Below are 72,089 nucleotides of genomic sequence, written 5' to 3'. Positions count from 1 at the left end.
GATTAATGAGCGCCGTGAACAAAGAGAGGAAACGAGCCAAAAACGAGGGGTAGATGAATGCACCTTGTGTACTGTGGAGGGAACCAAGAGGGATTATTAAAGATTTGTTTATTCATTCATAAAACTCTCTGTAAAACTGTTTTACTCACCTAGCATTGTACATTATTAACTACATTCTCTGTTGTTTTACCCCGAGGGCATTCTGATGGAAACCTGTTTACCTGCCAAGGTTAAGGATTGAAGTCGGGCCTGCCGTGACAACGATGCTGCTCCTGCCGGATGTGACGGGTCTGGCGTAATTGCACCAAGAATGACAAGAACTCACTACAGACTTTATTGAAGACTAGACCGAATAACAACTCTATTATTGTTATTTATTTATTTATTTATTGCCAGTTATAACTTTTAGTTCATTTAATTCTGTTTGTATGATTTGTGTAAATCCTACTTATTTAAAGTATCCTCCAGGCCACTCAAGAAGGACGGGCCCTGCTGAGTCTGGTTCCTCTCAAGGTTTCTTCCTGTAATTTTCAGGGAGTTTTTCCTTGCCACAGTCACCCTCGGCTTGCTCAACAGGGGGTTTTGTATCTGGTGGTCCTTGCTTTTGTAAAGTTGCTTTGAGACAATGTCTATTGTAAAAAGCGCTATATAAATAAAGTTGACTTGACTTGACTTGACTTGACATTGTTTCCAGGAATTGAAATTACATCTGGATTACAATCAGCGGCTTAAAAATCTGTAAAACATGATCAAGACTGAGACGATTTGGGCATGTGCAGAAGAAAGACGAGAGTTATATCAGGAGAAGGTGCTGAGGAGGACAGGAAGCCAAACAGGAGGTTAATGGATGTAGTAAAGGAAGACCTGCAGGTGGTTGGTGTGACAGAGATGGATGTTCAGGACAGGAAAAGATGGAGATGAATGAACCGCTGTGGACATCCCACATACCGGGAGCAGGTGGAAGAAGGAGAAGGAGAAGCCAGTAAATCAATAATCCATGTTGCTTTACATTTTAGATCCAGCAGATGTTGTCATGCTGTCAGGAATCCACCATAAACCACTGGGTTCAATATAGAGCCACATTTGTAATTGTGTATTCAGACAATCTGTTTCAGACCCATCAAGTCAAGTCAAATATATTAATATAGTGCATTTTACAATAGGCATTGTCCTAAAACTATACAGAATCCAGAACCAACAGACCAAAAAAACCCTATTGAGCAAACCAAGGGCGACAGTGGCTACAAAAAACACCCTTAAAATTACAGGAAGAAACTTTAAGAGGAGCCAGACTCAATATTTACTTTTATCCAAAGCGACTTACAGAACTGTGGCAGTATACAGTCCAAACAATTGAGGGTTAAGGGCCTCGCTCAAGGGCCCAACAGTGTCAACCTGGCAGAGGTGAGGTTTGAACCGCTGACCTTCTGCTTACTAATCCAGTACCTTAACCACTAGGCTACAACTGCCCCAGGGACCTCCATCCTCCCTGAGTTGCCTGGAGAATATTTCTTACAAAATCACAGTAAAATATGGATTTGCAGCTGTAACAGCCTCCTCTCTTCTGGGAAGGCTTTTTATAAGATGGTCAATAAGCATTTATGAGGTCAGAAATTAATTTTTGGACCATGGCTTTTTGCAAGCTGTCATCAGAATGTTGGAAGCCATATGATTTAATGTATAGAATTCATTTTATACTCCTGTTAGAAGTGAGTCTGGTGTCAAGACCTGAACTGTATAATCCAAAGGTGTGTCTATCTACTTTTGGCCACACAAGTCACTCATTCATTTATTCATTTATTCATTCATTGTCTCAGTGTGTTTTACCACCACTTTATCCCAGTCAGGGTCACAGTGGGTCCATCAATTTTAGTAGCTGCAACTGGAAACCCTGACAAGCAGTTGTAGCCTAGTGGTTACGATACTGGACTAGTAATCAAAAGGTCGCTCTTGAGCAAGGCCCTTAACCCTTAATTGCTTAGACAATACACTGTCACAGTACTAGAAATCGCTTTGAATAAATGCGTCTGCTGAATGCAAAAAATGTAAATGTAACATGCAAACTCCACACAGAAAGGCCCTTGTTGTCTGGCCAGGGAATCGAATCCATGTGCTTGTTGCTGTAAGGCAACATCTCTACCCCCTGTGCCCTCATTCAAGTTGTATTTTCTATGCTTTATGATGTTTATACCAGATATTCCACTTACATTAGACTGGATGCCAAGATTAAACTGTAACTGAAAACCAGTCAGACAGAATAGAACCTTTATTTCTCATTTGACCATATACAGATGTACAGTACAACGAAGCTTTGCGTATCCCAGCTTGTTTGAAAGCTGGGGTCAGAGCTCAGGGTCAACCATTGTACGGTGTCACTGGAGCAGACAGGGTTAAGGGTCTTGCTCAAGGACCCAACAGTGGCTGCATAGCAGAGCTGAGGTTCGAACTCTAGACCAAATAGACCAAAGCTCTAGCTGCTAGGCTACCTACCACCGTTCCTAAAGCAAACAGACTGGTTTGTGTAAACTGTGTCATTTATTCCTCTTGGATCCTTGCGAATGCAGCCAAACAATAAAATAAATCAGTTGATCTCCAGGACTCGACTCGGCCGTCCAAGCTGTCACTACCAGTTCAGATGACTTGTTGTTGTTGTTTGGGAAGGTGGAGGTGAACACATTTAAGCTGAGTGAGTAAGTTGCTCCTCTCTTCATCAATCAAATACTTTTAGGAGGGCAAGCAAGGACAATTTCAGTACCACCAAATGGAACGTCAAAGTCAAGCAGAAAGAGAACAGTTACTTTTTCATGATGGTACTTGTTGACTCTTGGTGCGTAAAGGCTAATTTAATTTAACCAATTTATTTGAGCTATAAAAGTGACAGAATTGGTTTTTAAAGGCCGATTCAATAAAGCATGAATTAAAATGCAAGGTACGAGGAAGCTGAGATTAAAGTACAAGGTCAGAAATACTTTCATAGCTTTTTGTTTCTATGATCATAAACAGACACACACACTCAGACACCCTGTGGGCAGAGCTGAAGTCTAATCGCTCAGACACAGAAAGCCATTATTACAAGCACTATTAAAAGAAATAGTTCATAAATCACTTTTACCCACAAGAAAGGGCCAAAAACAATCATCTCCCCAGTTCTGGCTTTCTGTATTAGTTTCATACCTCCGGTGAGGGGACGATAAGGGGTTTAAAAAACGTACTTTATGCAAACATACCTTCTCAGAAGAGGCTTTGTTTAGTAATCTTGTAAAGACATGTTTTGTATGAGCAAAAGTCATTTTTCATCAAAAATGTAACTGTTTTTTTCTTTTTATTATTAATTTGCATACAGCTGCAGCCAGATTAAAGCAGCGCTGCTTCTGAGGTTATCCTTCATACACGAGCATCTCATCACACAAACATCAAACAATACACCAACTGTTGCTACAAAGCCGGAGCACCTGAAGTTTTACACCCGTCAGCAACAAGTGTGGCTAAAATAATCCAAATCAATAATTATCAGGGGTGTCTGCATACGTTTGCCCATATAAGGATTTATTCTAAGTGATAGAACCCTAAGTAGAGCAGCTGGGTCATACGTGCCTTCAGAATTTGTTGATATTGAGTGGAATCCGTTCATAGATCTACACATACAGTGTTTTCTGCATCACTGCCCAGACACACATCCCTAAAGCATAAAGTATTATAAAAAAATTGGATTTCTATCCTTAAAATGACCTAAAGTGTTAGTAGTAAGCTGTTCTGTGCATTAAATCCTTAGTTATGTTGTGCTTGAGGTGTTTCTGTAAGTCTAAAATACAGACATAAGCAGCATGTCTGTCATTAAGCTGTTGTAAAATGTTGTAAGCAAATAATGGAAAACCGTTATCACAGAATGGAGGTTCCAAAGTCCAACACCCAAGAGTTAAAACAGTGATCTGACTAGAGTAATATAAAAGGAGGGCTACAGTTCTGTTTATCATTTTTCAGCAATAAATCTTGTTTAATCTTTTGCATTTTCACCACATTATTCCATGACCTTCTGCAAGTCCTTCTCAGTATACAGACCCTGTGATTTGTAATCATGACCAATTATGAAGAAAAAACATTTATTTTGCTTAGAAATAGTGGACAGATGAAGCCATTTTCCCCTTTCAACTGCTCCTGTATTTAGAAGTCGCCACAGCAGATCTGGTCAGCATTGCAGACATGGCACAGTTCATACACCACATGCCCTTTCGGATGCAACCCTCCTGTTTCTATCTGGGCTTGAGACCTACTGTATATTGGGCTCCCAATATCTAGGTGGTTTTAGCCCCCTCCTTTCATCCACATTAGCCCATCATGTCCACGTAGACGCCTGTTGGCCGATAGCACAGCTGAGATTCGAACCTGGAATCCCCAGATCTCTAAAATAGTAGACTAGCACACTGTACTGCTGCACCACCCCGACAAAACAGTTTATATCACTTAAATGTGTGTGCGCATTCAAAATCATCCCAATGGCCCTGATGAAAAGTTTACTCATGGCTTCAAGTTGACACAAATGGCTATTAAGGGTACGTTTCCACTCCTGTGAATACTTTGCATTTTGTAATTCTTTGTAATTAGTGTCTGTGTACAAACAGACTACGAGCTTCTTAGTCCTTAAGAGACCCTAACAAATCCATCTCACCCAGGGCTGCACTGACTAACTGAATACTGAACCACGGAGGAAGCAAAAGAACTGAAAAAAGACCTGCAAGAGAAGTAACTGAACTTTATAAATCAGGAAAAGGATATAAAATCAGATAATGAGGTATAAAATGAGAAATTTGGCTGATTTATTTCGGACGCGTTGCCTTGAGATGCAAAGAAAAACCCAGAAGCGACGTTTCCGTGCTTCACTGCAAAAACAAGAAGAAATGCACACTGCTGATTCAGTATGCACATTAAGGAGGAATCTGAACAAAAATAGACTGTACGGATGAGTTAGCGACAAAGTACCCAGACAAGCCCTAAAACTTCAGTCATCAGGAGCGATAAGACAACCATAAATGCTACGTTTGGACAGGCGTCAACGAGGTCTATGATGAAAAGCACGCCACGTCTGGTCTGTTGTTCTGGAGGGAGGTGGGTTCAGAGGTTCAGAGAACTTAGTCAGAACTAATGGTAAGATGAATGCAGCGTGTTATCAGAAACTATAGGATGATAATTTGCATTCATCAGCCCAGACTGATGTATTATTTACCTTATTTAGATCGTTTTTAATTCCGTTTTAACAGCATTTTTTTTAACAGAGTTCTGTTCTCTGTATCGACACTGCTGACTTTGTTTATAAGTTAGACAACATAAACTTCTATTCTATTCCCTTTGCAACTTTGTTGACCTTGTGCTCTTATGTTTTGCCAGGCGTCTTCATTTCTTCCCTCCTGCACGTACGCATGGGTCCTCGGGTACCGCTCTCTTTGTGCTTCATAAATCCAGACTGTCCACCTTAGGGGATAAATCACCCGGAGCTGAGGTCCAAAACTCTGCAAATGTTTTCTTTCTGTTTTTTCCGCTTCCGCCTTCAGAAATGCCACCATGTTCACCAGCGCTACACGGTATGTTTCTCACATCTGGGTGGACGGGAGGGTCGTCGATTAGATGTCTGAATGTGGACGGTAATTATAAGCTTGTGTTTCCAGCAAAGCGTACGAAGAAAAATGTTAGCAGAAAAAACTAATGTGTATTTAATTAATCAGTCAGTCAGTATTTGTACAAAAGCAAAAGACAAAAATGGGATTTGACTGCCATGGACTGTTATGGAAAATGAGATTTTATGCTTAATATAACCTGGATAATCAGTATTATGTTGCTTCTGCATTAAATGTGTCATCAAGCTGTTGTAAAGCTGTCGTAAGCAGATAAGAAACAACAGTTAGAACAGAATGGAGGTTCCAAAGCCCAACACCCATTGTGATTGTGACTAAAGCAGTATAAAGGTAGGGCCATAGTATCTGTTCCTTCTTCTTCAGCTATTCCACTGCTGTAAGAACCCACGATCGTGCCAATAAATTCTTCCAATCCACTCAACTGTAATCTCACCATATTTTTCTACGACATGGCAATGATTGGTCCCTTGTGTACAGACTGGTGTGAAGGGACTCGGGAAGCCCAGACCTCAAGAATGAAGGAAAATGTAACCTGAGTGACTTGTGGCATGATGATTGGTGCCAAATGGGATGGTTTAAGTAGTCTGGGAGGCGCTGACCTTGTGGAATTTTCACACCTACCAGTTAATGAGCATGACATTAAGTGGTCACTAGATCCAGATGTGATAAAGCACCCGTGGGATTTGGTAGAGTGCTGCATTTACCCATTATTAATATGGCCCTGCTAATAAAGCTGCTAGTGAAGGTGTGTAAAGTAACGAGACATTAAATTTATCGTTTTAAAGGTGTAAGTGGAGATATTAGAGGTGTTAGTGGATGCCGAATTGGTAGCCAATTTGCATTTAACCTCGATTTAACCCTTAACATTATTGACTTTTTTCAGTCGAGGTTGGAAATGAGGTTTTATATAATATATAACATTTGTTGTTCCAGTTTATAATATAATTATATCGTTATTCCTTCCCTTTTAAAGCATTCAGACTTCACTTTCTATCAGGATGACCGATAGTCAATCTAGGACTCTGATAGAACGACTCATTGCCCCCATGACGGATTAACTTTAGTCTTTGGCCCATGCATGATACTCATCATATTTTCATGGTCACTCAGGGCTAGTGCTAAAGCTTGTGGAGGGGAATGATTAAGTTTAAAGTTTTGCCTTATATTTCGAGAAAACAATGGGATTCCTCTGATAAACCAACCCAAGATTGTTTAGTTCAATTGATGGAAAATTGTGATGTTATTTTAGACATAAATGTTTATTTTCCGATTAATTATTTATTAAATTATTATTATTATTATAAATAATACATTTATTATTTATTTATGATTATATTATTGTGTAATGTGCAGTAATGTGACCAGCATGCAGTCCCACTGCAGAAAATGACTGGCGGCTAACATTTCAGAAATACCATCACTGACTGTCTGCACTTTTTTATAGTGCTGCTCTGGAGAAAATAAAAGTGGAAAATTTGAGCTGCAGCACGATGTGTCAGCGAACTTTAGAGAACATGCTTACTTTAGGTTATTTGTAGAAGAGGAAATAGTAAGGAGAGATCTTTAATTTTACAAAACGTTAACACAGGGGTGCTGATATAAATGCTAACTGTAACTGTAAACGTAGGCACAGGCACAAGCTCAGAAATAACACAAAGTGAGTATCCGGGCCACCAGAACTTACTTTAACTCTCTGTATGGTCAGTCAGACGATGCAGTTATACATTTTGTTCAATAAAATACATCAATTTAGTTTCTTTTTTTTAAATAAACAAAGCCGTAAGACCTAGATGACATTCCTGTTGCTAAGACAACCAGAAAGATGACGAGTGACGAGTCCGCTGTGATCAAACGATAATGTTTTTCATTACACAGAGACCCAGCGACAGCTTGATAGTGTGCACCGGACCGGGCGCTTCAGCCGCTACCTGCACCAGAATCAAAAGAGTTACGGGTAAAACAGTTACTCGTTATACAGAGCGGTGATAAATTATTGGGTTATTAATCTGTCTGTCTGTCTGTCTGTCTGTCTGTCTGTCTGTCCGTCCGTCCGTCCGTCCGTCCGTCCGTCCGTCCGTCCGTCCGTCTGTCTATCTATCTATCTATCTATCTATCTATATATCCATCCATCCATCCATCCATCTATCCGTCCATCCGTCCATTCCTCTATCCGTCCGTCCGTCCGTCCATCCATCCATCCATCCATCCATTTATCTATCCATCCATCCATCCATCTATTTGTCCATCCGTCCATCCATTTGGGATGTTTTGATGGTTTGAAGCCAACACAAAAGCATCATGACTTTTTATACAGGTGACTCCTAAAGCAATGACTAGAATATCACAGAATTTCATATACAAAAAATATCATTACATCCTTGATGCTCTTGTGGCTGAATAACTGTTTCATAACTCTGCATGGTGTGCGTTGGCACCCCAACCTGTTCCATATCCTAAATCCATAATCATTTTTTTTATTCTATAGATAAGTAAATTGACAAGCTCTGCAGGTTCCGTGTTCACTGATATTCTTGTGTTGCCTCAAAAAACCCCACAGGCTTTTGTGTAGACACAAGCAGACCCCATGCCGTCGTTATCAGTGATAGATCTCGTCTGAGGTGCTGCTCCGAGCCTCTCGGCATGCCGCGCGGAACCTCGGCCAGCTTTGATTGCTTCGTTTTTGTACTTGTCCCTGAATCGGAGCTGTCACCATTGATTGATCGGCTCTGGGAACAAAAACGCTGTCGCTGTTTCAAGAACAGGGTTCAGCGTATAGAGAACACTGAGTAGATGCAGGAGGTGAAGGAACACCGAATCTGTTATCCAGGTTCTTTATAGTGAAGACACACCATTTATCATTCTGTCACACTATCAGAAGAATTATGGCAAAGACGCTTGGAGCATTTGGGTATGTACTCTTATTTAGGACAAAATGAAGAGAATAATGTCAAGATAAGGTCTCGCTGTTATCGTACCTGCCATCGCCAAGTTTATATGAAAACTAATTTAGGAAGTGCCATGGAAAGTTTGGCTCAGCACAAAACTCTGTTAAGGAGAAGATGAATTCATGTCCGGGGCATGTATTAGTCTTCTGATGCTCTCTGTGAAAATCATTACTCAAACAGAATACATAAAGGAAAATACTTCCATTAATCTTTTTGTCGTACTATGAGTGGCTTCAACAGATCTGTCAAAAAGCCATTTCATATTTGACCCACTGAGCCATTTCATCAGACGTCAGAGAGACAAAAATAGCGTTGAATGGGAAGTCAAGCCCGGCTTATGGTTCCGTCTAAAACATCCATCCACATTCATAGCACATGTGTGGACCTTCAACTTCACTGCAAGGATGAGTTTATTATATTAAACTTACATTTACAATTTTGTATTCAAAAGAAGCTTTTATCCAAAGTGACTTACAATTGAGGGTTAAGGGCCTTGCTCGAGGGCCCAACAGTGGGCAACCTGGCAGTGGTTAGGTTTAAACCAGCAACCTTTTGATTACTAGTCCAGTACCTTAACCACTTAACCACAACTGCCCATAAACTGACTGAGTTCAGACCCATTCCTAACAGTTGTAGCACGTCTAAGGACAACGATTATGAAAAAAAAAATTTCTTTCTTGTGTGGTGGAGTCCAAGCTCATTGTTAAACTTGCTTGGTTGGGCAAGTTCAGAGGGAAGTGGGTATGTTTCATGTAAAGAAGTACAATAATCTTCCTATTAGGATTGTAAACTGGGGAGTTAAATTGACAAAATCTTAGATTACACTCAAAATCGGATGGATGGATGGATGGATGGATGGATGGATGGATGGATGGATGGATGGATGGATGGATGGATGGATGGATGGATGGATGGATAGATAGATAGATAGATAGAAAGATAGATAGATAGATAGATAGATAGATAGATAGATAGATAGATAGATAGATAGATAGATAGATAGATAGATAGATAGATAGATAGATAGATAGATAGATAGATAGATAGATCTTTGGAATTGTTAGTAATGAGGTAGGTCTGTCTGTGGCCCCGTGATTTTATATATTTTTTTAACAACAAGAAGAGTTTGGACACTCCTGCTTTACAGTGTCACAGATGTATGCGTTCCCTTCCTTTAGGCGCAGTAATATTATACACATAAGGACATTTAAATAAACTGTGCACACCCTGATGATTAGTTTTATTTGATTGCACCACTTGTATCACGTTTGCATCACGTTGCAGGAATTTATGTTGCTGCTCAAGCTCATAGCTCAGACGTTGAATTATTCGAGTCTGCTGACAGTGTACACCCATCACTCAAGCCAATCTGAACATAAATGACAGCGTCCCAGATTAAATTAGCAATTTATAGCCGAGTGCTTCAATCTCATGTGAATAAATGTGTGCTTTATGCAAAGGAATGATGACGCAGCATCAGAAATGTGTATCATTTAGTTCTAAATAAGGATGCTCGAGGCTTCGGGCTTTCACTGTATCACACAGCTTTTATAATTTTTTGTAATTTAAAAGTTAAGTAAAATGAAACGGGGTAATATTTTCTTGCCGAGGGCAATGTGTAATGAACAGCCTAATACAGTTACAGCTCGGTTCCTCATTGCCCTCTGGAGAATTGGTTTATAGCGAAGACGCCTCTTATAAAGCCCACAATTCACAGCGGTGCACCTTTACTTACTTCAGGCGCAGACGTTTCACTGTGACAAATGAACCGGTGAGGGAAAAAAATTTGACATATTTGTAGGTGCAAAGAGCAAACTCAAAAGGGGAACCAGTTACAGCATCATTTACCCCAGTGCTGCCATGTTAGCACTTTGATAAATGTGTTTCTGTCTCTCATCCTACTGAACTGAGGTCCTTGTTGCTTTCTGTGTTCTGTGTTTAGTTTTCTGGGGTTTTTGTGTTTATCTGGATTTCTTATTAGATTACACACAGTAGGTAGAGCTTTGGGTGATCAACTGAAAGGTTGTGGGTTCAAATCCTGGCTCTGCCATGCAACCCTGTGAGCTCCAGGGCCTCTTTACACTGGCTGACCTTGACCACTGACTCCAGCTATTATAATGAGCTGGTATATGTGGAGATATATATATGACAAATAAAATAATACTATATAATGCCTTAATTTCTGATATATACATACACAGGTGTACAGTACAATAACATTCTTTTTTCACATATCCCAGCTTGTTTTATTGGTAGCTTGGGTCAGCGATTGTACGACGCCCCTACAGCAGGGGTGACAGGGTTAAGGACCTTGCTCAAGAACCCAACAGTAGCTGCATAGCAGAGGCTGGGATTCGACTTCTCAAACTTTCACCTGACAGCTCTAGGGCAGTTGTAGCCTAGTGGTTAAGGTATTTGACCAGTAATCAGAAGGTTGCTGGTTTAAGCCCCACCACTGCCAGGTTGCCACTGTTGTGTCTCAGTTGCTTAGATTGTGTACTGTCACAGTACTGTAAGTCGCTTTGGATAACAGTATCTGCTAAATGCTGAAAATGTTAATGTACCCATTAGGCTACCACAGTCCAAGTAAAAGTGTTCTGTCATGTTCTGTTCTAAACATTATATATTCATTATAATTTGCACTTGTTTTGTTTTACAGTCTACATAAATAATAAACATTCTGTGTTTGCAATGTCATTCCTATTTACAGTACACTTTTAGCTTGAGGCTTTTATCCAAATTGGGACTAAATACATTTAGAGCAATTGAGGGTTATAAGGGTTGTGCTTAGTGGCAACTTGGCTGTGACAAGGCTTGAACTAGCAACCTTCTGATTACTAGTCCAGTACCTTAACCGCTGAGCCACCACTGCCACTACCATACCATGTTTACCATACACTTCACAACAACCACCACCATACATCCTCAATCACAGACTGTTGTGTGACTTCAATTCATTATACAGTAGATAATATATATACAGTATATACAATATATATATATATATATATATATATATATATATATATATATATATATATATATATATATATTTATATATATATATATATATATATATATATATATATATATATAAACTGTTCAAGGTTATTTTTGTTAATATCCTGTTAATTTACTAAAGCAACATGTTATGTATCACTTGGATCAAGGATAAAAACTTTGACTGTTTCACTAATGGTACAAGCTGGTTTAATAAGCATGTAAAAGGTGCAAATACCTTTTCACTCCACTTTACATTGAATACAGTGGTACCATAAATAAATAATTAAAAGAAACTGCTTATTTACTCATATTCAATCTCATTCCAAGTAAATAATATTACATTTCTGTAAGAATCCTGAGGGTCACGTTCTATAACCTATACACATTAAGCAACGGCAAGTAATAAACATACTGGCAAACACTTTTCAAATATATGAGCAGGATATGAAAGTGTGATATTTCTGTACCTTACTACTAACTACCCACAGATATATACAGATATAATAAAAGAGCACAGAGCTCTCTGGGAGCGATCTCAGAAGCGCTCTAAATACGGCCCCTGGTCTTTACAATAATACTATTCTATTGAGCTGATATTGTGCTACTGAGAGTGTAATATTTCCCATAAGCCTTCAGCCAAAAAGGCACGGTAACGCAAATGCTGAGTATGTTTATAAAGGTTTATCCAAAATTTTATCAGTAATGGTAGAAGCAGGAGCTGGAAAATGTACGCAGATAAAAAAGAAAATGGGAAAATCTGGTATCATAAACCAGTTTGGATAAAGCAAAGCAAGACAAGTTTACAACGACCAATGGGAAGAATGCTTTCCAAATACAAAACTGACCTAAGACAGTGGGATACACTTATTTGTTCTATATTTTTTTTTTTTGCAGTGTCCCACTTTAGATACACCCAATTTCTCTGTGCTCTATACTGACCTCTGCTGGCTGCACTGCACCCCATCTGACCAAGTAGGGCTGCAGTTTATTTATTAATTATATTTACATTTAAATTTTTGGCATTTAACAGACGCTTTTATCCAAAACGACTGACAATTATAACTGAACACAATTTTGAGCAATTCAGGGTTAAGAGCCTTGGTGGGGCTTGAACCGGCAACCTTCTGATTACTAGTCCAGTACCTTAACCATTGATAGTGATAAACCTATCACTTTATTAGGATTTTAACGCCACGTTTTACACACTTTTGGTTACATTCATGACAGGACAGTTAGTTACTCGGTACATAAGATTCATCAGTTCAAGTTTTTAATGCCAAACACAGTCATGGACATTTTGGTATCTCCATTTGTGCTGACTTCATGTCTTTGGACTGTGGGAGGAAACCGGAGCTCCCAGAGGAAACCCATGTAGACCCAGGACCTTCTTGCTGTGAGGCGACAGTGCTACCCACCAAACCACAGTGCCACCCTCCATTGCCCTTATTAGACAGAGAGAAAACACCCATTGGCGATGGAAGAAAACCCAAAGGCCATTTCTCTGTGGTAATCCAAGAACCACCACCAGGTCTGGCATTGATTGAAAGATGCTGAAGCTCAGGCAACACTGTCCATTATAAAACGAGCTTTACGTTGCCCTTTGCTTAAAGGCCTAAAACACTGCTTACTGGTCTGAACTTATACTATTGTTATTATATCTGGCTTATCAGCTTAGTGCAAAATGTTACACATGCTTGAAAGTTCTGGTATGTTTTAAATTTTTAATGATTTCTACAACATAAAAAATCTGTTGGGTCAAAACATACGCTCTGCTTATAACTTTAATTAACGTGGCATTGCAGCAAGTTCTGTAACGTCATTTCACACGGCCTCCCAACTCCCAACTCCTTATGTTGTTATGATTTATTACAGCTGTCGACTGGCCAATATAAATTCAGTTAGTTTGACTGCACTCATTAAAAAGTATATGGATCAGCTGGATCAGCCGTCTCGCTGCCAGGATTGGGAGAAAGACAAAAACTGTCACCTTGTGTTGAGTGGCAATTTGTTCAACAACCACCTACGCGAAACTGCCATCGCTTTGAGGATGCTGGAACACGCCTGACACCCGGCTGTCTACAGTCAATCAAGCATTTATAATGTCATGGCTTTAGAAGCTTCCTCTTCAAAATTGGCACCTTCAGGTTTGAGGGAGATTTCCAAACCCCCGGTGGTTATATAAAGACTCCCACATGTTTAAATACATCTATGATTTGGTTCTAAAACAGATTTTAAAGAGAACGCTTCTGTAGGCTTGATCACCTCAGAATGATTTACGTCTATTGTGATAGAAATCACTTTTTATCAGTGGAAGCACGTCTGTATTTACCAACAGCGCTCCATTCTGAGACCATTAGCTAAAGCTTATTGACTTTCTTTGAGTATCTGTATCAGAATTTATAGCCTCCTGCCAAGAACCTTCCTCCAGGTCGTTGCAGGCTGGTGTTTTACGTGCACAAGACACCTAATGGATCACGTCTCGCTGCCAGATAATGCAGAATTAACTTATTAATTACAATTACAGATGATTTGCTTGATGTAGTTATTTTTTAAATCAGGTCAGGTCAGGTCAGCGCTACTTACGGTTTACACAGTGATATAGACGTTAGCTAACACATTGTCGGTGTTAATGGAGTGATAATATTTCTCTGGAAAAATGAGAGACTTTGTTTTATAATGATGTCAGAACTGCCAAGATAATTTATTTTTGCCTCCAGTAAATACAGATTGCTTGGAAGAAGTTCAAAACACTGACTTTTTTCTTTTAATGATGATTAATAGGTTCATGACTGTGATGCTAATGTTCTCGGTACAGTTTCCTGTACATATTTAGTACATCTTCAGTCGATAAAAGAGATTTGCATAAACAACAACATATCAGAGGCAGATTTGAATTAATAGCACCATATTCCAGGTCCACATCGGTGGTTAAACTGTGATGGCATCTTGATAGCACTTTCCAATTTAATTTAATAAAGCTCACTGCACTGGCTGAGCCAAGAATACTTATTTGACATACTCTTTAGCGTGTAGGAGGACAGGACATAGAAATGAAATGTAGAAGGGTGTCGTACATCTCCTGGACAGATGTATTATCATGGGAAAACCTTGACACAGATCGAGGCCTGGATGGATTGTCAGAGCAGGTCCCTGAGTGAATGAATAATTAAATAAGCATATGATCCGCATGTTATATTTGGGACTTGTAACTTTCTGTGCGGTCTGTTATGTAGGTCAAGTGGATATCACTTATAATTAGTGGATTCTGACTTTTTAGCTTCACATATTATATAAGGCTCCCTGTTTGAAATCTTGGGTTCAGTGGTGGCTCACCAGTTAGGGTACTGGAGGTACTAGTAATTAGAAGGTTGTTGCTTTATGTTCCACTAATGCCAGGTTGCCACTATTTGGCAACTAAGCAAGGCTCTTGACTCTTAATTCTTGACTGTGTTTGGTCACAGTGGTTAAAAGCAACTTCTAAGCAGCAGGTCACACAAGCTTACAGAAGACATCTATGAGGAATGTCTGTGGGAATTTGTGCCAAAAAAAGCATTTGTATTGCTGGGCACTGATGTTGTTCAACTGATGTTCCAGTTTTTTCAGAGCTTTTCAGTGTGGCTGGGGATCAGGACACTGTGGTTTATTGGTTTTTAATCAAGGTGCTTCATGTCCATGCTTTGAACACTGGGTGTACTCCATGCTGGAGCAGTAAAGAACCTTCTTTAAACTATTGATGCAAAGTTGAAAGCAAATAATTACCATTATATAATTGATTTATTGTAGCTGTTGTCATCGGTTGTGGCTGAATAACACTAATTCAATAATTGGAAGAGATGTCCCAAGACTTTCTGGCTTTAGCATGGGAAATTACATATAAGAAATGTAGATATAAGTAACTTTATCCTTATCCAACACCTTTGGAATCAACAACTTTGAAGCGGTAACTGTGAGCCAGGACTTGTAACCCAACAACAACACCCAACCCTGTTAATGCCCTTGTGGCTCACTCACTCACTCACTCACTCACTCACTCACTTACTGCTGGAGCCTATCCCAGCTTTTCAATGGGTGCAAGGCACACAGTAACACCCTGGACGGGGTGCCAGTCCAACGCAGGGCAGACACACATACACACACACACATACACACACCTATAGGGCAATTCAGTGTCTCCAATTAACCTGACTGCATGTTTTTGGACTGTGGGAGGAAACCGGAGCGTCCGGAGGAAACCCACGAAGACACGGAGAGAACATGCAAACTCCACACAGAAAGGACACGGACCGCCCCACCTGGGGATCGAACCCAGGACCTTCTTACTGTGAGGTGACAGTGCTACCCACCGTGCCGCCCCCCTTGTGGCTTATTAAAATAAATTCCAAAATCTAGTTTAAACACTTTCCAAAAAAGTGAAGTATATAATAGCAGCATATGGATCCAACTTATAATTAATGCCTTCATATGATTTTCAACTTCATTTGGACTTACATTTTATTAAATCACCAAGACGGCACCCAGAGTGAATATTAAATACATGACTATTCTTTCTTTGTTCTTTGAATTTTATTCAAGACTCTAACCTTTTTACCTCAAAATGAAACAACCAAAAGTAAGCCCTCAGCTGTACTACTTAATTAGTATTCCCAGCACAACAGTGCTACTATTCACCGGGCTCAAACAAAATCCAAATTAAAAAGAGAGTGATAGTATCCAATAATTAACACTGTTCCATTCGCACAGGCGTACCCGCTTTTGCATGAGGCAGCGGCGGTGGCGAGACTTTAACAGAGCCTATTCTTTGTAATAAATATCTATATAAATTGCACTAATAACGCTGGCCATGGAGTTAATCCAATATTCTGGGAATGCTAATAAGTAGAAGTCATTCCAACATTTTAAATAATTGACTTATCTTTCTTAAATTATTTTTTTAAATTAAGGTGGTGGAAAGTACTGTCCAATCTGTCTGTCCTAAACCTCCCACTGCTGTTCAGGTGTGTTAAAATCTGCTAAATGTAAAAGCTATAGCTTATGATTCATATAATTTTCATACTAATCAAACCATTTAGTGTTCAATCACTTTGTTTCCTGTGGATGGGGTCATTGTCATCTGCAGAGACCACTTTAAACAGGACAGAGATGTTCCATCATATTAATCAGGTGGTGAGTTGGAATAACCTTGTACTGATTTGCAAGGACCTTTTCTAGGAGGACAAGTGGACCAAAACCATGCTGGTAATACGTCCCCATATTACCTCCATATAGAAGAGCCAACAAACATGCTTCGTATAGAGGTCAGGAACATTCAGATCATCTACAGTACATATCGTGATCAACTATAATATAAGCAACTTGAGCAGCCTGAAGCTCCTGAGACCAAATACCTTAATAATAAACCCCATTCAGACCTGTAATAGGTGCATAGAGAAGTACAATGCACAAAATATGTCCTGCAGCTTTGAGAATGTTAAAAAATAAATAAGCAATCTAGGTTCTGGAACACAGCCCTCAGTTTGTGGAACAGTAGTAGTTGTGATACAGGACCCTCATTAACCAACTGGTTCATTGCATTTGTTTGGTTATTTATCTTCATTCCATTACTTTCCAGTGTCTCGGTGCATTCCGCACCACCCAGGAACACTGGTCACAAGGAGTAAGTTTTGGACAGTGTACCAATGACAGGCAATACTCACTAAAACATTCCCTCACTCACTTACATCAGGAGCAAAGTTTCTGGACGGTATAAAAAAACCCAGTGGGGACACCAGGATGAACATCAATAACTGTTCACAGACAGTGACCAGGGGCAAATTTCAACCCAAGGTCTCTAGGACTCTGAAGCTGTGCGTCAGCCACACTACCCGCTGTGCCACCATTGTGCACCTATTACTAAACACAATTAATTTTGAATGCTGAATTAATCTGTCAGTAATCTGTCCACCCAAAGGTACATAAAGGATTTGTTCTTGCGAAGTGAATTTCCATATGGAATGAATTAGCATAATATTAGCATGGCACTTGGAGTGACTTTGACAAGGTCTGTCTATACTTTATATTCAGCGCTAACCACCAGCCTTGAAAATTTTTTACCGCTGACAGAAGTCTCATTTGTCTCTTAATTGGACAAGGTTAATCCTTACAGCAATTTTTTCCTCTTAGTGCGACCGAGTGTACAGCAAGGAGAAAATTACAGGAGCTGACCACCTAAAGCACAAGTGCAGCCAATGTTCCAACAGAAGTCAGATGAAAAATGCTACCGCTGGGGTTGCCAGAGAAAGGAAATGAACTCTTGTCCCTTAAGACTCACTATTTTTTGTCTGAGGGATATTGCTTGCCACGCTGTAATGGCTTAGATGGCAACCGCCTTATTGAATAACAAATCAAGTCCTTGTTGGTTGTGCACTTTTGTCTAATTTCCTTTATAACGGTAATTCTATTATCTCTAAAAATCTCATTAAGGAACTTACTATTTAAATTTATGTACAGTACATACTGATGCATGTGAGGTTTTGAATATCTAATTGAACTCTGGCCCACAGAAGACTTGATGTTTTTCTTTTTCTTTTTTACATGCTGCCCCAGCGAGGCCTCGTGATAGACTGGCATCCTATCCAAGGACCAGAGAGCACCAGAGCTCAATAATTAGAATGATTGTCTACATACTCTTATACGCCTTGTATTATTAGCTTTTATTTTATGCAACACATTACCTTGCCAGCTTACATCTTACTTTTCATCGACCACCATAAATACTGTTAAAGAAACATTAACACAAGCCAGGAACATAAACATAGTACACAGTAGAGCACTAAAAAAGGCTACTGTGACCATAAGATTAGGTAATTCTCTTGAACGCTTACTTTTTGGCATTAAGCAAACATTTTATCAAAACTGCTGGCTGTAATATCTATCAAAAGTGAGTTAACAAAGTACTGAACAAGGAAATCAATACTTAAAAATGGCTTGCTTTATACATATACATTTTCATCTCTGATGGATTTTAAATTTTTCTTGATTTTTGACTTTTAGCGTGTTCCATTGCCCGATTACGTCATGCTTCCTCTCCACTAATGCCGATCCCTGCTCTGATTGAGGAGAACGAAGCTAACCCACGTCCCCTCCGACACGTGGGCAGCAGCCGTATGCATCTTATCACCTACACTTTGACGAGTGCAGTACAGCTCAGCATTGTGTACGGAGAGACACACCCTGAGCGCTCTCTTTTCTCATCTCTGTGCAGGCGCCATCAATCAGCCAGCAGAGGTCGTAATTGTATTAGTTATGAGAGAGTCCCTATCCGGCTTAATCCCACCCATATCTGAACAACAGGCCAATCGTTGTTTATGTGGCTGGTCGCCCAGCCTAGCCGGCAGGCAGGGCCGAGGTTCGATACAATGTATTCGAGATCCCAGCTCTGGTTCCAGTGTGTGTTTTTACCACTGCTGCCTTGATTTTTGACTTTTAATAAGAAAATAAACCTTTATTAAAAAGTTAAATCTACAAATTAAAGTTACACATGCCATATGTCAAATGCTGTCATGACTGGTCATAGCAGTTGATGTCAGGTATTATAACAAGGTTCTGTATCAGTACTACAATGAATGCTTGTTACAGTCATTCATTTTTATGACACAACCTATTATTAAAGGTGGCATAACAATTACTGGTACTGGTAATGCGATGCAGTTATAATACATAACATCAAGTGTTATAAAAGCTGACAGCACATGGCATCTGGCAGGTTCATGACATTCTGTTCATTCGGTTCAATTAAAGTCAGTAAAGTTACCAAAGTTACAGAAATAAAATATAAGTTTCAGTAATCCAGATGTTCTCATGTTCTGTGGGGAGACGTGGTTTTAATTAGATCGTCTCCCTTTGTTGTTTGGGTTCATCTCGGGATTAGTAGGTGTATTATAATTGACGTGAACAGGCTTTAGCAGTGAGGGGGTTTAATTGCCCCATAAATGCACACACCTGACATCCCTACATGAATATAAAGTAAATTATCCAGTCCCAGCGGCTCAAAACAGATCCAAGCGTTCAGCTAATGTAATCTGAGAGAGAAGTGAGCCAAACCTTTAAAATTCAAGTCAGAGGTTTAAACACTCATACAGGACTCGGGTGTCCTGGCATTTCTTGGTATGTCTTGGGATCTATGCAACTGTATAAACAACCCCAAATCAGAAAAAGTTGGGACGGCATGGAAAATGCAAATAATAAAAAAACACATTTTTCCTGTAGTTTCCTACATTTACTTTGACTTTAACTTGATTGCAGACAGTTTGAACCCAGGATATTTTATGTTTTGTCTGGTCAACTTCATTTCATTTATTAATAAACATCCATTCCTGCACTTCAGGCCTGCAAAACATTCCAAAAAAAGTTGGGACAGTAAAGCATTGACCCTGGTACTGACACACCCCATACCATGACAAACCCTGGCACTGACACACCCCCATACCATGACAAACCCTGGTACTGACACACCCCATACCATGACAAACCCTGGCACTGACACAGCCCCATACTATGACAAACCCTGGCACTGACACACCCCCATACCATGACAAACCCTGGCACTGACACAGCCCATACCATGACAAACCCTGGCACTGACACACCCCCATACCATGACAAACCCTGGCACTGACACACCCCATACCATGACAAACCCTGGCACTGACACCCCCCATACTATGACAAACCCTGGCACTGACACAGCCCATACCATGACAGACCCTGGCACTGACACACCCCCATACCATGACAAACCCTGTCACTGACACCCCCCATACTATGACAGACCCTGGCACTGACACACCCCCATACCATGACAGACCCTGATACTGACACACCCCATACTATGACAGACCCTGATACTGACACAGCCCCATACTATGACAGACCCTGATACTGACACAGCCCCATACTATGACAGACCCTGGCACTGACACAGCCCCATACTATGACAGACCCTGATACTGACACAGCCCCATACTATGACAGACCCTGATACTGACACAGCCCCATACTATGACAGACCCTGGCACTGACACAGCCCATACCATGACAGACCCTGATACTGACACAGCCCATACCATGACAGACCCTGATACTGACACAGCCCCATACCATGACAGACCCTGGCACTGACACAGCCCATACCATGACAGACCCTGGCTTTTGGACTTGTTGCTGATAACAGTCTGGATGGTCCTTTTCGTCTTTGGTCCAGATCACACGGCATATACAGTAGACCCTTGAGTTACGAACGGTTTACCATATGAACATTTCGGATTACGAACGATCTTTTTTAACTTAACGTACAAAAAATTTTTTTGATTACAAACAGAAATTCGCGAAACACGTGACAAGTTGTAAAATTCAATATTAAAATATCCCCAAAGAATGTGCAGAGGAAGCACGGTGCTGAGAAAATGAACAAATCTATTCCATTTGGTGTTGTATAATTACTCCTGCCAGTAGGTGTCACTGTGTATCAGGCAGAGGGGACAGTGAGTGAGAGAGAAGAAGGAAATCGCTCGAGTAAAGTATTCTTTCTTTCGTGCAATTACACCTACAAAATACAACACTACTGAAATAAAGAAGGAAATAATAGAGAAATATGAGAGTTATTGTTGCTTCTGGTAGATACATTTTATATAAAAAGAAGGAAATGTATTATGGTGTATGGTGCAGCACACGTACTGTACTGAAATGTGATGTGTGTTGTTTTATGTACAGTACAGTACTACTGTGTATTGTTGTTTATTATTGTTTATTACAGTAATGTCTATTCTATAATTTAAGATTTAAGGGAAATATACTTGTATTTATAACAAAAAAGAGCATTTAAGACGTTAGAAAGGTTAGGAAAGGGGGGTTTGGGAGGTCTGGCATGGATTAATTCTGTTTACATGATTTCTTATGGGAAAAATAGGTTTAACTAACAAACATTTTGACTTTAGAACAGCCCTTCAGATCCAATTACATTCGTAAGTCAAGGGTCTACTGTACATATACATATATATATATATATATATATATATAATTTTTTACCTTCATCCTGTGGTTATTCACATTTTCTTACCTGCTTTATGGTAATATCATCCAAACCCACCAAAATCCTACAAGCATCAAATACTGACTGACAAGAAACACTAATTATTATTATTATAATTATAATAATTATCACAATTATTAAAATAATCAAATAATACCAAATATTTCTAGTTTATTAAAACAACACCCTATCTGTCTATTCATTCATTCCTTCATTAATTTATTTATTTATCTTTATTAAGTGCTTTATCCTGACCAGGGTCACTGTGACTCTGGAGTCCTTGTGAAAACACAGTACTGAAGACCAGAACACAGAGCACCAGTCCTGTGCTGGGTATCAAACACCGTCTATTCATGTATGTATTTATTTATTTAGTTATATATATTCATTATTTATTTTATTGTCAGCTGGGTCTCAGATTGGGTCTCTGGCGGGAAGCGCGAGCGCCGCCCCGTTGATCCCGCCGCGCGAGCGCAGCTTCTTTATCAGAGCGCGAGGCTGAGCGAGAGTAGGGCGCGCGCTTCTCTGCTCTGCTCTGCTCTGCTCTCAGTCAGTTTCGCGCCACTGGAGAGTCAGAAGTTAAAAAAGGATTAAAATTCTGTGAGAAATTCGTTAAATGTTTAATTTCATGAAGCTAATATATTTTTTAGAAGTTATACAGTCGGTATCAGTCGCGTTAAGTGATTAATATAAGCGATAGTGGTGTTTGTGTGAGAGAATGGACGGTTGGAGACGGTTGGAATTAACGGACGCTGAACGTTAGGAAGCTCCTGATATAAACAGACAGAAGAGGAATTAGTTATTTGTTATTTGTCAAATCCTATGGCTTGAAGGTAAGTAATTTAGCTTTATAAAAGTTTCTCTTATTAAATGTAGTCTAAATGTGTGGTTGTTGCTCGCCTCAGCTTGGTGACTTGGGCAAACTGTTCAATTTTTTGGTAAAGTTGGTAAATTAAGGTCGTCTTTTTAGGTTGGTTTGACAGAATTAAAGGTGTCATTTGTTGGGGTAAGATTTTACATCATTTTTAAGCCTTATTTTCTAAATTTTGACCTGTCAAATTCTGTTTGACTGACTGTACGGAACACTGTTATATAGTGTTAACAGAAATCCGTACAGTACACACTACTCATTTCAATTCATAAATACTTAAATATAAATCATGAAATCCTCTCCTGTTGCTGTTTTTCTGTTCATATAACTTGCACTCTTTCAGTATTTATTATTTAGTAATTTTTTTTTATTGAGTAATAAATGATTTAATCCACCTACATACTGTATATATAGTCAATATTAAATTCAGTGCTAAATGTCAGCTTTTCAAAAGACTGAGGCACTTAAAGCACTGCATGTTATATACAGTAGTGACCTGAAGTTAAAAGTGCACTGGTCAATATGTACTTACTCCTACTGTAGGAAATAAGGTGGTAATATTTGAGGAGCACAGCACAATAAAAGTAAATTGCTAAAAAGCAGCTGAAAAACACAGAGCAAGGCTGACTTGTTTACAATCCCCCTCGCTGGTCAGGTAATGAAGATGATTTTTACAGCTTTCAAAGGGAAAAAAAGCCAGACTCCCTTGATGTACGGTTATCATTTAATACTTTTGGTTACAAAAAGTGAAAAAAAACCCCTGCGGATTGCTGCTGTAATTAGAACACTGTAATAATTAGAGCCGAAAATCTGCTTATGCACCTTTAACTAAAGCATCAGGGCGTAGAAAACTAGGTGAAAATGAGGGTGGACTGAGTTGACCACCATGTGTGCTGTAAACAGATCATGTTCCTATATACAGGTCCTATATGCTTTCTCTGTGTCCATGTGTGTTTCTTCGAACAAGTCCATAGACGTGCAGTATGGTCAACTGGAGCCACTAAAGATGCCCTATATGTGTGTGTGCCCTGAAATGGACTGGTGACCTGTCCGGGGGGCTTCCTGCCTGTCACACAATGAATCAGACCCACCGCTACCCTGACCAGGATAAATCTGTGCTATAACAGACAATGATAGAATGAATGATTGAATGAGTAAATATAGACCGATCAGCCATAACATTAACACCACCTCCTTGTTTCTACACTCACTGTCCATTTTATCAGCTCCACTTGGAAGTTAAACAATTACTGACTGTAGTCCATCTGTTTCTCTACAGACCTTTTTAAACTGCTTTCACCCTGTTCTTCAATGGTCAGGACCTCTCAGCACTGCACTGACACTGACATGGTGGTGGTGTGTTAGTGTGTGTTGTGCTGGTATGAGTGGATCAGACACAGCAGCGCTGCTGGAGTTTTAAAATACCGTGTCCACTCACTGTCCACTCTGTTAGACACTCCTACCTAGTCGGTCCACCTTGTAGACGTCAATTTATAGACGATCGCTCATCTATTGCTGCTGCTTGAGTCGGTCATCTTCTAGACCTTCATCAGTGGTCACAGGACGCTGCCCACGGGGCGCTGTTGGCTGGATGTTTTTGGTTGGTGGACTATTCTCAGTCCAGCAGTGACAGTGAGGTGTTTAAAAACTCCAGCAGCACTCATACCAGCACAACACACACTAACACACCACCACCGTGTCAGTGCAGTGCTGAGAATGATCCACCACCTAAATAATACCTGCTCTGTGGTGGTCCTGTGGGGGTCCTGACCATTGAAGAACAGCTAACAAAACATGCAGATAAACAGATGGACTACAGTCAGTAATTGTAGAACTACAAAGTGCTTCTATATGGTAAGTGGAGCTGATAAAATGGACACTGAGTGTAGAAACAAGGAGGTGGTTTTAATGTTATGACTGATCGGTGTATAAAATTATAGGTAATGCTGGACAGTTTTTATAATTAATTTGGTTCATTCAAATTAATGCGTGAACACAATAATGAAATGTAGTAAACTGTTAATTTAACATAGAAGAAAACATTTGAATTGTCTAGAATTTTGAGTCCATTTCTACGTTTTGACTGCTGTATGTAGGCTGGTTTTTTTTTTTTTTTTTACTTTTTTTGCTCACTACAGTGACATTACAGTCAGTGGAAATTTGCTTTTAAATCAGGGCTTAAATGCTGCTCAGACTCTCCGCCTGCGTGTACAGCCTCTGATCCAGCAGCTGTGTCCTCACTGATATTTGGTTACAACGTGTTCAGAAGTGTGGGGAACATTGCGGCCTCACTCTGCTCGCTATAAAACTATGATTAAAAAAGAGCAGTTTATATATAGATTTTTTAGGCTGCTCCAGTATAGGGGTCGGCAAAGTGGATCTGCGCTGCATATCAGACGTGGCACAGTTTTTACACCAGACGCCCTTCCTGACACAATCCTCCTATTTCTGTCCCAACTTGGGACCAGCGTTGAGAGCACACTGACAAGCATGCCTTCCATTGGCTAGGTTGTTTTGGCCACCCCTTCTTTTCTGGACATTAGCCAATCATGTCCACACATATGTCCATCAGAATCGCAGAGGTTCAAACCCTGGATTTCTAAATGTTAGTACAGTAGTTGCTCTATGTTAGTATAGCTCTATGTGATCTTTTCAGCTGTAAGAACAACCATGCTTCTGAAAAGGCTCCCCACAAGACTGTGGGAATTTGTGTCCGTCCCGTTCGAAAGAGACTTTGTATGGCTGGGCACAGAAAGCTGTTAAGTGGGGCTGAGGTCAGGTGGCATGGTGGCTAAGTGGGTAGCACTCTCACCTCACAGCAAGAAGGTCCTGGGTTCGATCCCTGTGTGGAGTTTGCTTGTTTACCCGTGTTTGCGTGGGTTTCCTCCGGGAGCTCCGGTTTCCTCCCAAAGTCCAAAGACGTGCAAGTGAGATGAATTGAAGATACAAAATTGTCCATGACTGATTGATATTAAACTTGTGAACTGATGAACCTTGTGTAATGAGTAACTACCGTTTTTCTCATGAATGTAACCAAAGTGTGTAAAACACGACGTTAAATCCTAATAAATAAATAAATAATGTCAACAAGAAAACCAGTGATTAACACTGTGTGATGCAAAGCATTGATGCAAGAGCTCACCAACACAGACACAGGACAGACCTTTTTTTTCTGATGTCTTGTTGCTTCTATCCAATCACCCCCATGACTGATGATTCACTTTTGGTGACAGCAGGTCCATCAGTTCTTGATAGGTGTAACGGGAAAAGCACTGATGGGCACATTTCGGCTGCACCCTCCAGCCAAGCGTTTCACACTTCTGGGCCAAATGGAAAGTGACGACAGCAACATGTAATACCCCTCTGCCTGCTGAATCATGACAGATTGGCAATTTGAAGAACCCCAAGCGAAACGATTAATAGCACACACCTGTCTGAAGAGATGACGCTTGTGGTAGTTAATTGTTAATAAGCAACAATTACTCTAGCAGGCGTTGTTATTAATTTTTATGATAAGGATATATTATGCTTTGCGTAAAGGTCGTTTAATGTTTTGCTGCTGTAAAGCATCTCAACACTGTATAAAGTAATAATGACCCATAAAAGCTCATAACACAAATGCTTATGTTACAGAAAAAATGCAAACCTAATTACCATGTTTTGTGTGATAGGGCTACTTGTTTTAATTGTGGACAGTCTTTTACCATCTCTGCTTTTACGGACTGACTGGTAATAGTCATGCAATTATAACACTTTTTAACAATTATTAAGCTCATTTATAAACAAATTATTTCAAATATTATTTAAGAATATAATTATTGAAAGATTTTCTTGTTCTAATGAAGAATTCCATTAAATAAGAAATTAATTAAAGTTAAAATTAATCCCCTTAACTATTCAATGGTCTTGTGTAATTGCTTACTGAATGGATATTGAGATAAGTTAATAGGTAATTTGCCCAGCGGTGCTATCGACTAGACAGGTGTCTACAAACAGAGATAACTGGCTGTGTCGGGGGTTGCAGGAGGTGGGGGAAGTTATCTATGCCCTGTGATGGATTGGTGTTTTGTCTGGGGTATGTTACTGCGCCCAGTGATTCCATTAAAATCGGACCCACGGCCACTCCGACCAGAATATAATTATGAATATGATGGATGATGCTGAATTGTTAGCAAACAAACAAAAATACAACTTGGCTATAAGTTTTTCAGAACCTGACACTCATTGTATGTGCTCTTTTAGCGTCTTAATATTCTAACTTCTTAAACATTAATAACGTTAACATAAAGTTGCTGGACATTTTCCCTCCTTTTCTGTAGAGATTTTTCATATACTAGATATTAAATCATGTCTGTTTATTGCATGCAGTCCCTGTTTCTGAGGTTTCCTTTTTTTAGAGAACTCATGCGATACTCAATGGAAATTAGTTTATTATTTAGGTTTATGGTTTATGTGGAATAATAAAGAACTGCTGTGTGCAAAACAATTTCAATGTCAGGCTGCATTGGATTTCCATCACATGCCCTTGTTTTGATCCATGCAGCAAATAACTTTACTGATACGTCTTCTAGCCCACACAGACTGGAAATAAGCACTTGACCTACTATCCCTTTTAGTCATACATTTTTTATTTCCATCTCCCTTGTGCCTCACTGGTCCAATCTTACAGCTGCTGCAGAAATTACTGGGCTTTGAGCCATGTCTAATTTCCACCTATAATAATATGCCTAAATAAATACTGTCTCCAGAACGTGCACGCTTCAGCAAACGCTGCAGTTACTGCTGAGCAGTTCAGAAATTCTCCAGTTTCATAAAAGACTATCTGAGATTCACCTGTGGTTAAGAATCATGTCTGAGATTCCACAAGATTACAGAGGCGGTATTAGCACAGCTTCCTTTGAGAATTATTGTGAAACCGTTTTGATGGTCGGCTGTGTACTGGCTTTGTTTGTTAGGACAGTTTTGGCTGGAATTCAATTACACCACAAAGTAAACGTGGCCACAGACTGTGGTGTTTTGTTCCTGGTCTGCTGCTAATTTAGTTTCTTTTTTCTTTCTGATTAATTCAGCCATCCTCATCCTAAAGACTTTTCAAATGGATGGTCACACAGTTAAATATAACTGTGATCAGCCACCCACCTCACCCAATACATGTTCTACAGGGTGGGCCATTTATATGGAAACACCTAAATAAAATGGGAATGGTTGGTGATATTAACTTCCTGTTTGTGGCACATTAGTATATGGGAGGGGGGAAACTTTTCAAGATGGGTGGTGACCATGGCGGCCATTTTGAAGTCAGCCATTTTGGATCCAACTTTAGTTTTTTCAATGGGAAGAGGGTCATGTGACATCAAACTTATTGAGAATTTCACAAGAAAAACAATGGTGTGCTTGGTTTTAACGTAACTTTATTCTTTCATGAGTTATTTACAAGTTTCTGACCACTTATAAAATGTGTTCAAAGTGCTGCCCATTGTGTTGGATTGTCAATGCAACCCTCTTCTCCCACTCTTCACACACTGATAGCAACACCGCAGAAGAAATGCTAGCACAGGCTTCCAGTATCCGTAGTTTCAGGTGCTGCACATCTCGTATCTTCACAGCATAGACAATTGCCTTCAGATGATCCCAAAGATAAAAGTCTAAGGGGGTCAGATCGGGAGACCTTGGGGGCCATTCAACTGGCCCACGACGACCAATCCACTTTCCAGGAAACTGTTCATCTAGGAATGCTCGGACCTGACACTTATAATGTGGTGGTGCACCATCTTGCTGGAAAAACTCAGGGAACGTGCCAGCTTCAGTGCATAAAGAGGGAAACACATCATCATGTAGCAATTTCAAATATCCAGTGGCCTTGAGGTTTCCATTGATGAAGAATGGCCCCACTATCTTTGTACCCCATATACCACACCATACCATCAATTTTTGTGTTCCAACAGTCTTGGAGGGATCTATCCAATGTGGGTTAGTGTCAGACCAATAGCGGTGGTTTTGTTTGTTAACTTCACCATTCACATAAAAGTTTGCCTCATCACTGAACAAAATGTTCTGTGTAAACTGAGGGTCCTGTTCCAATTTTTGTTTTGCCAATTCTGCAAATTCAGTGCGCCGATCTGGGTCATCCTCGTTGAGATGCTGCAGCAGCTGGAGTTCGTAAGGGTGCCATTTGTGAGTAGCTAATATCCGCCGAAGGGATGTTCGACTGATGCCACTCTCCAGTGACATGCGGCGAGTGCTACGCTGTGGGCTCTTGCTGAATGAAGCTAGGACAGCCACTGATGTTTCTTCATTAGTGGCAGTTTTCATGCGTCCACATTTTGGCAAATCCAACACTGAACCAGTTTCACGAAACTTGGCAAGCAGTTTGCTAACTGTAGCATGGGAGATGGGTGGTCTCGTAGGGTGTCGCATTGAAATCTGCTGCAATGACCCGGGTACTGCGTTCACCAGACATCAACACAATTTCTATCCGCTCCTCACGTGTTAACCTCTGCGACATGTCAATGGCTGTAAACAAAGAGAAGCTTGTAAATAACTCATGAAAGAATAAAGTTACATTAAAACCAAGCACACCATTGTTTTTCTTGTGAAATTCTCAATAAGTCTGATGTGTCACATGACCCTCTTCCCATTGAAAAAACTAAAGTTGGATCCAAAATGGCCGACTTCAAAATGGCCGCCATGGTCACCACCCATCTTGAAAAGTTTCCCCCCTCCCATATACTAATGTGCCACAAACAGGAAGTTAATATCACCAACCATTCCCATTTTATTTAGGTGTATCCATATAAATGGCCCACCCTGTATAATAAGTGACATTTTGTGGTCATTTTAAAGGTTGTGCAATTTTTCTTAAAGCTGCTACGATGTATTACAGACCTCATTTTGCTCACTGACTTGACTTCATGTTTATATTTTTAAGAATACCCATGCACTGGTGGCAACATTTACAAAGCTATTAGAAATTTATTAACAAGGAAGTACTGAAATTTACAACAAGCCAAATGTCAATTATAACATACATGTACATCTGACTTTGTTTTCTGGAGGATTAAGAGCAGTAAGATTATGTAATTACTCTGTAATGTCTGAATTTTACTCTATAATCAGAAACATAAGAAAAAATCTTTATTTGCGGTAACTAACTTTAAACTCATCAGTAAAATTCACCACAGCCACGGTATTCTGCTGCTCCGGATGTTAAGTGATCAATCCAAACAGGTTAAGGGCTTAAACATTCCATCCACCTGATGTATACGCACACACACATGTGGAGCAATTTGTGATCAATATGATCAAATTAGAAATACTAATTAAAATGGAACATTAAGGGAATTTAGCAGACATTTTTATTCAAATTGACTTACGATTGTGACTGAATACAATGAGCAATTGAGGGTTAAGGGTTTTGCACAGGGGCTCAACAGTGGCAACTTAATTGCAGTGGGGCTTAAACTGGCAACCTTTTGATTACTAGTATCTTAACCGCTGAGCATGGAGGAGCTCCATTGTTTAATAAGACTGTCATAGAGGGGGTAAGAGACATTACCCATGACATGGATGGAAAGAGCCTTTCAGAGCTTTTTTTCTACCTATTATGCCACTCATGCTTTCAAAGAAGCAAACACATGATTGCATTGATTTTTTGCATTGGTTTTTTTTCTGCCTCAAATGACAGCACATTTTTGTTATTACATTTGATGAACATGAACATTTAAATTTGATTTGATGGCCCTACTTTATCAGTGCACTTAGCTGAGTAATCAGGGTTAAAGTGGTTTGACTGTATATACCAGGTGATGATAGACAGGTTGACTGGTAGACATTTGGCGTTACTATATATTTTTTCTGGTAAGGCAAGATGTTTGTTTGTTTAGCATTTTTTTTTTTCAATGCTGGGTGATCATACTGTATCCTTCTTGACCAGGGACTAAGTGTACTGAAGCGGGCTGTACAAGTGAGGCAAGAAACAGTGAAGACGGTAAATTAAACGCTAAATTGCTAATGGAATCGCCACTGTAGTGCAATAGAAAAAAAAACTTTAACAGGACAACTGTAGCCAGACAAATTGAAAATCATCATGTTGTCGGTACTGATGTTGTTACAGTTAGCATCACGTGTTTGTTTTCAGCATCTGGTGGATAATGTTGTCACAGTCTCACCTGCAGTAAACTTCTTCTACTTTCACGAGCGGGAATGGAATGCAGTGGAAAGGGGGAATAAATTGCCCATAGGTGTTAGTAAGTGTGAGCATGCAATTTGGCAGGCTTGTGCCATGCCCTGCTCTGGTGTATTACTGTCTTGTGCTAAGTGTTGTTGCTAAGGGTTGAATACAAACTTCAGCTGAAGTCACTTCTGTCTCCTAGGTCCCAGAGCACTGTTTAGCCCAGCTAAATACACATTTTCCTGATGTCTTTAGAACTGGTTGGCATAGATGTTCAGATGAAAGCATAATATCACATCGCATGGTTGTGCTGTCTATGTCTCTTAAAGTAAAATATAAAGAAAGAACAAATAATGGCTTGGTTATCCCTGACCTCATATCAGGGCCACCACACCAGCATCTGATCAGTGGACAACTTTGAGCAGAATGCTCCATCAAACTCTGGGCAGTCTGAAGCTAGATCATTTTTTTCTGTGCCAAGGGAGTTCCAGCTGGGATTGCAGCCCCAGATGGTACAGGCTGTGTCAGAAGCAGGCAGCCAGGGATGGGCAAGGGACACTATTGGTTGTTAGGAGACTGCACTGGCACACAAACCTTAATGAGCCCTTCGGAGGCTCGTTAGAGTCCTCCTCCGCTGCTGCTCTCCAAAAAGCAGCTGCTTCGCACTTTCCCTAATGGTTTGCCAAGAGTAGTAGATTGAGCGCATGCACAGAGCTAGAATACCGGATAATGCAGTTGATTATTCTGAATAATGCCACCATGGCCCGAGTCATGAGTAGGGCCACTGGGGTTCAGGACGGCTCATCAGGAATGCATTAGAGTAAATACAGGGAATATTAAGGAGCACTTTACACTGTGTGCACAATTATTAGGCAAGTGAGTATTTTGACCATATCATAATTTGTATGCATCTTTTCCAACTCCAAGCTGTATAAACTTGATTGCTTATTGTATTTAAGCATATCAGGTATTGTGTATTTGTGTAATGTGGGAGGGTGTAGCCTAAGGAGATCAACACCCTATATTAAGGTGTGCATAATTATTAGGCAGCTTCTTTTTCTCAGGCAAAATGGGCCAAAAAAGAGATTTAAGTGACTCTGAAAAGTAAAAAATTGTAAAATGTCTTTCAAAGGGATGCAGCACTATTGAAATTGCTAAGATATTGGGCCGTGATCACATAACCATCAAACGTTTTGTTGCAAATAGTCAACAGGGTCAAAAGAAATGTGTTAAAAAAAAGATGCAAATTAACTGCCAAAGATTTGAGAAGAATCAAATGTAAAGCTACCAGGAACCATTATCCTCCAGTGCTGTCATATTCCAGAACTGAAACCTACCTGGAGTGCCCAGAAGTACAAGGTGTTCAGTGCTCAGAGACATGGCCAAGGTAAGGAAGGCTGAAACCAGACCACCACTGAACAAGACAAATAAGTTAAAACGTCAAGACTGGGACAAGAAATATCTGAGGACAGATTTTTCAAAGGTTTTATGGACTGATGAGATGAGAGTGACTCTTGACGGACCAGATGGATGGGCCTGTGGTTGGATCAGTAACAAGCACAGAGCTCCTCTTCGACTTAGACGCCAGCAAGGTGGAGGTGGGGTACTGCTATGGGCTGGTATTATTAAGACGAGCTAGTTGAACCTTTCTGGGTTGAAGATGGACTCAAAATCAACTCCCAAACCTACTGGCAGTTTTTAGAATACACTTTCTTTAAGCAGTGGTACAGGAAAATGTCTGCATCTTTCAAGAAGACCATGATTTTTATGCAGGATAATGCTCCACCACATGCATCAAAGTACTCAACTGCGTGGCTAGCCAGTAAAGGCCTAAAAGATGAAAAAATAATGACATGGCCCCCTTCCTCACCTGACCTAAACCCTATTGAGAACTTGTGGGCCCTTGAGATTTACGGTGAAGGAAAACAATACACCTCTCTGAACAGTGTCTGGGAGGCTGTGGTTGCTGCTGCACAAAAAGTTGATCATCAACAGATCAAGAAACTGACAGACTCCATGAATGGAAGGCTTATGACTGTCATTGAAAAGAAGGGTGGCTATGTTGGTCAATTTTTTTTTTTTAAATGTCAGAAATGTTTATTTGTTAATTTTGAGTTGTTTGTTTATTATTCTCACTTTAACAGATAAAAATAGACAAGTGAGATGGGAACATTTTAGTTTTTTATTTAGTTGCATAATAATTCTGCACACTAATAGTTGCCCAATAATTATGCACACGTAGCTGTTTTCCTAAGAAAGCCAAAACCTCACTTTCACTTTCTTAAATATTCAGGTTTAAGGTTTATTAACATTTTGAATTGACTGAAAGCACTGTAGTTGTTCAATAATAAAATTAATCCTCAAAAATACAACTTGCCTAATAATTGTGCACACAGTGTATATCCTAAATGTGTGCACTGTCATAACATAGCTGAGCTGCAGTCTTGTCAAGCGAACGAGTGTGTACATTTTGTACTGACACAGCTTAACATCTTTCAGACTCATAGGGGCATGAAGGAATCTTTATAATGAGTGCTAAAACAACAACAATTCTAAGCAAATGTTCTAATTTCCATCAAATATTCACTAATGTTCTTTGCATGTAAGCTGTTTTTTCTACTATTGTTGTTGTCCATGTCTCAAGTGTACCATTTTTTAATATCATGGTAGTAGGTCTGTTTGGGGGTATTCAGATATTCTGTTTAAGACTGGGGTGGCTTAAGGGTAGCCCAGTTCTTTTCCATAATGATCTTCAGTCATAGTAGTGTTTCATTAGTTTTAAAGGAAGTGAGCAACATGCGATCACGTTTTTTTTTTCCCCGATACCGATCCCGATTATTAATTTTGATCCCGATCCGATACCGAGTCTCAAACCGATACTTGTATTTTCTAGATATTGTCTAGATAAGAACTAGATAATACTGTTCACACAGTGCACACTTCAAGTACATTACAGTTATTCAAATTAATCCAATGTACAGTATATGTTTAACAACTGAATAGCTCTGCAGTGCTGTAGGGAAAGATGCTGCATCCAAGCTATTGGCTTAATGTTTTTGTGTTTTTACAAAATCAATCAAAATGAGTGAGATAATTACAGTTTTACTTTAAACTTTACATTCGAAGAAAAAAAATCTGTTTAATGCAGTGATGCACTAAAAATGAACAGAAATCTGTGTAGCAGCTTAACTTGAATATAAGAAAAAAAGTTACTTAAAAGCATTACAGTAAAACCTGAATACCAAAATAAAATGGAAAGGCTCTTTTGTTATGAAGGAAAGCCAGTTTTTAAAGTGCTTGTATTTTGACAGTGGTTTGATGGACGTTTTCTATGCGAAGTGAGTGTGTTTTGACCCTTTGGGGCTTCCATAGTGCATGGAATAGCGTGCTTGACTCTAGCTGTCCGCTATTCAATACCGTAACAGAAGAAGTTAATAAAGTGTTAAATGCTCCCGACAATATGTGAATATACCGTGTATTTATTTCTTTATTAAACATGTGCGTCACCACGTTGTTTTGTAAACCGGAGTGATCCTCGACTCACACACCATATAAACAGTAAAATTCTACAGTAATGAACGCAGCTCTGCTCCCACCGCCTCGTGAAAGGCTCGCATTGCAGACGTTACACTTCACTGCTGGACTTGTTTCACTATCCAATTTAAAGTATTTCCACACAGCGGACATGCTGACGTAAAACAAAAGATCGGGATTATGATCGGGTTTAGTAAAGCCGATTCCGATCAGTTAGAAAATGCCTTGAACGAAACCTGGACCTCTGAGCAAAGAAAAAAGCATCTAGATGGATTTGCAGTACGCCACCTGGTGGAAATGATTGTGTCCAATGATTGCAACCAAAATTAAAGAACTTTCTTATAGGACTGGTGCGCACCCTATGGCACAATATATGGAAATGATAGCTTTTATGAGGATAGATCAGAAAATAGCATGTGTGTGTGCGTGTGTGTGTGTGTGTGTGTGTGTGTGTGTTTGGGGGTATTCAGATATTCTGTTTAAGACTGGGGTGGCTTAAGGGTAGCCCAGTTCTTTTCCATAATGATCTTCAGTCATAGTAGTGTTTCATTAGTTTTAAAGGAAGTGAGCAACATGGTTACTATGGTAACGACATTTTAAAATAGGTGCCTAGGTGAATGTGAGGACTTTAAAAAAAAAATAAAAAAGCTGTTTCTGTCTTCTTTGAATGCACGAGTCGGAGTCAAAACATCCTTTCAGAAGCAATTTTATGCAATTTTACAGAATTTGATGTAGCACTTCCCATTTTCAAGCCAAGATCAAAGCCACAGGGAACTAAAAATGTTATTTTCAGTCAAACCATTTTTAACCTAAAGAGGACTTTATTTAAGCATTGAACTTTGTTTCTATTGTACTTAACATTAAACTTGTGTTGAACTCTGTTTTATTTACCTGATGTAAAGGACTGTAAATGACGTCTGAGTATGAAATGAGCTGTGGAAGTTGTTTAAGATGTTCTAAACTTCGGACCAGCAAGTCTTACCGAGTTATGGATTAACCTATGGATCCTTTGACATTTGCACCTCTTGAGTGGTTGGATTGTAGGCTTGGATTAAACTCTGTTTAGAAATTAAATGTCCCATGTCTGCACGTTCTTCCTCTGCTCCACCGATGATCATTCGTTGTTTTCTGCGGCTGCGGTGGACGATTAGTCTCCAGCCGATGTTAGCTTCAGTTGTTTACCGTGACTCACAGCGACACCGTGGCTGCTGTCCGTGGTTCTGACTGCACCGGACTGTTTCACATAGGAGCAAGAAGCAGATAATTTCATGAAGATTGCTAATTATGTCCCCTAAAATAAAGCTGGCTGAGCCATTTTGTTTCCACCTTCATTTGGGAAAACAATTTAATTGCAATTAAAAAAAAAATCTGTTTAGTCATCGTCCTCTTTCAGCTGTGTAGTTGCAGGCAGTGGGGTGAAGCTTTTACTAGGTTTTAGGTGTTGGACCGCCACGCTGACATTCTGTAGTGAGATTTCTTAATAAATATAAAAATTAACTTTTTAACCTGGAACACTGGCACAGTTGAGGACGTGGGGTAGATTGTTGCCTTTGGTCAAAGTCTGTGTGTCTGTGTGAAGTTGAGTGTGATGCCCTGCCATCGATGGGTGCCCTGTCCAGGATGTGTTCATGGCTTGTGCCAAGTGTTTCTGAGTGAAGCACAAACCCATGACCAAAAGAAAGCCACAAATGAATAAGTGAATGAATGAATGTTTCCCCCATGTCCCACGTCATCATGTTCTTATGATTAAATGCTGTATTTAGCTTTGACAGACATAATAACATTTACTTAGAATGTTTGGGGATCACTTTGGTGCTCCAGTGTTTCTCTTGTCAAGCAGTTGGTACATTCTGGCTACCTTGGCGTGACTTTTATTTTTGCCTAGTCACCTGCCACTACCACTCAGAGAGCTGAGTCAATCAGCTCCCGGGCTTGTTTAACTTATGGCATTTGCAAGGCTTGAACTCATGTCCACTGTTTTGACAGTTTAAAGCTTTTCTGTTTTCTGTTGCCAGACCCACCCTCCAAATGCAAAAGTGCAAAGAAATGCAAGTTTTCAAACATGCAAGCATTTTATTCTGCAGCAATCCCCCCCAAAAAAAACTGTGAAACTGTGAAAAATTCCTGTGGGACTAAAACAAAACAAACTGTCTAGCTATGCAACAGAGCAAACACAAACTGGTGCATTGCACACATCATTAGGGAGTCTTTTATTTCGTTTCAGTAGGGCACAGCTGGGATTCCTGCAGTGCAGAAGCTGTGCAATTGTCAGATGAGCCACCCAGGTAGAGCTTGTGTTTATAGTTTCTGTTTTGGAATGGATATTGATCCAGACTCCACTGAGCTGCTGAGTATAAGCACTTTCTGCTTTGCTATTTGACACTATTGAGCGGTCGTTTTTCTTTGCTCTCACTTAACTTTTCACTAAATAATTTACTTCGGTAAATAAAGATTTATTTGCTGAATATGAATAAAATGTCTTTTTGCGGATCCCACTGGGTGAGTGAACCCTCCAGCATGATTCTTCAGCACTGTGTATTGGTTAATCAGAAACAAAATGATGTCAAGGGTGGTCAGCAGTGTTAGCAAATCATACCACATGGGCATCTGAGGATATGGTGAAGACATAACAGAACAATTTCTTTTTTTTTTTTTTTTTTTTAATAAATGGAATAATACACTTATTTTTTTTGATGATTTAGAAAAAAAAAGAACAAGGTGAGTCATGACACCAAGAAAAAAAGGATACCGGATTTGTGCTGGATATTTCCTTTGCTTAAATTTTTCACACCGCTGGTGGCCTTGCACCTTTTTCCTGATAATAGGCTTTCCACTTTGGGTGGCAGGTCCTTTATTGTTGCTGCCCCCTATTCTCTAGAATTTTTCCCGAATATTATATAAATGCTTTTGTTTGTTTCCCTTTAATTTGGCTTTTTCTTACTGTTTTGTAAAAGCAACTGGATAATTTAGACACTGACAGTAATGCTAGAGCCCAGTAGCTGTTGATTTGAAGGTTTGAGACAGTGTTCATTTGTCTGTATTGTTCTGATTCATACTGTCATAGAAATAACAACATATACTGAACTGTAATTGTCAGTTTTCAAACTGACAAACAACTCACAAACTTATTTGTATTTATCAGGTAGTGTTACAGTACAGCCAATTCTGTAAAAGGTGTCACAAACAACATAAAAAATTAACCAACCAGTACACATTTTCCTTGACTGTTCTGGACGAGTACTGGAGGGTTGTGTGGATTTGTCCCAAAGCAACCTTGACCACCCTTTATTTTCTGGTGAAAGAATTTAAGAAAAGAAAAACACAATGGGAACTGAAAATGTTGGTGTGTTAGTAGCTTTTACTGAAAATGTGTGTGTAGGTGTGTGTGAATAGTAATGGAGCATGATTTATTGTCACATACTTTTGAATGAGGTAGTCCCGACTAATTACAAATACTTCATGACCGAAAGTGTATGGACACCTGAGCATGACCTTGTTGGACATCTCACCTCTTTGCAGCTCCACTCTACTGTGAAGATTAGAAAGAAAGAAAGATATCCTTTATTTGTCATATATACATATACAGATGTACAGTACAATGAAATTCTTTCTTCGCATATCCCAGCTGGTGTTGGAAGCTGGGGTCAGAGCGCAGGGTCAGCCAACTTACGGCGCCCCTGGAGCAGACAGGGTTAAGGGCCTTGCTCAAGGACCCAACAGTGGCTACATAGCAGAGCCTGGATTTGAACCGCCAATCTTCCGGTTGATAGCCCAAAGCCCTACCCACTAGGCTACCACAGGCCCAGGATTAGATTAGATTAGATTAGATTAGATTCAACTTTATTGTCATTACACATGTACAAGTACAAGGTAACCAGAAGTGCAATAAGCAGCAAGTGCAGGATGTACAGTATCTACGATATACATTATTTACAGGATACTGGCAGTGGTATGAACAAGATATATAGGTGAATATATTATTGAATGTACTATAAACATGATATATATATATATATATATATATATATATATATATATATATATATATATATATATATATATATATATATATATATATATATATATATATATATATATATATATATATATATATATATATATATATATATATATACATATTTTATATATATAAAATACATTACGCGGCTGCTAATATGTGAACACCCCTCCTGGTTATTAAAGGTGTTTAATATGGCTCTACAGCACACTTGACCAGCTTATAAAATAAGTAATTTAATTTATTTAATTGACTTCATATGCCTGTTGATGGGTGTGATTGAAACACTTAATAACCAGGAGGGGTGTTCAAAATGTATTTTGTTGATTTTTTGTGGTAGAAAGAAGCAAACACAACCTCAGCAGAAACTATTTTGAAAAAATATCCTTTTCTGCAAATGTTATTTCTCAGTTACTTTATATTTGATCATCTTAGCAGATATCACAGCTTGTCGTGGGATTTTGTGACAAGCTACAAGTTTTCTATTTTCACATTTCCAGTTCGAAGATATCACTTGCACACAGCATATTTGAGCTTTACCACAGATTTACAAGATTTTTTTAAGTACAAGGACCATTAAGGCAATTCCACAAGCTTCAGCTTACTTTGGATATTTTTTGGTCCTGCAGATTCTTGACTGTCGCGTATGATTAAAAAATGTGCTGATATTTTATGAAATCTCTGCGATGTGGCTGCCACACGATCCAAAAATGTTTTAGATCCTTATGAATAACAGTTGGTATTAAATCATTAGTCTACAGCTCTTCTTTCTAAAGGTCTCTGTACTACTGAGATTTAGGTTTGCATACATTAGCTGGTACCTTTGAGAGACCTTGAGTCTCAGGTATAGTTTTCATCTGACGGCTCTTTTATGTGGATTATATAAGTACATGCAACAATCCACCATCACCCCTGCATCAGCTTCAATTGTCAGCGAATCTTTGCTTTGATATGTGGGTTTTGCATGGAAACAGGTAAAATTACAAGCTGAAAGTACTTTAGCATCATTATAGAGTTTTCCTCTGCAATTTAGGTTTTAATAAGCTTCATGTTTAGATCTTCAGTCAGCTGCTTAGATGTTTAGCTCTAGGGTTAAAAAGCCTGAACTATTAATACACTCTAGAATTGCCGTCAGTTGATTATTCATAATGACTTTATAACTGGAGGGGCATCTCTGCTTGTGGATATTATGATTTAAATTAATTAAATGGTCTTTCATAGTTACTATGAAACAACATTAGTAGTAAAAAAAATGTTTGCTGAAAATGTGTTAATTTGATTTAATTTAAAATAGCTAGAGATATAAATATAGAATTTGACCACGGGTGTCCTCGTCTTTCAGTTGTATCAGAGGTGACTGGTACAATAAAATTGTTGTCATGTATTTTAGCTTGTAAGGAGACTGGGGTCAGTAGTTCCTTGCTCACAAGCTAAACGGCGCAGCTTGGCACAGCTAAGATCTAAAGAAAGAACTGGATTTAGATGTAAAAAAAAACACTTTGCCCTGTAAATGCAAAACACCTTTCAAACCACCAGCCTTACTAACACAGTGCTGCAAGTGTGCCAAGAACAAAACGTGTTAGATTAAAAAACCTTCAAAATATAATTGGTATATAAACTTACACTGTACAGTTCGTGAACGGTTTGTGAACATTCATTTGAATAATTGACATTGCTAATAAGGAAATAAAATCATATATATATATAAATATCCTTCCAACATATCATTCCAATCTGTGTCAAAAGGAGCAGTGACACTGTACAAGGCATATGCAGCTCTTCTCATTTCCTGTTTCTCTTTCTGCTCACAAACACTAAATGAGATGAGACAGAACAGAGGTGTCAGCCAGGCAAAGCCAGAACTTATGTAGCCCCAGGACAAAGAGGAAATTCAGTCATACTGGCACGAGAGAGAAAGGGCGAGAGAGAGAGAGAGAGAGAGAGAGAGAGAGAGAGAGAGAGAGAGAGAGAATAAGGTGAGCGAGAGGTTTCTTCAGTTAATTCCTTCTTATCCAACCAGAAGCTCAGAACAAACCAGCGAGTCACCCGGTGATGCAGGAGGTGTATTATCTGGACACAAAGCTGAAACAGCCTGCTGTTTTTTTAGCAGCTGGATTAGATTCATTATAGCACTCATACTGTTTAGGAGATACAATCTGTCCAGTCCAGTAGGTCAGGGTCAGGCGAGTGTTTACAGAATTTGCCACTGACCACATGTCTAAAATCCTCAAATGAAAAATGATGCTTAGTCACGATGCATATTTAAATGGTTTATCTTACAGTGCATCCAGTAATCCGTCTTTTATCACCCGAAAACAACAATTTAACAGCAGGTATAAAATGCTGACTCACACCTAAGGCGATATGATATTTCCTATCATTTTTCATTTGACTATGTGCTATCGTATTGGCTCTTACACTTCAGTTCCTTTTAAACAACATTGCAAATAGAGTAGAGTCTCGTCAGCGTGCACATAGTAAGCGTGTAGCTCTTTGACATTAACATGCAGCAGCCAACACACTGCCATGCCTTGTCATCTAATAGAAAGTGCTCCAACATCGTTTCTTACAAATTCACTCTGAACAGATTTTAAACAGGTCGCCTTAATGGCAGTGGGCACTGATGTCCTATACCACGACTGACCTGGTTTTTGCACCTTTCCCTGATAACATTCAGAATGATCCTCTTCTTTATTGACAGAGAACTTGTTGTCTGCTTTTCCGAAAACAAGCTGAAACCTTTGATCGTACAGTTACTGGATGTATATAATGTGTGTGTCCTGTCTGTTCTTCCTTCATTAATCCTGAAAGCTTTATTGTGTGCTTGTTAACACGTTTCTCTATCCGATCAAGCAGCTTGTTTGTTTAGATTTCTCTTAGCTTATCAGTTTTAAACTTCTAACATTGTAGTTGTTATTAGGCCAGTGATAGCTCAGGCCAGTGATAGCTCAGTGGTTAAGGTACTGGACTAGTAAACAGAAGGTTGCCGGTTCAAGCCCCGCCACCACCAAGTTGCCACTGTTGGGTCCCTGAGCAAGTCCCTTAACCCTCAATTGCTCATTGTGTTCCGCTCATTGTGTAAGTCGCTTTGGATAAAAGCGTCTGATAAATGCTGAAAATGTAAATGTAGTTGTATTGTGTTGTGTTTATGGAGACTATCATTCAGGTTGCATTTCTTGAGCAGCAGCAGGCTGTGTTAAGTAACAATGGTTACTCCCAGCCCAAGTGGCTACATTTATTTACCACAGTGGCATTTTCTCATGGCCAGGCTTTCCCTACACACCTTAACATTTCTGTGGATTCCCTGAATCTTTTAACAATGTTATGAATGGTAGAATGAATTACCTAAATTAATCGCAAACTTGTCTTGTGAAATGTTCTTTTTTAACCGATTGACAGTGGATCCTGCTGTTATACCCATTCATGATTCCTTCAGCTGTTACTAATTCATCTGCTTATTGTGGACTGTTTTGAAAACTGTCTTCAATGTGACTTCAATGTTCTACAAACTTTCCCTACTCATTTTGCCTCGTCCCAGCTTTTTTGAGTGTGTCCCAGGCATCAGATTTATATTTGTCATTTAGAGTTTGTCAGCCAGAACATTAAAAGTAATTTATTTTGTCAGTTTAATAAAGATTCCAGAGAACAAACAAATCACAGATTCGTGTTTTAATTACATTTAACAAAATCTAAACTGTTCTGATAACAGAGTGTTCAAGATTATATGAATAAGAAATTGTATTAAATTAGTACTTGATAGGTTCTTTAAGTGTTTTTCAGTATTAGGGTGCATGTTTAATATTATTGAGGCAATTCAAGTGACACAGTTTTGGCGTTTTAAAGCTTAAGGTGTATAAAGTTAGTTTAAATGGTGCTGGAACATTTAGTCCTGTTTAAGCTGTATTAGTAGATCTCATCGTGTAATGTGGCAGCGTTGCTCAAATCTGCATGATGGATGTCCTGAAGCGAAGTGCCTGTAATTTGGTTATGCATAATGCAACGAGTTTACTTTGCAATCCTTGTTATTCAGAATACTCTCAGGGTGTTTCAAATCAGCATAAGATGCAAAAATCTACATGAAGGATTGGCACCTCCTGTAATAAACCTATAAAACCATTGACTTTACCAGCTGTGCTAATTGAAAACTTTTACATTGTTTCCTCGACAGCTGAATTACCTTCATTGTGACATTTCTAGCCTTTGGGTTTTTTAATGTCATCTCTACTTTATTATTATCAGAAGCACAATATCTCTGCCCTCTGTGATACTATCAGATTAAGATGACATCCAATGATATATGACATTATATACAATATTTGATATCCTATCTGATTAAAGTGATAAATGCCACAGCTGCAGATTCTGATATGTAGTTTTTTTCTATTAAAAAAATGCCAACAGGGACAGAATAATATGTGCAGACTGTGATGTAATAATGCTAAAATTGAATTTCTTTCCTTTTCCATTGCTGTAGGGTATTGTGCTATGTCTTATACGTTCTATTGTGTTAGAACATCTTCCAGTCTGAGCATCTGTACCTACTGACCTCACCAGTGGGATGGAAAAAGAAACTCAATGCAGATTAAAGTAGATAGGGAGGCTAATTTTTCTCGGACAGGGAGACGAACAGAGGTCAGAGAGCACCATGACCACCAGTATAAGGGAGGAAACAAACCTTCATTAAGGCAAAGTGTAATGAAGCATTGATCCTTGCAAGACGCCAGGCGTTAATTCTCACTTGGGCTGCACTTAAATCACCTCATTCATTCTCAGGAATAGACTAATCTCATTCTGGCCACATTCACGATGACACATGGGAGGAGATAATGTGTTCCAGCACTCCAAGCAGAACAACTAAATATGCTTTTTGCATTTTGCAGCACAGATCATAAAGAGAAGTCACATGACAAAATGTTTCTGTGGTCAAACATCATTTTGTGGTAGTTTTAGACTTTCAGGACTGATTATTACAGGTCTTACCAATGACTAATGCACATTGCTTGTATGTTTAAATTATTAACACATCTGATAAAAATGTGATATAATAATATAGTCCAAGTTTGTCTTCTCTTCACTAAAACAATGTAAAATTGTAGTGCACTGGTTAACACACTACTTCTGTGCAAAGCTTCAAAGAAATAAGCAAATGTCAGTTCAAATGTCAATCAATATTGTGTCTGACTTTGTAGTGTCTTCCACTTTGTTGTGTAGTTGCATTATTAACCTCAATCAAAAGAAAAGACACAAATACATTTTAAAAAATGACATATATTTGTGTGTTTGAACCAGAGGATTTCAATTAGAATTCAGATATAACACAAGGACTGGATAGAAAGAAACAACAGACTATTACACACTCCCTCCGACTCGTGTAAAGCCCCCAGGCTCTTCATTTCACCATAACATAAATGAAGGAACATTCAAGACTGACTTATTACTCCATCATTCGTGCACTTGTGTCTCTAGAGTGCTTGAGCAGGTCGGTAGCACTGCTGATACTCAAATTCAACTTTCAGTATAGACTGCTGTGCCACCTGATAACAAATGGGTCAATTCTGCAATGCATAGCTTTTTGTTTCATGTTTCCATTTACATAAAAATTGCATTTTAAACCCTATTTAAAACATATTTTTAGAATCTGTTTTGTGTAGGTTCAGCTCTGATTCTGCCCAAATCGGGGGGACATAAACAACTTCATATTGGATACATAATCTAAAGAAATCAGTATGTCGTGACTACATACGTGCACAGTCGGAAGTCATTTGGGATTTCTACTTTTCTGATCCATAAAAACAAGGACGAATAACATAATGCAGCAGTAGCTCAGACACTTCAGAAGCACTGAAAAAGGCTGAGAGGCGTGTTGACACTTTATTGACGTATTTAGCACTGCTAGGCAATCTTAATGATCTGACACCTTTGAATATAACCATTAGTGATAATTAGCTTCCCTAAATGTCTTTGTCAGCTCTGTTTTCAAGAATCATTAATACAAACAACTTTAAAACATGAAACCTGCCTATAAAAAGTAATGAAGGCCACAAAGAGCTTCCAAAAGCCATATTTAATGAGATTTCTTCAGGTTGGGGTAATGCAATACAGCAGGCAGATATTTCCAGTCACAACCAAATAATATTTTAACAACAGATTTGTGCTCATGGTTAAACTTTCCAAATGGTACTAATGACTTAATAAAGTCTTTTTGGCTCAGTGATATGATTGGTGTACGTCAATCAACCTTCTTTTACCAATATAGCAACACTGAGTCTTCTTCTATAATGCTTTACAAAACTGGAGAATTCAAAGCAATAATTTGCAAGAACAGTTCTCAATACAGAACATCTCTAGACCCTCCAGGCTCCTTTATCCCCTTTCTTCAGCTCACCCCACAACCCACATCTTTTCATTGAGTTTCTGGTCTGATATGCAGAACCATTTTTGTATAGATTTGGATGTGAGTTTTGGACCAATGTTCTGCTGAATGATCCAACTACGACCATATAAATAGGGCTAGTTTGACAGCATTGACTACAGCATTGAACACCCAAACTGTCACCCAATTCTGGGAGAAGACATGGATAGTCAGATGTACCAAATACTAAAAGACCAAAGACCTATTCAGTTGCTTATTCTTAAGGTAGCCAGTCCACCGTCTGCATGTTTTTAAAGCTGAGAAGAAACAGTTACCTTGAAAACTGTGCAGACACACACATACCATGTAAAACTCCAGATTCTGAGGTTCCAAGGACCCACGTTGCTATATGTTAGTTGTGCCACTGTGCATTTAGCATACAAACCATAACCTGATACTACAAACTTACAGGCCATTACTCACCAGGACTCGACACTAATGGCTTTTTATATGAGCCAACGTGTTCCTAGAGCATAAAAATTCAGGAGCATGGTTAAAACTTCCATTTATAAGTTATTAGAGCTTCACTGCCTTAGGCTGCTTCACATTCTTGGCATCCATCAGAAAACACACTTCTGTACTTTGCTGGTGTTTTTGTGGGGGAACTTTCATCCTAAACTACAGACAATGTTCTAATAGAGTAGTTTAGGAACTTGTATTGGTGCTAATGTTTGTGTACTGAATTGTCATCATCATAACTATCCAAAAATGTAACTTTATACCAAGTTTAATGTGCCATGAAAAAATAGATGCTGAATTGTGCACTGGATTGGATAAAAGCTAAAAGTAAAGAGTTTTCCCTTTATTTCCTTCACTGACCTAGTTGACTAAATCTTCGTTGTTGTGGTGCCATTAAAGGTTCAAACCTGGGGAACGTTTTGATCAGATAGCAGAACAGAAAACGTTTTTCTCTTTTATAACGTGAAACAAACAATGTGATTCTCATATTTGACACCTCAGTAGTTTAAACCACTCACAGATTCTAACATGTCCACACGGAGAAATGGAGCTCACTATAAAAAGTGTCATTTTGTCTGGTCGTTGGCATCAATTGCCAGTTCTCTAAAGTACCGTTGGTTATGAAAAGAGCTTTTGCACTTACACAGACATCATTAGGCCAATATGGCTTTGTTTTTATTGACAGAATGGTAGTGCTGGTGGCCGTCTTGAGAGTTGGAGTTTTCTGCAGAATAGATTTAGTCTAGTGAAATTACAGTAGCATGTTTGAGGACTGGTTCCCAGTTTTTCTTTACGAGGGTTTTTCCATTTACATCAGCTGAACACAGTGATTATTTCCTTGGGGGAAAAGATCTCTTCTTGCTAATGTCTTTTCTAAGCATTCACCTGTAGAGAGCTGCTTGGTCTGAGAGAATGCTGCTTTTTCTTTTTGTCACTGTTTTCCTGTGAGGTGGTGTTACTTACCCTGCTGCTGTGCTACCTCGAGTGCCTTGCACCGCCCCGATTTACAGCTTTGCTGCTTTATTTTTACAGCTTGCCACTGCACTCAGGGTTTGAGTGCACCCAGCTGATTGCTTCTTTTCACCTTCCAGGGACAGGGTCTCACAAAGAGCTGTATTACAGTCCACACACACACACAAACCTACAAACCATACATCTCCTTATGCAGGAATATAAGAAAATCCAGGAGATGACTGGTGTTAGATTATCATGTGTACATTAGACTTTGTTTTCACCCCTGACCATCAATATTTATATAACACTTGTACACATAAAAGGCTTAAAGCTGTTAAACTGAGGTGGTCTTTCTTGAACAGCAGATGGCAAATGGGTTATTTCCCAGAGGACATAAAAATCCGTTTTTCCACTGGCCACAGATTCTGTAAGAGAGAACGATTGGTTTTTACCTCTTCAGCAAACATTTTAAACAAACATGTTAACAGCAAATCGGTTTATATTCAGGGATTCACGGTGTAAACATTATTCTGTTCCTTTCATGTTGTTAATATACTGGTATGTGTTGTTGGTGTAAGAAACAGCTCATCAACCTATACACACATCATTAAAGTGATTTACTTTTTATTCAATACTAGTAATACATTTAATGTATATACATACATATATTATATATAATGCTAATTACATTCCCAGTAAGCTTTCCAGTGTAAGAAGCCCCTCAGACCCTCAGCCAGGCATATCTACATACAGGGAGTCAATAATGCATTGAAGTGCATTTTAAAGAACTTTCTGTTGATCTTTGCCTTTACCCCCCTGTGAACACATTCATTCTAGTTATTTTCCCAAATACCAGGATGATAATGCTTTAAGTTTTTTAAATAAAAGTGAAATATATTTAAGATGCATAATTATGAAATCAGGCACCTTCGATTGCCTTTCTAATTTCCAGGATTCAGTATTAGTAAATTTGTAGACAGACATCATCTACTTCATCCCTCCTGATTCTCTTTTTCTTCTGTTTTTATGCTTCTTCAACCACGTTTTGTTAAGGTTTACGGCTTCTGTGGGTTTTTTCTACCTTGTATACTTTTGAACAGTTTGTAATCCGAACAAAGCACACGAAACCATGTAAAAAACATTTGCATAAATACATTTAATGAGATCATTTCTGTTCATTGCATATGATTGGAAATACATTATTAATTTCATTTTATTCCACATCATGCTTTTCAAGTAAAACTCATCAAGGTACTCAAGCTTAGAGTTTTAATTCAATTCAGAATCATGTGTATTTACATCAGTTATTTTCTTTTGTGGCTGCAGGTTGTAGAGCTGTTAGAATTTACATTTTTCTCGGTAACCACTCAGAAAATACCATTTAATGAGCTTTTCATCAAGTATGTACTTGTATACATGCTATACATAATGGTCGAAATAAATGGTTGTTCCGTCAAGTGCCTTATTTAGTGGTAAGTAGCGCTAGCATCACCATAGCAACCACAGCAGAACGGTGTGACTCCTATTTTCCGTGTTTTGTGCCATTATACTCTTGAGGGGGTCCAATAAGCGTGTTAAATATAAACAGGTTTTATTAGAATATAACGTTTAGTGAAGGTAATTAGTATCAATACCACACATAATTACATTGTACAAGCTTCGAGTTCCCATAGCAAGACCCCACATATGTGGTCGAGGCCCTTAGACCGGCGTTCTGCCCGAGACGTGTAACTGCATTGTGCCCAGTTATTCCACGAAAGCTAGACCCACATCGACCCTGACTAGGATAAACGGGCGGTGAAACATGAAAATGAAATTACATAGAAAAGAACATCCGCATTCTGCCGTGAGGAATGTGTTTTTTATGAAACGTTACAAATACAAACATTCAGTGAGAGCCTGCAAGGTCTTTTCTGCTACCATAACCCGTCACTCTGATGAAATGCATTTAAAAAAGATAATTGTGTAAAATTTCCAATCGATAGACGATAGCGTCTCCGGTGCAGACAAATCAATAGTTTTTCGTTCAGTGCACGTTATGAGCTGTGATGGAGAGGAGGAATGGAAAAGGTCTGCTGGTGCCTGGTGAGTGACTTGGCCTTTATCTCTATAAATGAAGGTCGGTGAGATGTTTGACAGTATTATTTGAATTGCGCTTAGTCATTTTTCTTCACTTTTTAGCAACGTGCTGAATAAATATTAAAAACATTCATGGTTAAAAGTTCTTGTCATTCCTTTTCGTCGTTTTATTTAAATTACTCAGAGTTTTAATTTGAATCAAAGGCATTGACATCAGAACAGACAGAGTGAATACAAATGTGTAGGGATGTAACGAATACACTCTACCCACGATGTGATGCAATTCACGATACTGGGGTCATGATATGTTTTTTTCCCTGATTTTTAAAACAAAATTGAAGACAAATTAAGACAAAGTTTCCTTTTATTATTTCTCTTTAAATAAAATAAAATAAATACTGTATTTGTGCTTATCTTTTATTTATCTAAATAATGAATGTCCTTTTATTTTTGAGGTAGGTACAAACTATGCAAAACAATGCTGCATAAATGCTGTAAAAACAAAAACTGAAATGAAATAAATCCCACATTATATAAATAAATGAATAATACAAATAAAGAAAGTATCCTCACATAAGTAAATTTGGCTGGAAAATTTCGAACCTGGCAACCCTGTAGTGACGTCAACCAGGCGAGGTGAATAGCGCCAGCGCCCTCTGCTGTTTAAAGTGAATATGGATTCATTATACATTTACATTTTCAGCATTTAGCAGACGCCTTTATCCAAAGCGACCTACATTACAGTTACATTATACAGTCTGAGCAACTGAGGGTTAAGGGCCTTGCTCAAGGGCCCAACAGCAGCAACCTTTGAACCGGCTTGAACCAGCAACCTTTGGATTACTAGTCCTGTGCCTTAATCACTAGGCTACGGCTTGCCGATTTGAATCGTTACACATGTGAATCGATTTTTAACCATCATGTGGTGCATCGTTACATCCCTACAAATGTGCCATTTACCTCCTGAAATGATACCACCAACCCTTTCTTAAAATCAACCCGAGATTTTCTTTGTCTTTTTAGAGTTTGCTTTGTGCACAGGGGCAAAGTCACGCAGGAACAGGAAATGACCTTTTCTAAATTCTTGCTGCGAAGTTGTTATATAATTGATTTATTTCACCTGTTAGCGACTGTTGTGGCTGAAACATAAATTCAAAAATGTGAAGGAGTGCTCCGTACTTTTGTTCTTATAGTGTACGTGGTTCATTAATGCAGTTGCAGAAGAAAAAGTTGCTTTGATGTGTCATTGGGATTCTGTTCTACTGAGTAGCATTAATAAAGGAGAAGCTGTACAGGGCAGGAGAGTTATCACATATGCTCAAAGCTACAGTTTCTCACACTAACGAAGATTTAAAGAGAAAGAGGTCAGGATTGTGGTACTTTTCACATTTCTGCTCCTCTGATCTGTTGGTTTTTCTCAGTTTCAGGCGTCTTCCCTGCTCGCAGCTCATGGATTTCCTCCTGGACTATGGCATCAACGAGACCTACCACGACAACGCCACAGAGGCCTCCAACGGCACGGACGTTGAGGCCAAGCACCAGTACAACTACTACGCCATGCTCCTGACGCTGCTTATCTTTGTCATCGTCTTTGGCAACGTGCTGGTGTGCATGGCCGTCTCCAGGGAAAAAGCCCTGCAGACCACCACCAATTATCTCATCGTGAGCCTCGCCGTGGCAGATCTGTTGGTGGCTACGCTGGTTATGCCCTGGGTAGTGTACCTGGAGGTAAGGACTGTTCTTCATCTGTACGCTTAGAGAAACACACGCTCCGAAAAAGCAACAACAGCAACTAGTAGCCAGAACTTAAATATAGAAGCTTATTTAAACATTAACCAATCGTTTGCTGCTAACACAGATGGTCCACAGAGAATGTCGAGAATGCAAACCTGCGTAGCAAACCATATTCCAGGGTTTTTCATGTGACCCACATTTTGTCCATGATTTTTTTTCACGACCCAGCCAACACAATGCATCTTACTCCTCTATACAAGATGTAACATAAAGTCTCGCTTACAAGTTTATGTAATTAATATTTTTCTCTGTGACCCATGTCTTTTGGCTTGCGACCCACCTATGGGTTATGCAACACTAAATACAATCAAAATATCAAGCCCACCTGCTGTGGAGATCGGCATCATGGCTTGTTTACAGTATCATGTCCTTCTGCCCTCTCAAATATGGCTGACAGATGGGGCATGGAGGTGTAGGTAATTGACGTGATGGCTTTCTTAAACTGACAGTCACGTAATTCGCTTCAGGTGGAAGTATTTCTATCTGTCACGTTAGCTTCCTCACAGGCCGGCTCTTCTGTTTGCAACCTGCTTTTTCTGGAACTGTGATGACAGGTTTAGCCTGGTTTTTAGGAACTCACCTTGTGTCACGGCACTTTTTAGGCATCTCATAGGAGCTGCCATGGATAAACAAGCTGCCCCAGAGATGGTGTAACGGCCCATTAATGCCAATCATGTCTACTTGGATGCCTGGTCCGCCAAAACTGGATTTTTTTAGATTGGGTGTTCACACATGTTTGACCGTATAGTGTATGTAGTTGGCTAAAAGTCATTTGTTAAAGAAAATTCTGGACAGCATGTTCTTACTATTGAGTCCCGGTCTGAACCTGTGGCTACTTGGGACATCAGGCAGCCCCAGAGCTAATGACACAAACAAAGCCCTTGGTACTTGATTTAAAACCACACTGTGTAGCTGCACAGCGGGTAATTAAATCCCGACAGTAAATGATAGAGCCAATGCAGCACATAAACAGTGTATCCCTAGTGTTGATGTGGGAGCCATTAAGTCCAGTCCTTTTTTTTTTTGCTGTAAATGAGGAATGACTAACTCATCATGATTCATGCAGATGCTAATTCGGCAGTTTGGCTGCATATCATATAGCTGACCGGCTGTGTTCCGCTAGCGCTGCTGTAAAACGCCTGCCGATGTGCCATACAGCTCTCTGTCAGTCCGAAAAAACACTTTTTCTATGTTTGGATTTTTAAACGACTCATTGGATCATATTTTATGTTCTCTGACCTGCTTATAAATTGCATTCTGAACGATGTTTGATATTTAGATTCATTGACACTCCTAAAGCCCGACACAGTCAAGACGGCAAGACGTTTTAATTAATTGTAACTCATAAACGGATGAAGCAAAGCCGAAGTGACAGCTAAATGTTTAATGATGCTTCACATGCTGTCTGTAATCATTAAAACCAGTCGTACCTGCTAAAAGAAATGCAGTCTGACAGAAACTTGCTACTGCTGAGCTCACTCAGGCTTAGAACTCATTTTCACCTGGTTGTTTAATACCTCTGAAGTATTGGGGTGTTCAGCACCGGGCCGTAGTGCGACTCAAAGCGGAAAAGTTGTTAGTGTAGGAACAAACACTGTGTTTGGAAGAGTCAGAGCATTCTGAGAAACGCAGTTAAACAAGAATGTTCATTTGGTCATACTTTTTTTTTTTCTTTTAAAAAAAAATATTTTTCCCCTTTTTTCTCCCCCTTTAGCGCATACAATTGTTCAACTTGCATCGTGCTTCCTCTCTGTCTATGCCGAACCCCGCCCTGACCGAGGAGATCAAAGCTAACCCATATCCCCTCCGAAACATGAGATGCATTTTTGCCACCCACACATTGATGAGTTTGGCGCCATCTAGCGTTGCATGCGGAGAGACACACCCTAAGGGCACTCTTCCTCATCTCTTGTGCAGGCGCCTCTAATCAGCCGGCAGAGGTCGTAATCGCATTCTGACAGAGAGAGACCCACATCCGGTTCTTTGTCCCACCCCCCCAACTGAGCAACCGGCCAATCGTTGCTCATACAGCCGCCCAGCCTCGAACCGGTGAGGCAGAGCTGGATTCGATACCACGTATTCAGAATCCAGCTCGGGTTGCAGCGTGTCTTTTTACCGCTGCGCCACCTGAGCGGCATTCGGTCATACTTTTAAACCTTTCTTTACCTGACAGAAGTATGGATTCTTTTACTGCATGCTACAGACACAGTAACAACAGTGGTTTTATTTTCTGGTCAGGGTTGCGGCGTGTCTGGAATACACTGGACGCAGGATAGAAGTTCCTGAACAAGATGCCAATCTATCCTTTCTTTTCAGACATAGCCGATCATGTCTGTGCAGACGCCCGGCAGGCTGATAGCACTGCTGACATTCAAACCCGGATCTTAGAAGTGGTGGGCTACCATAATAGACCTCTGCACCACTCAAGCACTCCTGAGCACTTTTTATTTGACGTAGTCTATGATGGATTGGCGTCCTGTCCGGGGTGTGTTCCTGCCTCGCACCCAGTGTTTCTTGGGAAACCACACCTACCGTAAAGTGGTGGGTAAAACTGAAACAAAATAGTGTATTTTTTATAGAAAGCCCTTATTGTGGTTCAGTGTAGTCCAAGAGCATAAATATGGCTTAGTAACTCTCAGTCGGTACTCAGTCGGTTTGTGTCTAGTCTAATTAAACCCAGCTTTCAATTAAATAAGGATAACTGCTTGATTAGAAAGCAACTGCTTTTCAGGCCTTTTCTTTTTCTTCACTTTAATAAATGAAATGATCGTTTAAAAACTCGTTTGTGTTTACTCTGGACGTCCTTGTCTTATATTAACTTAAGCTTAAAGATCTGAGACGTTGAAATGTAATGAATGCAATTATAGATGAAATTAGAAACATTTTTATTTTTGCTTTTGTGGCGCTAATGACGCAGCCATGTCTGTGAGAAAAGAGACTTGATCAATAAAAACACAGCACAGTCAATTACATTTAATTAGCTCAGCTACAACAGCTAAAAATATTCACCACAAAAGAAATGTAATTATTTGTGAAAGCATAAAAATAACAAAAACCACAGCGAAACCGACCGGCTTTAAAAAACGACAAGCTTTAAAAATGTAACGAGCACTGAGAGAAGCGTTTATGTGGAGCTAATGAGGGAATCGAGAAACGGCACAGAGTGATAATGAATAGGTCAGCAGGCTAGTAAAGCTGCACAGTGCTAAGCTGATGAGCGCCACACAGGAACGGCAATCTGTGGGTGCACAGGCTTGTGCTTCTGATGATCCACCTACCAAACACTGCAGCGGCTACCCAATACACTCAAATGTGCGAGCCACTTAAATCCAGGGCCGCCAGCACTGTTTTTGACACTGTTTGTACGTAGCTAGTAATACGTGGACGCCTTTCTGGAATAAAGTGCGCACACAGGTAATAAAATCCCTCACCCCCTGAGGTACGTACACGACTTCTGTGCTTGACAAGAAACCAGCGCTGGATTTGTTTATCTGTCTCCTGAGCCTGCCGAATGTTCTCTCCCATATGACAGACGCGTGTACACTGGACAGAATTATAGTAGCTCCAATTCCCTGAATTCCTCCGTATAATACATTCAGGAGAGGGCCGTCTGCTCACGAGTTCATAGAAACTAGGCAGCCTAGTACAGTAAAACTGAATCTCGACTTGATTCCCTGCAGTGGAATAAAACACATTATTATTTAAAAAGTTGGATGTTTTTTTTTTTTCTGAAGAGAATTCACAAGCCGAACTCAGGGTTCATAGAACACAGGCAGCTTAGCATAGTAAAAGTGAATCTCGACTGGATTCCCGGCACTAGAATAAAACAATAAATAAATAAAACACATTGGGTTTTTTTTCTGAAGAGAATTCACAAGCAGAACTCGGAGGTCAAAAAACAAGCAAACAGTCTGATGTTAGGAATACAGAATATCCGACTCTAATAAAGGCGTTCGGTGGAACTGTTTCAGTCTATGACCCAGAAAAAGTGAAACGTATAGGGTTAGACATTGCAGGATTTGTGTGGAGTCTATAAACAGCTGAGGTTAGAAGTGATAATGAGGGGGAGCTGGGCATAGTGCATTATACCTCTGAATTTATATAGACAGCCCTTTTAATTACTAAGAATAGATAGACAAATAGATTGGCCACACCCATTGCTAACCAGTGTATAAAGTGAATAATATGTTAATAATGTGTATATTATAGGATTTGAGTATGACCCTTTTCTGTTCCAGCATGTGTAGTGAAAAGGTTAGATTTTATGCTCAGTATAATCTGAATATCATTATTATGCTGCTTGTGGATTAAATCCTCATTGTTATATTGTTGCTTGAGGAAGTGTGGCTGGAGTGGAAAGTAGAGAGGTAAGCAACATGTCTGTTGTTAAGCCATTGCGAGATGTTGTAAGCAGATAAGGAACATTTACCACAGAATGGTTGATCCAAAGGCTCACACCCAAGCTTTAGAAGAAGTGCTGAAACTGTAACGTGACTAGAGCAGTATAAAGGAAGGCCCACAGTTCTGTTCTTTGGCCAAAATACTGCTGTAAGTACCCACAATTGTTTTTTGATAGATCTTCTTCAATCCTGTCCATCAGTGTTTGACTTATTTTGCATTCTCAACACATTTTTCTATGACAAATGACTGTCCCTCGGTGCACAGTATGAAGTCAGTAAATTCATTTACATTTTCGATATTTAGCGGATGCTTTTATTCAAAGCGACTTGCAGTACTGTGACAGTATATTGTCTAAGCCAGGGGTGGGGAACCTTCTACCCACTGAGGGCCAGATTAATAATTACATATCTGGTCACGGGCCACAGACTACAATGACGCAACATGGAGCCAAATTAATATAGGCTTTATAAATACATGATGCTGATGGTATGAAGTGTTTATATTTGATCTCAGACCTACCGTATCATAATTTCAATGTGACGGTTGTGAATGTTTGGTCTTGACCAGCTGTGGAATATCTGGGGGCAATGATGTCGTGGCAACACGCAACCGGTATGTGGCAACATAACTCGTATTTGTTATGTCTGTTGTCTCGTCTAAAGTTTAATTAATTGCATAAAGCCCAGACAATAAAATCTAGGAAATATAGGGCGGGCCACGTTTGATTGAGCGGGGGGGCCGTATACGGCCCACGGACCGGAGGTTCCCCACCCCTGGTCTAAGCAATTAAGGATTAAGGACCTTGTTTAAGAGCCCAACAGTGGCAACCTGGCAGTGGTCGGGCTTGAACCAGCGACCCTTCAATTATTAGTCCAGTACCTTCACCCATTAGGCTACAACTGCCCTAAAGTCATGGTTGAACAAATTTTGTTATAAGAGACCCCTTTAAATGAATTTCAGCTTGGATTGCAATCAATGGACATGCTTCTAAGAGTGGAGGCTGGTATAGCCTAGTGTTCATGCCAGTGGGTTTCAAATGGAAAGCCAAGCAGGCCAGTGGTCAGGTCCTCTTCCCTTATTTTGGCCATATGTGTGTTGTAATGCATGTCACAAACCAGAGCGCTCGCCATCTATTATTAAAAGTTTCGCCAGCTAGTGCAACTCTTACTCTGTTAGACTCGGTGCAACTGAGTGTAAAAGAAGGATTCATTCACATTTGTATGCCACCTATAGTGTTTCAAATGTAATGAAGAATTGATTAGAATGTATGAACAGCGTGTAGGCGTGTTTGGTCCTGCTGGATTTTCTTCCATAAAACTGCCATCTAACTGTCGGAGTAAAGGATGTGAAAATAAGTGTCATATATGTTCATTTCTGCAGCAACGATTCCTCCATGACTTCACTGCTCCAGACAGCCAGGATGACGTTAGGATGATGTCGGGTGAAAAACGGCACCATAACGTATCGACAGAAATGAATACAGTCACAATTTCATTTATACTGATGTGTAGCTCTGCCAAGATGAAATGGGCAAATCGCATCTGACAAACGCTCCTGCGGAGGGAACGCTCAGCACGCCGGCATTAGGTTTGCAAATAGACACTTCAGTGCATCGTGTCCTCTGGTATTTCCACGGAAGGAGTAACGAGTAAACGAGACCGTGAAACACCACGTGCATAAAAAGTTCATCAAGCAGCGCTTCAGAGGAGGCTTTTATTTTTAAACAGTTGCTTTAACATTTTTATTTTTCAGTCTGGCTGAAAGGGCACGTTTACACAGCAGGTGTCAGGAACTTTAAAAATGTGCTAAACAGAAATCTATTTGAGTTATAACCATATTTTGGGAAATAATTTGAATGAGTTAATTACAACTCCAATCTCAGTGACGGTGGGGAAGCTTAATAGACCACCGTGCCACCTGAACACTTATGAATACTCGTTGATTGATTGTTATTTATTTATTTTGCATTTTACCAGTAGTTCACCCGTACTTCACCCGATCTAATCAATGCTGATTCTCCTGTTGCAAATTTTCTTGCGCTTGTAGCCACCCACACGCTGGCCGAGGGAGGCTGAGACTATCGCGCACCCCCTCTGACATGCATGTACTCGCCTGTCGAATCTTATTACCAGCCAATAGCTGAGTCTTATAGAGAGCCATACCGCACACGGACACCCACGCTACGAACCCAGGCGCAGGTGCTGGTGTGTCACACTTAATTTTTAATGTGGTTTTTCATCTTCAGTTTTACAAGCACCTATTTTAGATTCCGATTCACCCCACACTCTATTTGTTGTGCATTTGGAAGTCTCGGTTTTAGGCGTGTTTCTGAAACTGTATCGCTCCAGTATGGTTTATTTCAGTCATATGATGATGGTGAACTTCTGCACTTGGGTCCGTATTTCTGTCCACTGAGCACAACTGTTTACACCTGAATCTTGTTGCAGTATTGCTAGGGCGCTACTGAAAAGTGCCACATTTCACACCAGTCATTAAATAGCGCTCATAAACGGAATGATAGAATAAACATATGCTACAATACACAGCACAGCTACCTTAACGGTTGAATGTGAACCTAGAACGTCCAGCGAGGCATCATGTTCTGTCTCAAAGACAGAACCCCCCCCGTCCATACACAGAATTGGTTGGGAGTTTTCCAACCTCAGTTACCGGAGTCGTGTTTTTAGCTGCTTTAGACTTCAACATCTTGGACATTATGACTAAGCGATTGCTAACTGAATTGCTGTAGGATTGCTAGGACCTAAATTAAACCAGTAAACCTGAGGCACTCGAACCCTATGTGAATGAAAAATCTCTAAACACAAATCTTACATTTTGAATTGTATATTACACGGGAAACTATTGCTAATATGAAATGACCATTTTTAAAACAACTTTTATTATAAAAGTATCCTTAATGTTATTTGGACGAGGAGAAACTGATCATTATCATCTTTCTAAAGTAAGTGACAGTTTTATGTCCTCATCGTTGCAGCATGGTAACCCGGTCTGTGTATCTGTCTGTGTTGCAGGTGGTGGGCGAGTGGCGTTTCAGTAAAATCCACTGCGACATCTTTGTCACGCTCGACGTTATGATGTGCACCGCCAGCATTCTAAATCTGTGCGCCATCAGTATTGACAGGTAGGTCTCCCACCGAATTGACGTCAGACCTGAGAAACGGCCTGACCAAAGGAGACGCATATTGTTGATCGATGCGCTTTTGTTTGCCCGGGCGAGAAAAAAAGCGAGGCGGCCAGATTGAGCGACGGTTCGCATTCGGCGAGAAAATAAAAGGACACCTGGGTCTCTAAAGGCTTGACTTTAACGGGACGGACTGTTAAAGCAATGAGTGATGTCTTGCACACGGCGCTCGGATGGATTTTCTTTCGATTGTCTCTTTCACAGAGAACTGGTGAACAAAGCCCCACGTGGACGATTATAATGACAGTGATCATGTTCAAATCTGACAGCAGTGGCAGCCAGGCTGTCAGCTGTCAGAGCTTCTTTCTATTCTGCTGTTTGTGTGTTTAAATCTGAACATTTATTTACTTTTATTTACTCTCTCACTTCTCTCTTTCGTCATTGTTTGTTCCACTCCACTGAACCGCTCGTGCAGGTACACAGCTGTCGCCATGCCACTGCTGTACAACACGCGCTACAGCTCCAAGCGGCGTGTAACCGTGATGATCTCGGTGGTCTGGGTCCTCTCTTTCGCCATCTCCTGCCCCCTTCTGTTTGGGTTAAACAACACAGGTAATTACACGCACACCTGTCCTGGTTCGGTTCCCAGGTGACGCCCACCAGCTCCTTTAATCAAAGCCTAATAGCTGCACTAGATTCCGGTGCATCTGTCGAGTTCACGAATATTAGGTTTATTTAAAATGCACAGCTGGACTAATCAGTACCCCGGTGCCTGAGAGCAGCACTTTACGTGTCTAGCTGTCTGGTTTTATGTGTAATATCGCTGAGGACAGCAAACGCCCATATACACCAATGAGCCACAGCGCCAAGACGTGGACTCCACAAGACATCTAAATGAGCAGCGACTTCTGGTGCCATCACTTCTGTGGGTCAGCGATGCACACATGCCTACCATCCTCGTAATCATGGCAAAACCAGGATGAGAAAGAATTGCTTCACTCAACTCACTGGCTCATCAGTGTATACACATCTGTTGTATCAGCGGCACAAAGAGGAAGCCAGCATTGTGCAGAATTAGACTTAAAGTACAAGGTATTTTGTTTTCCCTTCATCCCATATTGAAAGCTATTTTAATTATATCCAATTCCCCTACGCCAGTTTCTCTGGCTAAGATGGGATGGAGGCTCGACATAAATGTCATGGCATTTTTTCTGCTTTGCCACACACAGTCATTACAGAAAACATAACAAGCAGTCGCCTAAAGTACCACTCCAGACTTTATGGGCAATATAAAAACCTCCATTATTTACCAAATGAGCTGCGAGTGATCCTTGGAATTAAGGGTCTGCCATTGACTGAACAAAATGATCAAGATGGGCTATATGGCTTTAGGAGATCAGCAAGATTTGCAGGGGCTATTTTAGGAGTCGTGAGCAGGGCTTTTACAAGATTTAGAGTTTGATCATAGTGTGCTAGTCATATTGCTTTCACTGTAATAGGCTAGAATAGGTTAGAAAAGCATGTGCTAGTTTATGAGCGTCACGTAGGGGTATCATAGGTCTATTTTGCTAATGTGTTAAATGATACTGTGCAGTTTTGAGTTCCTTAAGTGAAGATTTTAACTTTACAGAATGATTATCAAGCTTTAGATTAAAATCAGTGCTACTGTTTTATCAGAAGTCTTTAATTTTGTGTAACTGAGTTGCCAAATGTATCTTTAAAGTAGGAACAATAAGGGCCCTGGATAAGAACCTTGTGGAACACCATATTCTACCCTTTTAGGCTCTGAGGAATCTCCATTAATGCTAATATAATATGTATGTTGGAGCACTTGTGCATGTGGAAAACGGTTCCTCGAGAACATTTTCACTCTGATCATTGTCTCCAAAAGAGCATCCGAGACTCGACGAGCACCTCCACCTTGAAGCGACGATTTATTCACAGCCAAAACGTAACGTCTCAATCTTTTGTTTTTCCCAGCAACACGGGACGACGCCGTGTGTGAGATCGCCAACCCGGCCTTCGTGGTGTACTCGTCCATCATGTCCTTTTACGTCCCCTTCATCGTCACTCTCCTGGTGTACGTTCAGATCTACGTGGTCCTGCGCAAGCGTCGGAAAAGGGTGAACACCAAGCGCAGCTGTCGGAGAGCCGACGCCGAGCCCCAGCCCGCTCTCAAGGTGAAGCGTCGCTCAGGAGCATCGTCCTCGTATCAGAGGCCTGTTTGAGCAGCTGCCTAGATTAATTATTCTTGCAGCTGCGACTAGGAATGCTTAATTCCCACCAGATTGTTAGTGGAAGTTGCTCTTGGCACTCATGCAAGGCCTTTCATATTAGAGGAATTATTCATTCCGTTAAGCCAGAAATTGTAACCTGCGTTTGTAGAGACCTGCAGTGCATACTGATTATTGGAACAAGTCAATCTACTGTAGAAGAAGCAGAAGGAATGTGAACGTTCACGCTCAGGGTGCATACGAATGAGAAGGGGCAAAACCGCTTTTCATTTGCGCTGGCTGTGCTGTTGTTTACTGTGCAGTTTGGCAGTACCGCTTAGCTTACCGCTGCACTTCCCTCAGCGATGGCGTGCACCATGCTATTTTGCCGTGTTTGGCTTGCGATTTTTTCGCTTGCTGCGGTGCTCAAACTTCACCTGATTGAACTTTGACCCAGCTTGCCGCTGACCTTTTCAAAGCTCCTCCAATGAGAAGAACTGTTTGACATGAGGTGGTAAAATCAACTCAGGCCATTCGAACAACGCTTAATGTGACTTATTGTACTAAAACAACAAGTGAGGAATTTCATTAGTGGAGAGAACTTATGATCAGTAATAATAAGGAGAAGTTTAGTTCTTCTGTCTCCTTCTTTTAATACATTAAACCACGTTAAGCTTTATTGAACGATAAGCGTTTTAGACTCTCGGAAAAGCTGATTCTGATTCTCACAATTTCTCAGAACCTCGAGCTGTAACACAAGTTTAAAAGTGAAACAGTGAGGAAAATCCAGATAAACACAGATACATGTGGAGCTTTATTCACACTGGATTTTACGGTCATTCCACACAAACACAGATTCGTCTCACATTCGCACTTTGACGACATTTTACCGCACCGCTCAAGCCGAGCGCTGAGCAAAGCAGCAGTTTGACTCAATATGTTCAAATTCCTACAGGCACAGTTTAAGATATTTGGCAACATTGTGGAAAGCCTCAAAGTGGGACTTTCAACAAGCTCATAGCCCTTGAGGGACCGTTCAAGCGATTCCAGTTCTCAGAGAGTGGTTCCTGTTAATGCAGAACCGCACAGTAACATCAAGGCATGAATCTGCTGACTCTCTAAATCTAGACGTCTGACTGTGGGGATTTCCTTCACCGCAGAGCATCCTGTCCAGTACGTTCAGCTCTGCACTCAGCTGGCGGTTTTCACCAGTGATGAACCCGATGCTTTATTGAGTCTAGTAAGCAGATGACGTTCTCAGAGACCGTTAAAGTGCATCATTAACTCCACTCATTTTGCCGTTCGCAAGCTCACAATTTAGCCTCCGCTGCATGTGTTTGTCATTTCCTATGAGCTGTTTATCTTGGCGCATATCGAATAAGCAATATTCAGCAGACGGAATGGAAGTAAAGCCATTACGGCCGGGAAAACGCTGCTCCGTCGATAATTAGAGGCAATTTCTTTTCACAACACATTGCTAACCGTGTTCACAAAAGGTAAGGGTTGTGTAACCTGTTTTTAATTTGGAAAACGAAGAGAACAAAAAAAAACAGCTTAGGGAAAAAAGCAATTAACAGAACGGTTAATATGACCCGCTGAATCTGATGGTTCAGACACGGGGGAATAGTAAACGACTAGCAAAACAATAAAGATGATGGCCAATCTGCCCATTAATGAAAGGTTAGATGTACTTAGCCCTCTTTTTTACTGTTTTTTTACTTATTGTACAAGAAAATTTCTACCATTATTGATTTTTTTTCTGACCTACTGTTTATAATTGGCTTTCCACACCACTGGGTTCATCTCTCACTCGCTTGTTTTTTTTACATAGCCATTTTCATGCTTTATCACCTTTAGTTAATGGTCTTACTCTGACAGTGCCTTGAAATAGTGCCTCTAAACTAATTTACACCATGCATCCAAAAGTATTTGGACCACGCTTTTAATTACTGAGTTCATGTAGGTGTTTTAGGCACTCCTCTTGCTACAGGTTTAAATTATATGCTTTTATATTTTTGTGGCGACAAGTTGATAATGGTTCACACAGCTACGTCTATAGAAACACACTTTGTCGAGTCAGGTGTGGAGAAACAGTGTCCAGTGGCCCGCACAGAGCCCTGACCCCAACACCACTGAACATATAAGATAAAATGGAAAGCTGATTGACCCTCACATCCAACACCAGTGACTTTCTTTACAAACTGACTGAATTGGCGCAAATGTAGGTGCTCAGGTGGCTCAGCTTTCTATTACACAAGCCCACCAGGTCTGAGATTGAATCTCAGCTGTGCTATCAGCACCAGGTTGTTCCTGCCTTGTGCTCTTTGTTTCACGGTGGAACCAGACCCACCGCAGCTCTGACCAGGATTAAGCAGTTAATCAAAAAGAGATTTAATTATCACAGGCAAATTTCAGAATCTTGCGGAGAGCCTTTCCAAAAGAGTACTGGGTGTTTTCATCTGCAAAAAGAAGGTAGCAACTCCATATTAAAGCCTGTCGGTTTTGAGGACATGTTCAACAAGGTCACAGTCAGATGTCCGCATACTTTTGGAACACTTTTATATAGGTCAAACTTTCACAACACACAACAGCTTACCTTGACCATTTACTTAATTTGTTTATTGTCAACACCTGCCTAAGAACGTTTGTATCTCAACATCTTTATATAAGTAAATAGCCCTTAACTTCTCCAGGGGCGCCAAACAATGACTGACCCTGCGCTCTGACCGCAGCTTCTTCTTCTTTATCTTTTTGAGGTCTGTTTGTATGGTAGGGACCAAAAGAAGTCAAAGAGGCATAAGAAATCTAATCAGAGAAAAGCACAGACCTGAAAAAGAGATCCAAAGTCATTTTAAGAACACTAAACATACTTTAGAACTCAGTTCAGTCCATTCAAGAGAAGAGGATAAATATGAAACTACAGCCATATTGCCTAGGTCAGGTCATACTAGTAGGACACTGGCATTAAAATGGATATTGGGACGTCAACTGTTACTCTGGTTAAACGCACAAATGTGTTGTTTTCTAGATTCATTTTGTAAGGTAATGTTATAGATCAAATATACGTATTTAGTTTTTACTTATACCAAAAGGGAAGTATGGAACAGAATAAGCAAAAAATGGACACAGTGGCACCACTGTTAAATAATGTGGTCAGCAGCAGGGACCGGCAGTCTGGTCAGGATTGATCTGTTTTTCAGTTTTGTCTCTAATTTCTTGCAAATGAGGGAAAAAAGGAAAATAAAAGCTTTAATAAATAATTAACAATGTTAATTCTGTAGCGTCCTGCAATATTCTGTGGAATGTTGAACACTGAAGTTCCTCTGTTGTCTTTACTTCAGGAGAAGTGCACTCAGCCAGAGGATGTAAAACTCTGTACAGTGATTGTGAAAACCAACGGGAGTTTACCAGGCAAAACCAAGAAACCAGTAAGTTCCACTCTCTTTTCAGACCTTTGTATGATCTAAATATGTTTCTAATGATTGTTTCTTAGCATTAAATTGTATATCCCACAGAGCGAGTCATATTTCACACAAACAATGTGCTGTTTCAGCAGCCGATGATAAAAGAGGAGAGCGGAGTGGAGATGGCACTGATGGCCAGCCCCAGTCCTCCAGAGAAGACAAAGCTGGGAGTCACCACGACAGTCAACGCACTGGCCAATCAGAGCCCAAGCGGTGAGGAGTGGCAGGCCAACGGCGAGGAGAAGAACGGCCACGCCAAGGACGTCCAGGTTCCCGCCGGGGCCAAAGCTTTCGAAACACAGACCCTGTCCAACGGCAAAATGCTCACCACCATCACCAAACCCATGAGCAAGAGAAAAATCTCACAGCAGAAGGAGAAGAAAGCCACGCAGATGTTAGCCATCGTGCTTGGTGAGGCTTTAGTTAGAGGTCCTTTTAATTATGATATGCATGAAATATATTACATATATATTATATGACATCATGTAGTATGCAAATTAGAAATGCCCCCATATCATCCCGTATAATATTGTACAAAACCTGCATTTTGGCTGCATCACAACCAGCATTCATATTAAATTACTGCATTGATGCCATACAGCCACAGCTTACAGTGCTGGCTGGCTAATTTGGTCACATGATTTATTTAAGGCACTCGGGTGGCGCAGCTGTTTATTACATTTACATTTTAAGCATCAACAAAGCGACTTAAATGTATCATCGAATGCAATTTGAGCAATTGAGGGTTGAGAGCCTTGCTCAGGGGCCCAACAGTGGCAGTTTGGCGGTAATGGGGCTTGAACCGGCAACTTTTCAATGACTAGTCAAGTATCTTAACCCACCACTGCAGAGACCTGGGTTGGAATCTTAGTGCTACTATTGGCCAGCTGGGTGTCTACACAGACATAACTAGCTTTGGGGAAGGGGGTGGGCACTGAGGCCTGCAGTGTATTGGTGCCCCCTGTACTGCCTTGCACTTAATGTTTCCCAGTGGAACTGGGACCAGGATTAAGAGGTTGCTGAAATTGATGGGGCTAGCAGCTGTTTGCTCACAGCTAATAAACCTGGCTTGTGGTAGTATCAGGTCTCTGAGGGAGGAAATGATGGGAAAATCAAATGGGGCGAAGCGTGGCCACCTCCACAACTGCACACCTGTCAGAGTAGCCTCTCCTCGGCCAGCGCAGAGGAATCGCTAGATGGGGACAAAATGGGAGAAAAGCAAAACAGTAGGAAAGGAGAAATGATACCACCAGCTTCTTTCTCTTCCAGGCGTTTTCATTATATGCTGGCTGCCGTTCTTCATCACTCACATCCTGAAGACCCACTGCACGAGCTGCTACGTGCCTCTGGAAATGTACAACGCCTTCACCTGGCTGGGCTACGTGAACAGCGCCGTCAACCCCATCATCTACACCACCTTCAACGTGGAGTTCCGCAAGGCTTTCATGAAGATCCTGCACTGCTGACCGAGTTCAGCACAGTCTGGATTTTCAGGAAAAGGTCAGTGCCGCCTTTCGCTCGGGCTCATGGAGAACACTTTTTATACAAACAGACTCGTGGACGTCACAGACACCTGAGCTGGAGCTGTTCCTGTACGGATTCATTCCAATGAACATAAAGGAGAGGAGGATCCTGAGAGCCTGGGAAAGGGGCTGCGCCCGAAACGATGGAGCATGTGTGCATGAGATGAATGACGGATCACGGAACTGAGGAAATGCAGTACATTGAGTTGGAGTACTGCTTTGAAGCCTCTTGAGTTAAGTGCCGGATGTTTAGGGGTCTAAACACTCAGCGCTGGAGCCCCTTTGTTTTTGATTTTCTTCACAAAAAAAAATATATATATACAGTGTATCACAAAAGTGAGTACACCCCTCACATTTCTGCAGATATTTAAGTATATCTTTTCATGGGACAACACTGACAAAATGACACTTTGACACAATGAAAAGTAGTCTGTGTGCAGCTTATATAACAGTGTAAATTTATTCTTCCCTCAAAATAACTCAATATACAGCCATTAATGTCTAAACCACCGGCAACAAAAGTGAGTACACCCCTAAGAGACTACACCCCTAAATGTCCAAATTGAGCACTGCTTGTCATTTTCCCTCCAAAATGTCATGTGATTTGTTAGTGTTACTAGGTCTCAGGTGTGCATAGGGAGCAGGTGTGTTCAATTTAGTAGTACAGCTCTCACACTCTCTCATACTGGTCACTGAAAGTTCCAACATGGCACTTCATGGCAAAGAACTCTCTGAGGATCTTAAAAGACGAATTGTTGCGCTACATGAAGATGGCCAAGGCTACATGAAGATGGCCAACACCCTGAAACTGAGCTGCAGCACAGTGGCCAAGATCATCCAGCGTTTTAAAAGAGCAGGGTCCACTCAGAACAGACCTCGCGTCGGTCGTCCAAAGAAGCTGAGTGCACGTGCTCAGCGTCACATGCAAGTGCTGTCTTTGAAAGATAGGTGCAGGAGTGCTGTCAGCATTGCTGCAGAGATTGAAAAGGTGGGGGGTCAGCCTGTCAGTGCTCAGACCATACGCCGCACACTACATCAAATTGGTCTGCATGGCTGTCACCACAGAAGGAAGCCTCTTCTGAAGTCTTTACACAAGAAAGCCCGCAAACAGTTTGCTGAAGACATGTCAACAAAGGACATGGATTACTGGAACCATGTCCTATGGTCTGATGAGACCAAGATTAATTTGTTTGGTTCAGATGGTCTCAAGCATGTGTGGCAGCAATCAGGTGAGGAGTACAAAGATAAGTGTGTCATGCCTACAGTCAAGCATGGTGGTGGGAATGCCATGGTCTGGGGCTGCATGAGTGCAGCAGGTGTTGGGGAGTTACATTTCATTGAGGGACACATGAACTCCAATATGTACTGTGAAATACTGAAGCAGAGCATGATCCCCTCCCTCCGGAAACTGGGTCGCAGGGCAGTGTTCCAGCATGATAATGACCCCAAACACACCTCTAAGACGACCACTGCTTTATTGAAGAGGCTGAGGGTAAAGGTGATGGACTGGCCAAGCATGTCTCCAGACCTAAACCCAATAGAACATCTTTGGGGCATCCTCAAGCGGAAGGTGGAGGAGCGCAAAGTCTCGAATATCCGCCAGCTCCGTGATGTCGTCATGGAGGAGTGGAAAAGCATTCCAGTGGCAACCTGTGAAGCTCTGGTAAACTCCATGCCCAGAAGAGTTAAGGCAGTTCTGGGAAATAATGGTGGCCACACAAAATATTGACACTTCAGGAACTTTCACTAAGGGGTGTACTCACTTTTGTTGCCGGTGGTTTAGACATTAATGGCTGTATATTGAGTTATTTTGAGGGAAGAATAAATTTACACTGTTATATAAGCTGCACACAGACTACTTTTCATTGTGTCAAAGTGTCATTTTGTCAGTGTTGTCCCATGAAAAGATATACTTAAATATTTGCAGAAATGTGAGGGGTGTACTCACTTTTGTGATACACTGTATATATTAAATGCAATAGAACGCTGTGAGTGGGAGCACGGAAACATTTAAGGTGCAGAATCCTCCTCAATACTCAGGCAAGTGAAGACCCTGATTGAGGCTAAACATTGTACTTTATAGCCCACATCACCTGTCGGGACTGGAAAACATCCATAAATAAATAAAACAAATGTACATAGACTCATTTTCAGCTCAAACAGCTACAACTTTGGTTTTAATATGATGGTCCTGATCACGGCTTGTTTGGTAATAGATAGTAGTGAAGCATTCCAAACCATGGCTCGTTTGCACAACTCTTTATAACGTCTTATAACGTTAGTGGTTATTTATGTATTTATTTATTTATTTTTTGGGAAGGGCGGGTGCTTGTTGTTTTATCAATATTGCCACTGATCAGCCGTTCGGGTGAAACCTTGCAATCATAACTACTTGCTTACATTATAAATACCATTTTAAATTATTTAAATTTAGTTCTTGTATTTAGTTCTTTTATCAAGGGTCAAAAAACATATATGGTCGTGTTTTATCCACTGATCAGTTCTTCCCACCACTGTGAAGCTCGAAACGGAAAGCAAGTGACACGTTCAGCCAATCACATTACTTTAAGCCTGCTGAAGGTATCGAGGTTCAAAGCTGGGAATGAAGAGTTTGATACCAAAAAGTTCCAAGCACCCAAGCTCTAAAAGTGCCAAACTGAACACATCCTTATACGTTACATAATTTTGAGTCGGCGCACAAAGTTTGGAGTTTTCCAGTCAATATATAATGTAGAAGATTAATTAAATAAATTATTTTATTTATTGTCTCAATCTGGCAGGAAAAACGTTGCAAATGCACGTGTCTGTGTCTCAGTGTTGGTTTTACTTCTAATAGCAGTATAACCTTTACTTGTCATTTAAAAGCTTGGATCTGAGAGCTCTGGGTCTGTCTGAAAACCTCGTGATCTCTCTACACAGACGCATTTTACGTCATCCTACACTCCCGAGAAGAGGGCGTGTCTAAATTCTTAGATACCTTAAAATGCTCCTACTGAGGTGCCTTATTTCTAAGTGATAATCTGACTAAATAACGACGGAGCGTGTGACGCTTCCTTAGTGGTGAAGGCAATCCCAGCATTCAGTGCGGCACAACTTTTAATACCAGACGAATGTGAAGCAACCAACTGATTTGTAAATAAATTCTCGTTAAATTTTAATTTGTATAAAGGTGCACGAGTGACGTTTATTTATAAATTCGGGCTCGTCAGGGACAAATTAACCGCTTTCGGTACACGGAGGAAGACGTTAGCTGGAATGCTAGCGGGTTGTGCCGCCTCGGCCCATTGGTTTAAATGGCGTGAGGCTTACTGTGTTAGCTTAGTGAGTGAAAACTGAGGTAACGTAATCGGCGTAATGCCTCTAAATTATACGTTTAATGTCTTATAAGAATCCTCTCTACATAGGCAGCCGCCCAGTCAGGCAGCAAGACAGCTCACTAGGTTTTCAGACAGACCCTCTATGTTGTTTTTCAGAGTCAGAAGTGATCTTGTAATGACAGTACACTCAGAAGAGAGTATTTCCGACACATTGGAGGTGACATTGGAAACTGCATGCTGCGTTGCCAGGGTTTGCCAGGTATTAATTATAGTATTTATTACAGTCTTATAGAGATAAGACTTTCTATTTCTAACATGGATAGTATTCAAATAGAGAAAAGGCTCAACTGATGTTCCAGTTTATTCCAGAGCTGTTCAGTGAGAATGAGGTCAGGGCTCGGTGCAGGACACTGGAGTTTCTTTAAACTGAGATTTTCTTCATGTCTTTAGAGAGTCGTGCTGAACCAGGTAGGGCCTTCCCTAAATTGTTGCTGCAAAGTTAGAAAAATTTAATTTTCTTAATATAATTGATTTATTACAGCTGTTGGTGATTGTTAGTGTCTGAAACACATGAATTTAATTGAAAGGTGCCATGTCGCTGGTTCCCGGCTCTGTGCTGCGCTTCTACACAGGAAATAAATGATCACCTGTTATTTACTAACGTGAACATCAGGTAACTGTATTTTTTGGTTAAACTTGCTTTCCAGGGTTGCTACAGTGTTTACATGCGTCATATTGGCTGACGGAATCATTTCTGCTCTCAGTGAAGTATGATGAGGTAAAATCAATCAAGGCATAAATCCTAAAATAAATCACGTTTAAAATATTTCTTGTTGATGATGTCGAGCAAATTATGCATTTTATTGTTACTTTGCCACAATAGAAGACGTGCATCATGCTTAAGCTTGGTGGCAAGAAATCTGGAGACTGAGATTAAGCTCTAATAGTAATTGTAAAGGGCACGCTTCCAAATCAGTGCTTGGACCTTAGTGATCACTGTTTTTTACTAAATCTCTCATAGTGATCCTCTGTAGATGAGGGTTTCGGTAAAACGTTCTTTTCTAAATGATCTGCAGTGGAACTTCAATTTAACGGATTTCAGATTTAACAGACAAAATCTGGTAAACTGTCCGGTCTGATTGTTTAAATTCCAGTGAGAATCGTACCTAGACCAGTAATTCAGGAATTGTCCACTAGCCGGGTGATTTGGTTTTGTTTTGCTGGGAGGCTCGCTTTGTTCTCGCCTTTTTCTCTGTGTTTTATTCTTAATTTGGGCAAGTTTTAGTGCTTAGTTCTGCACCAGCGCTGCTCCAGTAACCACCAGCAGTGCTTCAGACTCCCCACTATACGATCACGGCAAAAAGTAAATGAATTTTCTCCCCAGTAGTACAGTACACCAATTTTAATATTTATTTACAGGTTTTACATGACATATTTACATAGCCTGTTAAATCAAGGTTCCTCTGTATTTGAATTTAAGAAAGTATTTAAGCTACAAATCAGAATTCACAGAGCTTATACTCCATCCAACATGTATTACATATATTACTGTACTTATTTAATATGTAAAAAATGGAAAAAGTGCCATGGTACAAATAACCAGGGATAAAAATGGAACTACAGCTAAACTGAGGAAAACGTTGCGTTTTTGACTGACTGACTGGTTGTGAATCTGGTTTCTTGTAAATAGTGCAATTTAATTAAAGCCCATGACAAAAATGATGCATGTCGCATTGGTACTTCCTTAATTAACCAATGTAAGTCTGTTGTACTTCAGCTATACAATACAAAACTGTCTTCGAAATGTTGTATTTATATTTACTTTCTCTTATAAACCATTACAGATTAAAACTCGTGTAAGATTATCCATCATGTCGTGTCTGTAAAAAGGTCCGTCACATCTGTATACAGCTTTTAAAGCAGTGATAAAAAGTCAGAGCTACCTTTATACAGTTCTTGTATTAATACCTGCAGGCATCTGTTGATCTGTTTTTTTCTTGCTCAGTCACCACTGAAATGATTCTTTTTTGTTTGTAACATCAATAGTTTTTTAATACTTTGCACAAAAACTTAAAATAGGTCTTAAATCTTAAAAACATCCAGTATACCTCACATAACTCAGAATCCAACGGGTTTTATTATCACTGGTTAAAATTAGAATTTGATTTGACACTTTCCTAGTCGTGTAAGTCCTAATCTCACTAGAGACTGTGAAGTCAGCATCATTTTTATTACATTTAGCAATTTAAAAAGGACCTGATTTTTAAATGTACTTTAATTAAATCAACCAGCAGTTGATATTAGATATTGAAATATGCAACGATGCTGAAACCACTGAAGGACAAATCTGGTGTTGATGTAAGAGGTTAAACAGCTCATTTCTAATTTCAGTTCCTACCCCCCGATAAACCTGTACCATTTAAGTGGCATAAATCAGTGACTGTATATCTGCAAGTGGAAGAACGTGCACTACAGAACTTATTTATCTGCAAGGATAAGAGATTGTGGAGCCAGTAACTGCCTCCATAGTGCAAAATGTGCATCAGATTAATCCTGCAACCTGTCGTATCAGTTTTCTAAGGAGGCAGCGTTAGCTCACTGGTCAAAGTTCTGGACTGTGTTCTGGACTAGGAATCACAAGGTCACTTGTTCAAACCACACTACAAACAGATTTCCCTGTTTGACCCTACATCAAGGATCTTAACCTTTGATGTGTGGTGTTTGGTCACAGTTAAATGAAAGTGTCGGGTAAATGTGATTTTCTTTATTTAATTAGTTTTAAAAGTTACTTTAGGTTTAGAAAATCTTACTGTGGATCCTGAAGAAATATATTTGCATTGGTACGACCGTATAAACTCCAGGTTAAAAGGCTTTTATATGGGTGTTTGCACCGGTAGTAAATCAGGACCTTAATGTTCCCCACCAAAACAGTATCAACTAAAACACTTTATTTATTTATTATTTATTTATGTTTACAGGAGCATTAATGATAAATGTACCACATACACTAGGCAGTAAAGGATGTTTTAAGTACTTTAAGCCACCGTCTGATGACTGCAGTTATTTTTTGATCACGTGATGCACATTTGTGAACTTTGTAATGAAAAGTATTTTACTTTGTTAAGCAGTGTATTTTAATGAGATGAACGTGTGCCTACAGTATCTACTTTAGACTGAAACAGCAGGAAACTTGGAGTTTTAAAACCTGCAACAAGTGCAATTCAGGATTTTGACACTTTTCTTTGTGCACCATGGTGAATTGTTTTCATTATAAAAAGCTACAGATTTAAATTTGCATTGTTTTCTGTTATATTCATGCTCTTTTGGGATTGTTATTGTCTTTAAACTGGTGGATTCATGCTTGATTCATGTTTTTTTAGCATTCGTTGGACACCTTTGTGATATTTTTTTGGATTCATATAGAGGAATGTATATAACAAGAGATCAGATCTGATATACACGATCAGATCACAGATGCACGGATGTAAATATGTAAGTAAACATGTTTTATTATGTGATCTTGTCTGTGTAGATTGTTGTTCTCAGTACGTGTGCATTTCAAACTATGTGTATGGACATGGACATTTTCTGAAGAGAAGACTTTTACATTGTAAGTAAAATCTGAGTTTATGCTACAGTACGTCATATATTTTGTAATACTGATGTAAACATTGAGCGAATAAAATACAAGTCATACCTTCCAGCCAGCAGTTTCTCCTCAGCATCAGAGTGTTTATTTGACTTGTATTTCTCTCCAATCCCTTTTTTACATCAATTCTGTTGAATGTGTTAAAAGTGGAAAGTGAAAATCGCCTTGTGTATATAATGTGCTATTTAAATAAATGAACCTTGCCTTGTTATTTTCATTTTGAAAGCTTTCTGGCAGAAATGAGCAGCTTTTTTCCCCAAGATTTCTTTGTACTGTGCTCTCAGGAATGTTGTCCCTGCTGCTGAGAGGTTCCCCATATTATGATGCTTCCACTAGTGTTGTTACCTGGATGATTAGGTCTTTACTTGTTTATGCTGGATTAAACTGAGCTCTGATCCAACTGAGATTTGAACCTCTGATATCAGCGGTGCAAGTTCGGCTGTGTCTG

The 72,089-nt window shown here is 40.0% G+C and overlaps 1 protein-coding gene across 1 annotated transcript; it reads left to right on the top strand.

Moving 5' to 3' along the window:
- Positions 1-22,315: 22,315 nt before the first annotated feature.
- On the top strand, positions 22,316-71,800 carry drd2b (dopamine receptor D2b). The gene is made up of 12 exons (XM_062988271.1): positions 22,316-22,474; positions 49,560-49,866; positions 57,366-57,475; positions 57,951-58,087; positions 59,456-59,655; positions 63,030-63,116; positions 63,245-63,563; positions 64,422-64,652; positions 68,149-68,251; positions 68,352-68,460; positions 68,700-68,770; positions 71,525-71,800. The coding sequence occupies exons 2-8, from the start codon at positions 49,588-49,590 to the stop codon at positions 64,616-64,618; spliced, it is 1,329 nt and encodes a 442-aa protein (XP_062844341.1). The 5' UTR covers positions 22,316-22,474; positions 49,560-49,587; the 3' UTR covers positions 64,619-64,652; positions 68,149-68,251; positions 68,352-68,460; positions 68,700-68,770; positions 71,525-71,800.
- The last annotated feature ends 289 nt before the right edge of the window (positions 71,801-72,089 follow it).

This window comes from Trichomycterus rosablanca, chromosome 26 (assembly GCF_030014385.1).
Source record: "Trichomycterus rosablanca isolate fTriRos1 chromosome 26, fTriRos1.hap1, whole genome shotgun sequence".
Classification (NCBI taxonomy): domain Eukaryota; kingdom Metazoa; phylum Chordata; class Actinopteri; order Siluriformes; family Trichomycteridae; genus Trichomycterus; species Trichomycterus rosablanca.
This window is presented reverse-complemented; position numbering and strand designations above follow the sequence as displayed.

Coding starts and splice junctions, on each gene's coding strand:
- drd2b (XM_062988271.1), top strand. CDS start 49,588: ATGGATTTCCTCCTGGACTATGGCATCAACGAGACCTACCACGACAAC. Junction 58,088..59,455: donor GTTTGGGTTAAACAACACAG/GTAATTACACGC, acceptor TGTTTTTCCCAG/CAACACGGGACGACGCCGTG. Junction 59,656..63,029: donor AGCCCCAGCCCGCTCTCAAG/GTGAAGCGTCGC, acceptor TCTTTACTTCAG/GAGAAGTGCACTCAGCCAGA.